General features: G+C 34.1%; 2 protein-coding genes across 2 annotated transcripts; both read right to left on the minus strand.

Moving 5' to 3' along the window:
* Positions 1–18,742: 18,742 nt before the first annotated feature.
* On the minus strand, positions 18,743–23,887 carry LOC127839107 (zinc phosphodiesterase ELAC protein 2-like). The gene is made up of 5 exons (XM_052367309.1): positions 23,512–23,887; positions 22,202–22,322; positions 20,870–20,948; positions 19,617–19,761; positions 18,743–19,347 (listed from the first exon to the last, which is right to left on the minus strand). Exons 1-5 carry the CDS (start codon positions 23,647–23,649, stop codon positions 18,832–18,834), a joined length of 999 nt encoding a protein of 332 aa, XP_052223269.1. The 5' UTR covers positions 23,650–23,887; the 3' UTR covers positions 18,743–18,831.
* A 1,111-nt stretch (positions 23,888–24,998) lies between these two features.
* On the minus strand, positions 24,999–46,659 carry LOC127839105 (zinc phosphodiesterase ELAC protein 2 homolog). Its single transcript, XM_052367308.1, has 15 exons — positions 46,503–46,659; positions 45,961–46,118; positions 44,932–44,976; positions 42,991–43,061; positions 40,851–40,921; positions 37,699–37,762; positions 35,354–35,532; positions 34,645–34,703; positions 32,370–32,430; positions 31,929–31,983; positions 30,011–30,149; positions 29,019–29,243; positions 28,117–28,292; positions 26,016–26,123; positions 24,999–25,139 (listed from the first exon to the last, which is right to left on the minus strand). The coding sequence occupies exons 1-14, from the start codon at positions 46,584–46,586 to the stop codon at positions 26,017–26,019; spliced, it is 1,494 nt and encodes a 497-aa protein (XP_052223268.1). The 5' UTR covers positions 46,587–46,659; the 3' UTR covers positions 24,999–25,139; position 26,016.
* Positions 46,660–72,089: the final 25,430 nt, after the last annotated feature.

Below are 72,089 nucleotides of genomic sequence, written 5' to 3' on the forward strand. Positions count from 1 at the left end.
AAATAAAATGATTCCAAAACAGATTTGGTATATGTTAACTGTAAAAGTAAGCATACTCCGATCGGTTTGAATATGCATGTGATTAATTATTATAATGCCGCGAACAAGTAAACTAAACAATACTGAATAAGGAACTGGAATTTATTATTTATAGTAAGAACATTCCAGTTCCTTATTCGATTTCAATAAGGAATAAGGAACCAGTTACTTATTCCTTATTCAAACTGAATAAGGAACTGGTTTATCATTACTAAAAACTTAGTAGAAATGTATTGCAATGCGTATTTTAAATATCCAACCTATGTATACACATGTATATAATGATATTCATTTTTATGTTGAACAATTTTGATCATTTTCATTGATGTTTAAGTAAGAAAATGCCGTTCCTTATTCGATTTTGATTTATTATTTATAGTAAGTACATTCCAGTTCCTTATTCGATTTCAATAAGGAATAAGGAACCAGTTCCTTATTCCTTATTCAAACTGAATAAGGAACTGTTTTATCATAACTTAAAACTTAGTAGAAATGTATTGCAATGCGTATTTTAAATATCCAACCTATGTATACAGATGTATATAATGATATTCATTTATATGTTGAACAATTTTGATCATTTTCATTGATGTTTAAGTAAGAAAATGCCGTTCCTTATTCGATTTTGATTTATTATTTATAGTAAGTACATTCCAGTTCCTTATTCGATTTCAATAAGGAATAAGGAACCAGTTCCTTATTCCTTATTCAAACTGAATAAGGAACTGGTTTATCATTACTTAAAACTTAGTAGAAATGTATTGCAATGCGTATTTTAAATATCAAACCTATGTATACACATGTATATAATGATATTCATTTATATGTTGAACACTTTTGATCATTTTCATTGATGTTTAAGTAAGAAAATGCCGTTCCTTATTCGATTTTGATTTATTATTTATAGTAAGTACATTCCAGTTCCTTATTCGATTTCAATAAGGAATAAGGAACCAGTTCCTTATTCCTTATTCAAACTGAATAAGGAACTGGTTTATCATTACTTAAAACTTAGTAGAAATGTATTGCAATGCGTATTTTAAATATCCAACCTATGTATACACATGTATATAATGATATTCATTTATATGTTGAACACTTTTGATCATTTTCATTGATGTTTAAGTAAGAAAATGCCGTTCCTTATTCGATTTTGATTTATTATTTATAGTAAGTACATTCCAGTTCCTTATTCGATTTCAATAAGGAATAAGGAACCAGTTCCTTATTCCTTATTCAAACTGAATAAGGAACTGGTTTATCATTACTTAAAACTTAGTAGAAATGTATTGCAATGCGTATTTTAAATATCAAACCTATGTATACACATGTATATAATGATATTCATTTATATGTTGAACACTTTTGATCATTTTCATTGATGTTTAAGTAAGAAAATGCCGTTCCTTATTCGATTTTGATTTATTATTTATAGTAAGTACATTCCAGTTCCTTATTCGATTTCAATAAGGAATAAGGAACCAGTTCCTTATTCCTTATTCAAACTGAATAAGGAACTGGTTTATCATTACTTAAAACTTAGTAGAAATGTATTGCAATGCGTATTTTAAATATCCAACCTATGTATACACATGTATATAATGATATTCATTTATATGTTGAACACTTTTGATCATTTTCATTGATGTTTAAGTAAGAAAATGCCGTTCCTTATTCGATTTTGATTTATTATTTATAGTAAGTACATTCCAGTTCCTTATTCGATTTCAATAAGGAATAAGGAACCAGTTCCTTATTCCTTATTCAAACTGAATAAGGAACTGGTTTATCATTACTTAAAACTTAGTAGAAATGTATTGCAATGCGTATTTTAAATATCCAACCTATGTATACACATGTATATAATGATATTCATTTTTATGTTGAACAATTTTGATCATTTTCATAGATGTTTAAGTAAGAAAATGCCGTTCCTTATTCGATTTTGAATTATTATTTATAGTAAGTACATTCCAGTTCCTTATTCGATTTCAATAAGGAATAAGGAACCAGTTCCTTATTCCTTATTCAAACTGAATAAGGAACTGGTTTATCATTACTTAAAACTTAGTAGAAATGTATTGCAATGCGTATTTTAAATATCCAACCTATGTATACACATGTATATAATGATATTCATTTATATGTTGAACAATTTTGATCATTTTCATTGATGTTTAAGTAAGAAAATGCCGTTCCTTATTCGATTTTGAATTATTATTTATAGTAAGTACATTCCAGTTCCTTATTCGATTTCAATAAGGAATAAGGAACCAGTTCCTTATTCCTTATTCAAACTGAATAAGGAACTGGTTTATCATTACTTAAAACTTAGTAGAAATGTATTGCAATGCGTATTTTAAATATCCAACCTATGTATACACATGTATAAAATGATATTCATTTATATGTTGAACAATTTTGATCATTTTCATTGATGTTTAAGTAAGAAAATGCCGTTCCTTATTCGTTTTTGATTTATTATTTATAGTAAGTACATTCCAGTTCCTTATTCGATTTCAATAAGGAATAAGGAACCAGTTCCTTATTCCTTATTCAAACTGAATAAGGAACTGGTTTATCATTACTTAAAACTTAGTAGAAATGTATTGCAATGCGTATTTTAAATATCCAACCTATGTATACACATGTATATAATGATGTTCATTTATATGTTGAACAATTTTGATCATTTTCATTGATGTTTAAGTAAAAAAATGCAGGTTCCTTATTCGGCTTGAATACGGAATAAGGAACTGGTTCCCGTTTCCTTATTCGGCCGCGAATAAGGAAATTGAGTTTAAATGAAAACAAAAATTAGGAAATGTACTAGATTGCATTTTTATATCACATAAATGTTAAATAAGTATACAGGCTTAAGGTTTGGTTGATTTGAAGTTAGAATTCGAAGTAGATAATGCCGGCTCGGGTTATTGAAAAAATCCTATTAAAACGCTGAGAAGAAACATGAATATGTATCGTTATACACAAATTAAATGTATTCTTGTTATTTAGCTTTGATTTAATTGAGAATTGTTTGCATTATTTTTCTTAAAAAGCTTAGTCAAATATGTCAAGCGTGAATAAGGAATAAGGAACCGTTATTTATTCCTTATTCGAATAAGGAATCGTGAATAAGGAATAAGGAACTGTTCCTTATTCCTTATTCGAATAAGGAATAAGGAACTAGGAAAAAGGAACCAACTTACTCTCCATCAATTAATGACACCTCCATGTAACCATGCCTTCTCGTGGTTGTAGCATTGCGTAGCTGTTTCTTGGAATAATTTAACGCCAAACTCTCAATTGTTGCTTTTATTGAACATAAAAGATATTGTCAACATTGAAAGTCATCTGTCCAAACAGATTGTCAGAAACTAAATACTGTATAGATATAAGCCAGTTTTATCATAATTATAAAGTGCTTTATACCTATATATTTTAAATATTTCAAAAATTTAATGCTAAACATTAGTGTCATTTTCTTCTATTTTATAGGACTTTGTCTTATGCTTGATTCAACTCTTACATGTTCTATGATTTATGAAATAGTTCACACACTAATACATCCATACCTTTGAGAATTGTAGTCTTATAATACTTTGTATTGTATACTGCGAATTTATGACTTCAATTTGTGCAATAATCGATGTTTAGTCTTCAGACCACATTTACTCTGATGCTTATGGGTAAATCGTATTTTTATGCCCCTGGTAGGGTGGCATATAGCGGTTGAACTGTCAGTCAGTCAGTATGTCAGTCTGTCCGTCCGACCGAAAAAAACCTTTAACGTTGACCATTACTTTTGCAATATTGAAGATAGCAACTTGATATTTGGCATGCATGTGTATCTCATGAAGCTGCACATTTTGAGTGGTGGAAGTTCAAGGTCAAGGTCATCCTTCAAGGTCAAAGGTCAAAAATAATAATAATTTTTTTTTAAGCGGCGCAGTAGGGGGCTTTGTGTTTCTGACGAACACATCTCTTGTTATTTATAAAGATTAAATATTATTTATTAATATACACTTATAGTATTAAATATTATGTCCTTGAATTATTATTTAGGTATTATAATTTTTATATAAGAATTACTTATTAATTTATTGACTTAACACAGCATGACATGTGATGGTTGTCTGTATGCATATGTTTGACTTAATTGTAACCAGTGTCAGTTGGCATTAAAATCTTGATATTCAACGCAATTTGCATAGCAAAAGAAAATGCAGTTACACGTTCAGCCTCGTGATGTAATTCGACGCGTCAGGTGATATGATTGATATCTTAAAATAGTATCGCCTATATAATCGGTGTTCATATTGTGAAACTGGTCTATTATTCGATTATGATTAATTTGATGAATCAAGTTAATTTTTGTTAAATGTCTGTTTAAATATTAAGAAATTTATTTTATAACAATAAAGTAATATATAGGGAATTGAGTTACCTACACATTCTTTTAAAAGAAATTTGAATTGTAAATGTATACTTCATTTATTATGCCCCCCTTCGAAGAAGAGGGGGTATATTGCTTTGCACATGTCTGTCTGTCTGTCGGTAGGTCCGTCCACCAGGTGGTTTCCGGATGATAACTCAAGAACGCTTGGGGCTAGGATCATGAAACTTCATAGGTACATTGATCATGACTCGCAGATGACCCCTATTGATTTTGAGGTCACTAGGTCAAAGGTCAAGGTCACGGTGACCCGAAATAGTAAAATGGTTTCCGGATGATAACTCAAGAACGCTTAGGCCTAGGATCATAAAACTTTGTAGGTAGATTGATAAGGGCTGGCAGATGACCCCTAATGATTTTCAGGTCACTAGAACAAAGGTCAAGGTCACGGTGACCCGAAATAGTAAAATGGTTTCTGGATGATAACTCAAGAACGCTTATGCCTAGGATCATGAAACTTGATAGGTAGATTGATCATGACTGGCAGATGACCCCTATCGATTTTCAGGTCACTAGGTCAAAGGTCAAGGTCACGGTGACCCGAAATAGGAAACCCTATACACCCTTCTCCGCCCCACCTCTCCCTCCTTTGTGATTGAAGTATTGAGATTGGTCCCTTCAACAGTTCAACTTTAAAAAAAATAGATGAGAGGTCTGAACCCGCAGGGCGGTGCTCTTGTTAACAATCAAATGAGACGTAACTTAGAAGCTTCACTTCATTTACTTTGTCAGGCTGGCGTAGTGGATATGGTGTTCACCTAGTGATGGGAACATTTTGGGTTCAACCCTGTTTATTAGCGGTCTCTTTATCTTCATATATACAAAGTACTGATTATTCCCAGAAAACGGACTCAAGAATGTCTTAAAAAGCCTAAAGCTTTCAATGCAATCAAGCATAATAAATATGGCTAAACTCTAGCTTGAATTTTACTTTTGTATTTCAGGGACTCAACATTACACAGTCATTTCAACATGTAGCGTCTTGTCAGCAATGATGGAGCTGTACATCAGATTTCCAGAATCTCGTCATGAGCTGAAGATCATTGCCTATGGATTTCATGAATAATGTAGAATGATTGGACTATTGATGGAACCCACAGTGCATGTCCTGCTTCAACATCTGAGCATAGGTCCTTGTTTATCAGCAGTTTAGTTCTTCAAGCAGTCTGTGACAGTAACTTGAAATGTTTGGACATATGCCCTGGATGGCCAAGTTCTGTGCATGATGCCCGTTTAAATAGGAACGGCCCGATGGCGCATTAAATGGACAATTTTTCGAATGTTCTCGTGGATTCAGCTTACCGCCCGACAAGAAATCTTGCTTTTTGTTCCGTATCGAGGCCATGGACATTTGTATCATTTGCAAAAGATACTGCGATATTTGTGCCTTTGTTCATGCTTTATAGTTGATTAACAATTGGAAGCCATAACCTGTTTTATAGGATGGTGTTAGTGGGACAATGAATTTTGTAAAGATTTAAAGAATGGAAAAGATAATTAATAGTCAAAAGAGTTCTGCTATTGTTAAGCATGCTTTATTGATTTGTAATGTTAGAAAGATAGCATTATTAACAGAATAAAATGTCCATAATTTGAATATTCTACTGTTTTCAGCAACATTTAATTTGATATAGTACAAAATGCTGCATTATGTTATATCATGATCCGTTTCGTGAACAATGACCTTTCAATGTATATTTAATAATTTGTCAATGGGTGTTACACGCATAAGCCCTACCATTAGCCCAAAAAGGAATTGCTTAGGAGTTTTGCCACCTTCTAGAGAAAAATACTTCTCAGAAACAATTGCATTTTGGAAAGTCTATGGCTAGTAAAATTTGGATTCCTTTTGGATACCCAAGGTTACCAATTTATGTTTAATGAATTTGCAATAAAAAGCTTTGACAGAACATAATGTCACAGAGTCGAACACGTGTATGGAATAAAGTGGAAGTTGATTTAATGAGTAATACACATTATATGCTTCTTTGATTAAAAGTTTGTGTTTTTCATTAAAACTGCAAACATAGTAAGCTTTAAGGTATTGCAACTAAATAAAAGATTCAGATTTAAATTGTATTATTTGAATGCGCTGTCTAATACATATGAGCCTCGTTCTGTGAAAAAGTGGTTTAATGCATGAGCACTCCAGATTAGCCTGGGCAGACCGCACAGGCTAATCAGGGACGATACTTAACACACATGCATTAAACCCCTTTTTCACAAAGCAAGGCTCATATATGTTCAATTAACCAAAGATAATCAAAAACAAAATGAGACATTTAACCCTGTACCACTCAAAAACGCACGAAGACACATTCGAGAATAAATTTAATTTAACACCTTTCTTACTATATTAAAGTTTAAAAGGCTTTATTTCCAACCCATGGATACTGATGAGCAGCAAACAGCATAAAACCTGAACAGATTGTGAGTTACTTGCAGGCTGTTCTGGTTTTATGATGTTTGCATGTAGAAATTTTAAAATTTCCTCAGAGCAGGAAAAGGTTAATAATAACACAACAGCAATTATACTAATTTTTAAGACTTCATACTAATGCAAGTAACTTGCAACTGTCTAACAAAAATCGGAGATGGTGGAGGGCAAAATTAATGGCTGTGCACCTTGAATTATCTATTCATACTCAAACAATATAATGTTGATCTACAGTATCTTGTACAGCATGCATCTAATACTACAGCCAAATTTGCTTACAAAAAATATTACAAGAAACACAAGTCATTAAAGACTTTATTGCATCAACCATTTAACAGGAATAAAATATAAAGAGAAAAATTATGGCAATTTTTTCATCTGAACACACAAGTCTTTATATACAATCCCATTGCATATAAAAACGACAGTTTAATATTTCTCCGTTCTATATGTCAGCATAAAGACAAGATGGTATTCACTGTGCAATAAAACACAAGCAATCATATTACAATTGCTTTTAATTATATGAACTGTACCTTCACTAACATTCAAGAATTTTAATATAAATACATGATGAAAGATGAGCTTTTTCTTGTCTTAAAATAACTTGATACTTTGCAATGACCAAACAATACAACTCAACATACAAATTATCCAACAAAATATATTTTAATGACACAATATTTTTATTCAACAATAGGAATAGCTTAAGGTTGTAACATATTACACTAAAGTCACAGTGTCAATCTAAGCAAAGAGTAGAATCATAAAGAGATGTCCACAACGGATGATGTGCAAGCTGGCTCTGACTCAGATTTCCACATCAGTTGATGTGCAAGCTGGTTATTACAAGGATGTGAACAACCGATGACGTGCAAGCTCTAAGACAGATATCCACAACAGGGATTGTCCTTGCTGGCTCTGACTAATGTCCACAAGTAAATAACATGCAAGCTATCTCTGACTGATGTCCAAAAGAGATGACGTGCAAGCTGGCTCTAACACAGATGTCCACAACAAATTACGTGCAAGCTAGCACTTACACGGATGTCCACAACAGAGGATGTGCAAGCTGGCTCTAATACTGATGTCCAAAAGAGATGACGTGCAAGCTGGCTCTTACACGGATGTTCACAACAGATGACGTGCAAGCTAGCACTAACACCGATGTCCACAATAGAGGACGTGCAAGCTGGCTCTAACACTGATGTCCACAACAGATGACGTGCAAGCTGGCTCTGACTCGGTTGTCCACAGCAGATGTCAGATGGGCAAGCTGGCTCTGCCTCAGGTATGTACACAGAAGATGATGTTCAAGTTGGGAACAGTGCTACAGCTATAAAATACAAACACCATGTTTCATACTATCATATTATTTTACTACATGTATTTCTTCTACAATACAGAACATTATACTCATTATTTGCATTCTGCTATTGATATCTTAAGGTTTACCAGATGCTTTGTGTGAAGATAGTTGATAACAGAAATTAGCCGAAAAACAATTTTTAGACATAATGTGCATTCTGCTTTAAGAAATATAGCTCAGAATTCACTGGTTAAATCAAATTTTTTGGACTAAATTGGCGTGCCATGCAGACAAAATGTTGAGTTTTGAAACTGTGTCGTATCTGGTGTGAATCTTGAGTTATTTAATTTGGTCAGTATATCAGATGTGTACACCTGTTATATGTTAACTGTAAGAGTTTAGAATGTCTTGACAGTCATTGTGTTTGTAATACATTGTGTTATCTTTCAGATTTGTGTGACAGTTAAATATAATAATCAATAATCTTGTTCTGCATGCCGGTCAAATTGTTCCGTGGTAAACACCTACCCATTGTGGTCAACTCGTACCTGTTTTTTAGTCAACTTGTACCTACCCGAACTAAACCCGTACCCGATATACAGAAATAGGTGTAGGATGGTTAGCTTATAAGTCAAACTCATAGAGACAATTTTTATTTTCCTCTTGATGTTTCCACTTAAATTATCTAAGCATTGCTCACGCAAGTTGTCTGCTGCAGATATGTATAAGCGGCGAAAGTGTTGATGAAAATTGACACTTGTGGTTGATGTCTTTTAAGAATTAGACAATTGTGACAAAATAAGACAAATGAAACAAGTTGAATAGTTTGAATGAGGTACGAGTTGACAACAAGAGCACCGCATAACGGGTGCCACGCTCAGCTACAGGTGCTTGTCAGATTTTTTTTTAGAGGTCACAATGACCTTGACCTAGTGACCCCAAAATGGGTGTGGAGTGTAGAACAAATCAACATGCATCTACATATGAAGTTTTTATGAGTAATGAGTTGTGAGTAATTCCGTACACGCAAAAAAAAGTATGCCAAGGTCAACTTCGACGGGTTTGTGATAGAAATATCGATGACTATATTGGATCATTGTGTACACACCGGTCTTACTTACCTGTGTATTAATGCGAAAGGAATTGTGGGTAGCACTTCTTTTACGAGTGAAAAGTGAAAGCGAAAGTAGGTCAGGTAATCGTGCTTCTGATAATCGCTATCAGTCCTGATAGTCGCTATCAGTCTTAATAGATATTCAAAATCACATTTAAAAATACTTAAATAACATTTCTCTAAACAACATTCCGTTTTAAACACACAATAAAAACGATTTTTCTTTCATTATTAACATTTTATTCCTGCGCAGAACTTCTTTGGCGGAAGCATAATTCCCCAAACCAGGGGAATGCGATGCGTCTTAGTATAGAGGTGACAATAACGTAGTGACGTCACCATCTATGTATAGAATGATATTGGATTTAATTACTCTTTTAATTTTTAGAAACTCAATATGAAATTAAATTTGTTATATATTAAAATATTTTCATGTAAAATCATGTTGAATTCGTATTTTTTTAATATAAGAAATTTGATTCTGTAATTTAGATCTAATTCATAATGTACGTGTAAGCGACACTAAAAGTTTATAACGAATTCATATTTATATTTGTAATTGTTGTATAATTTTCTTTTTGTTGCTGTTTTAGTTAGTTTGTTTGTTGTGCTAGAGAGTGACAGTGAAGACTCAGTATCTGTTATACCTGTTAATCAATTACAATATATAAGATAGTAAAGAAACACTTAGTTAATTTAAGAAACCTTGTATAACCATAAGTTTAATATGGTACAGTCTATAATGTTAGACACAAACATTGTAATAAACTAACCGTTATTTCAACAAATATTGAAAATATAGATATTTAAACTTGTTTTCAATGTCATACAGTTGTTGTGTTGTTTTTTTACACAATTTATTTTATTTTGTTTTTGGTTTCGTTTTTTTTTAGAAGACCTAGCCAATTTCCGATTTTCTTTTTTTTGTTCGAGCCTTTCTTTTTTCTCCTTGTTTCTTTTCAACTATTTCCTCGTAAGATAAAATTCTATGAGAAGTCAACTTCCTGGCATTGAGTTTCTCCATAGTTCTTTCAGATGTCGGCAGCGCGAATTCCTGGTCAACCACAACTGACCAGTCATTTACGGAGGGTCTTCGCTCCTCGCTTTCTTGGACGGACTGACCATTGAACAACTGCAGACTGACTTCCAGATTCCCTGTTACGGGATCAACAGTACACGGATACTGTCCCGATGTAACCAGTTCTATCAGTTCTGCTTCATTTAGAAGCAGTTCCGGCGTGGGCAGTTTCCAACACTTCCGTTTGATGGTCCCGTGGATCTGGCTGCCGAGCAACAACATTATCGACACCGGATGGTGTTGTGATGTTATGCGTGGTTGGTTGTACATCGAAAGGGACCGAGGGCGCAAGAGCTGTCTTTGGAATGGCATTTCGGTCCACAGGGTATATACCGCATTTGCGAAACCCGCTTACAATTTTAGCAACGCTAAAGGATTCGTCATGAGCTTGCCTGAACAGCCGAGGCCGCTCCCATTTGTTAACAATATTGTTTGGACTAAGTGCCATGAATTCGGTACAGATTCTTGAGTCCTCTCGAGAGAGTGGACCGAATATGGACTTGTCCAAAGGACACACTCACTGGGTTGTGTGGGGTGGAAACGCTAAGAGATGGACATCGTTAGCTATAGCAGCGTCTATGAGACCAAGTGTCTCGTGGGAAGAGTGAGAGTCCAGAATTATAAACTGGGGCCTCGCTGGACCACAGTGTTTAAGAAAATGGCCACTATACCAGATCTCACCCAAAATATCCTCCATCCAAGCTCGTTCCTGGAATGTGTAAACGCTGCCGGGAACTCCGTCCTCAGTATTGTAAGATAACAAACTTTTGTACGTTTTGCCCTTTACAATAACCAGAGTGGGGATCTTGCCTCCAGCAGCGTTAACACAGGCCAGGACAGAGACATTTTCCCGGTTATTCCCAACCCTTCCGGGAATATTTTTCGCAACGGACGGCCCAAGCACCTTAGCAGGCTTGTGCAGCAGTGGAACGCTGGTTTCATCAATGTTCCAGATGCGAACAGGCTTGTCCTGTAAAGAGAGAGACTCAAGCAGCCTAGCAAGATCGTTAAATAATTATTGGTCACAGTTGCATTAAACACCCTTGCTCTGCACGTCGATAAGGCCTGTGGTGTCCTAAGGCTTACGTCTGGGTGCCTCTTCAAAAATCCCGCAATCCAATCCTTGCCAGGAACGTCATTTCTAAATGGGGACTTAATTTCGAGCTTACGGACGATTCTGCCAATCTTCACCTGCAACATTCGTCTGGTTATTTCAAATCCCTGCAACAATAATAATATATGATGTATATGATGAATTTCACCGCATTATATCAATAAATCGATCGTTTAATTTGTTTATACACGTGGGTGCTGTGAAACAAAATAAGATTTGCATTGTCGACCAATAATCACCAATACGGAGTTTTTATGATATAAGTAACGGAGTAAAGAACAATTATTAAATGCAAATGGTTTATAAATTAAATCCGCTTTATCGTTGGAAACAATTTGCTACTGTAATAGGCAGTGCTTTAATGCCGCTTCTAGGAATCGAGGCCACATTTTGCGTTGCGTATGTTTGGTTTTAACAACGACCAATAAGCGCAACAGGACGTTGGAAATGTTAATTTTAAAAATCTTCATTGATTGTTATTTAAACTGACCAACATTTTAAAAACATAATGTGTATTGAACATGACGCATGAATGACAGAAACATTTTCAACAAGCTAGTGTACATAGAAACAGCTACACACCATGTTTGCTGCCCGTTAAATTTTTTCAACTAGCTCCACCTCAACTTCGGCTGGTATGACTGTGGGTTGCCCAGCTTGTGCCAAATCGTCGACCTTGCCGCTGATCCGGTTTTAGATGGTCATGACTGGGGCACCGAATTTGCTAGAAGCTTTTCGGTACGACATCCCCTGTCTTACCGCACTCACAGCATCGAGGATATCCTTTTGAGAATACCTTTTGGGCATTGTGGACTGTAATTGACAAAAACAAACAAAACTCATAATTGGAAATGTATTGATCATTTTACAGAAAATACGGAAGCTCTATTAAAGAGTGTTAGCTCTAATCTCGTCCACGTGGTCAAGCAAGTCACAGTCCTGCAAAACTCTACCAACGTTCCTTGCGAGATGCACTATGCTAAGTTCGTCCCTATCAAGACTGCAATATGCATTTCATATCACCTGCTGATTATACACATTTTCTGTCAATTGAATTGACAGTCTGGTGAGAACGTCAAAAAAAGATGATGTTCATATTGCGTTTCACGCAAAAACATCTGGCACAAAAGAACGTGTATTTTCAGGCCGGTCGCCCCAAATCAAATTGAACTCAACATCAACGCATGTGGGGTTTATCTTAATTGGAAACTCATGTCTGTAAACAAATAAACAACAACTATATAGAACATTTCTTTTCTGTACAAACATTTAAAACACCTTTTTTATTCCACAGTGGTTTATTTCGACGATGCTGGTTACTTTAAAAAAACAAACTATTTTTAACAAATAAGTTATCTTTTTTTCTTAACGAATTTCAGAAACATATAACACCTCAGGCTTCATTAAGACCCTATAACCACAAACTACTGACCCTATGGTCTCAATATATGCTAACAGTTGATGAAAATTAAACGATAACGTCCATCTGATCATATGTTATAACGTTTTAATTTCATTATAACAACTGTTTAAGAGTAGGACATGCCTATATATATAGTGTCAAGTTTGACAATTAAAACATTGTGGAAAGTGGAGCAGAACAGATGCCATTAACTTAGTGTTGGTGAACTACAAAACAGCCATATTGCTTTGTAACAATGATTTGTTTTCTTGTCATTAAATTTTTTTTATTATGACTTGAGCATAGCTGATATATTTTTGCTGGATAACCATTAAGGGTTGTACGGGGATATAACAAAAAGACAACGCAGTCTGTCGAAAATGCTGTGCACAATGTGTTATTGTTATAAAACGTGGTATAATGCAAAGGTATTAACCAGTGACTCATAAGTCTTCGGCAATAGTGTCCTTTGATTTCAGTCATTTTCGGAAACTGACATAACATTCCGTTAATAAACATCTAAAATGTATTTTCTTTTTTATAAGATTATTTATTTATTCAAGTTAATCAAATTGTTTTTCCAGCCTTTTAGATAATTGTCGGAAAAGGTTATTGGACTGGGATTTCAAACCACAATAAGTAGGCTTCAACAATTTGTTATGATATCTATTACTGTTATAGCTTTAACAGACATTAATAACGATAACAAAAGTTACCAAACACTCATTTAGTATCAAATATCTATAAATAAGTATCGATTTTATACGGATTAGAGTGCAAGGTTTATAATGTTGCATTATACAGAAAACAAATATCTATTTGTAACAAAGATTCAAATTCCATTTTTCCGGGACCTGCTTCTTAGATCTTCTAAAATTTTGCAGTCACACTTTCTGTTGATTTCAACAATTTTTTGGTTAAAACTTGTAAATAAAAATCACGCGTCATCTTGGAAATGACTTAATCGACAAATTGATTATATGGTGAATACAACATTACTTTAACGCTTAAATAAGAATACTCATTGGGTTCATGGAAAAAATAACAGTTTTTGCGTCTGGTAAAGTTGGGTGCCACATGTATTCGTTTTTTTACTCGTCCAAAAACATCGGGTGCGAACGCACCCACCGCCCCCCCCCCCCCCCCCCCCGGCTACGGGTATGAATGTAAGTGTTTATGTACCTTCAACGTTCCTGCTGTATGCTTGAAATACTTCAGTGACGATATATTGGCAGTATAAACTTTAAGAAAATTTAGTTGGAACGAAATAATTAAGATAGACCTGCAGACATCTAGTTATACAAAAGAAACATCTATGAAAACAAGCACTTATTCTAACGATACATTTTTCCGTCACGACCAGTAAATTCCAAAATAATTCATTATTTCTTACTTTGCGCGGCTGCATTTCAAATTTGCATTAATCCACTGTTTAGACACATTTTAAATCCAAAACTGCCTATCCGAAGGTAAAGCCTCATCATTTCTGATGATGACAGAGTGAGGCATATGTAAAACACAACCTTGAACCGTATGACGTCATATGAAATAATCGAATTATTTTGTCGATGTAGAATGAACAATTGAACATATTGTTTTCAATGTTATTTTAATTTATTTTGGTATGTGTTATTTGTTTATCCAATAATAGCAAAAATACACATTTTCTCGGACATGATCATTTGCGGGCGCTCTCAAAATTCGTTCCTGCCTCCTGAAACGGATTTTTCGAGCGCCCACGGATGATCATCCCTTCGAAAACGTGTATTATCCCTATGTTATTGCATAAACTCGATCTATAATGCCCTCTGGCGGGTTGCAGAAACTTGGCAAAAGGAGGGCTTGAACGGGAGAAATCGTGTATTAACAAGGCGATTCACGTGCCGTTCAAGCCCTGTTATGTGTTTTTCATATCCATAAACTGGTCCACGCGCAGTTAATTCCCATTTTTCATTGGATTCAACGAAGTTTGTTAATAATTCCAGCCTTCGACGACTTTTCAAGCATAAATAGGGAACTGAATAAGCACCAGTTTCCTCATGCATGCAGGGATAAAGGCAATGAATATTTAAATCCACTTTTCACATTATACCATATGCACTCTCTTGACAACAGCTTTATTGGCAACGTCAATGAAGTTAAGGTTATTTACTCAACACTTTCAAAAGACTATGCTGTAAATGTAAGTGTTCATGTACCTTCAACGTCCCTGCTGTATGCTGGAAATACTTCATTGACAATATATTGGCAGTATTGACTGTCCTTGAACCGTATGACGTCATATGAAATAAACGGTTTTTTGCTACTATACTCGGACATGATCATTTGCGGGCGCTCTCAAAATTCGTCTCTGTCCGAGTGCGCCCGAAGATGATCATGCCCTCGAAAACTTGTATTATCCCTATAATAAAACATGTTCCATTATTGTTAATATACAAGTTCGTACTGTCTGAAATATACTATCACATATTTGACATTTTTCTTCTGCGGGTCCCGCTGCGACTACCTCTGTTTTGTTCATCAAAAATAATTATTTTTATTAAGTATTCCACAAAATAATAAATTAAAGACATATCTGAAAGTTAAATTGCGCTAAAACCTTATGACCGCCCGCAACGAAAACGTGCGACAGTCCCAGTTTTGTTGGAATGTTACTATTAGTAGACAACATTTAAAGAGAAACAGAGTACTGTGTGCATTGTTTGATCTTTCATGCTGTTGCATAGTGTTATTCAAAACACCTGTGAAATCATCGTTGGATACCTTTTCTCTTTATATATATATAAGGACCAACAAAATTGTTCAAGCACCTGTGCTACAATTATTCTGGACTCGCTGCATAGCAGTTAACAACATCATATCATCAAATATTAACTTAGGCATACCTGGTAATGTGGGTGTACGTCCTCTTCTCCGAATTGATTCCATTCGATTGATTGTTACAAAATTAATAATTACTGTATTTCGCACTCAAATTATGCGTGTAGTCCCCCATGGTTGCTTCTATGTTATGCCGCGTTATGGTAACCGATGGCATTACCCCTAATGCTGCCTGCGTTTACACTATGTTCCCGGCGACCACGGCAATCACGTTTCGGGCCGACGTGGAGGAAACGGGATGAACGTGAGGCAACGTATGGGAACGGGATAGCCAAACGTGACATACCGGGGTTGCCGTGCCAAAATTATAAACTGTCAAAACTTTGCCACGGCAGCCACGACGGAAATGAGAAACGTGATAGAACTTTTTAACCGCAACAAAACTTTACAGTACGTAGCAGGCCGTAACAGAACCCGAAAAGGGTCCGTACTCTATGATACACCGACATGTTATGTTTCTATCAAGTTTTGATACGTTTTGTCAGGATTACCATGGCAAGCTGGGATAATTGACAGCCGTTTTGCTACGTGTTTATTCCGACCCGTTTTGCAGACATGCGTTACGGCTAGTTGAGTTGTTGTACGGTCTCAACAACGGTACGTCATGCCCGAAACCTCTCGGATGTCCACGTTTGATCCGCACGGTACCTTGACAGAACGTGACAAATGAACGACAAACGCAAAGAACGTACGGGAACTTAACAGAAGGCATCGTACCTTTAAGCAACATTTATAGATCCGTGTATGAAAACTAAGCGCACCGTCGAAGGGCCGCGCTTTCGCTTCGACGGCACGTCAAGGATACCTTGATAAACCGTGAGGAATATTGGCACAACCTAGCAAACTTTGGATTTAAGGTCAACAATTGCAACAGTCACACGGCGCGATACGTTTCGAGCAAACGGGACTGCCTTGGCTGCCGGGAACATAATGTAAACGCAGCATTATAACGTTGACGTCACAATTACTAAATGACTTCAACTTCACGTCACTAAGCTTAATGTGATAGGTGAAGATAATTATATACTCTCGTTTAGTAGCAATCGATTTACTTATAATCTTTTAGCTCTACATAACTTAAGCTAACTAAATACCACTATACATATAACTATATATCTCGTACATTATGGTGATGTTCTACTTGATATGCGACAACATTATTTCTCTATAAAATAGAGGTTATCAAAGGGGCCTTTTCACGTTTTAGTAAATTTACCAAATAAAAACAACTGTTTTAGATTTGCAGATATTCGTTTTAGTTGTGAGAAAACATAAATAATAAATAAAAAAAATAAAAATAGCCATTATATGCATCTTTTGACGATGTAAATATCTGAAAATTATAAAGCGTTGCAACGCGAAACATTTGGAGAGTTCTGTTGGTGTAGTTATATTTTGTTAAACTACGAGGATTCAGGATTGCTTATATAAAGTATATAATACATCCTGCATAGTATGAGCACGGATGGCCGAGTGGTCTAAGTGGTAGACTTTTCACTCATAGGGTCAGTGGTACGAGCTTAGTTGAGGGTTACTTATTTAAAAATTGTATTCTTGAATCATACGATTAATTAGCACCAAATTGAACAACTTGTTAACTATTGAAAAGTTAACAAATGAAGGTCGGTAAATTAAACGGACCTGTTTAATGTTAAATACATGCCAAAATCTGTGAAAAGGTTCCTTTAAAGGGCGAAAAAACTTGCTGGAATAGATCTAATAATGAACATCATGCGAAAATGAATAATCATCTATCTACTATCTTCGGATACTGTTGAACTCCCCTTTCGGGTATTTTAAACAGATTGCGCTGTCAGTGCAAGAAAAAGATTTATACCATATTTAAAATTAAAACAGCTGGTTCACAGACTTTCCTATTTGTGAACAGGGTCATGAAATGCTTTTACAATTGCATTTTTTTAAATGGTTTAAAAACAATTATACCGACTTGGCATATATAAAATAAATCAAAGTGCTGGTCGGAACCCTCAACTGATATCATCTACCACCTAAACAGCACTGCTTCTAAATGGAAGATTTTGTGCCCACGTGGCATTGACCTTTGACACTAAAATCGCCTTTATCAAGGTGGCTGTTCTTCAAAGTGTATTCTCTTTTTTTCCAATACTTAAATACAACGTTCATATGAAAAGTCTTCAAGGTACACGGAACTTGCGGATAACTGTTGACATCTCTTTATATATTGTCTAGTGCAACATAACCAGTGTTACAGCCACAGGGGGGACACATTATACTTTCATTTGAAAGTAACCGTTTAATTTACCGACCTTCATTTGTTAACTTTTCAATAGTTAACAAGTTGTTCAATTTGGTGCTAATTAATCGTATGATTTCCAAGACTTGCTAATAAAAGAATCATGGACGCTTGTCATTATAAAAAACATTACATCATCAAAAGTGTGCCAAAGTTTCACCACGCTTACAATTAAGTGGCCCAATGTCATGTCAAATCCCCCGCAGTTGTTACTAAAAACATTATATCTTAGTTATCAACAGCAACTGCTGTCAACTAGCTACCGGCATTTAAATTAAAATTTGCTTTAACTGATCAGTTTTTCGGTAAAATCTAAATATTATAATTTGCAAGTATATGTAAAAAGTAACTGGTAAGTAAGACACAATTCTCAATCTACCACTCAAACTAAAGCCATGTACATGTAGTTCTGAAATTAAAAGCGAGTCCAAATATATGGTAGCTCACAAACTGTTTATATTGTTTAGCCTTATAGCCTTTAACCGTATTTGATAAAACACCAGCAGCGACTATACAAATTAATTAAAGTAACAATAATTTCTTTATCGGGACTTTCATGCAAGAAACAAATGAAATTCAACTGAAAAGTTAAGTCAAAGCGTATATTTCTAGTAATACCAGTAGAAGTGCAACCCAAATATCGAATACATTTATTTAACTTATCAACAGAAAATTGTTTTCATTTTTTATGTTCAATTCATTAACCGAATTTTCATAAAAAATATTATCATTCAACCTTAGAACGTTTTACATCTTTTTGCAATTCACCATGTTTTCTTTTCTCAGTCTGATCTACCTTCGTGTTCTGAATCAAAGAATCTTCACTAATCTTATAACTATCAACAGAACAATCACCATTTTTCCCATGTTCTTCACCAGCACCAAGGTTCAAGTCTTTAAACTCTTTAGAACTCTCACACACTTGTTCCAAATTCTTGTCAACCTTTGCAACCTTCTTTTCATCCGATTCTGCACCCACACCCTTGACACTTCTGCCTGTATCCTCCCCATCTACACATGTCCAGCTCTTAATCATTGCCAGTCTTTTCTTCAGCACTTCCTCCAAGTCTTCAACTGTAGCTGCCACGCCCTCTGCCAGACTTTCTTTAGAGCCATCAGCGGGTTCAGTTTGCTTCACTTTCAAATACTTCTTTTTCGTGTCCGCTGCTTCAATGTGTGCTCCATACAGGCTCTCATAGAATGGCTTCATGTGGTATAGAAGATGTAATTGATTGGGCTTTATCTACAACAATATGATAAAACAATAAAATGCAAGTATATTTCCTCTATGTATGAATTGAAACCAGTACTTTAAAAGCCTTTTGATGGAATATGCTTACCTATTACATAATTTCAGGCAATTAAATAATTTCAGTGCCCATATATACAAATAATAAGGATATAGGAAATAATTGTAGTGTTAAAATAGCATGTTATTATAAAGACACCCAGAACTAAAGTATAGTGTCAGAGCCACATTGTGCAGACTAACAATAAGACAGAAAAGCTTACCGTCATAAGATCGAATGCAAAGCCAACGTTTTCTGTGAACAAGGCAGTGAATTTTGGTATGTTGGGCATTTTCTGCGAAAAATGGGTGAGCAGAGTGTACTTGGCAGCCATCTTTTTGCCAACTAGTATTGCCTCACTGGTTACACTGTAAACAGAAATGGAAAAGCTACTTACAAAAGGTGGATTTTTTTTAATATTTAAGATCTTCACCGGTAAGTGGCAACTTTTTGATTATGCACTGGCCATAATACATTTATAAGCACTAAAGGTCAACTTTCTGGAAAGCAAAAACTGCCAACTTATTGTTCCCACAAAAGAATCAAGATGAACTGATTTAAATTATTAAGAGCAAAGAGGTTAAAATGACATCATTTTTTTTATAATTCAAGGGCCATAATTCAGATGCACTTCAGGTGATCTGGTTGGTTATCAAACTAGGGCAAATTATTTTGTCTACAAACATTATCACCAAGTTGTCACTCATATCTGTAACTTTGCAAACTTGGGCGAAATATTATGCTCACAAACATTATAACAAAGTTTTTACTAATATCTGTAACACTTGCAATCACATTTTTGGTCTGACAAAAAAAATGGAATAACGTGCATTAACACCACATGTCATGACCCTCGTTCCAAATACATGTACTGAGTTTATCAGTCTATCATACGTATTTTTTTAGTTATTGTGAGATCGAGATTTTTCTTATTAGCATACAGACTGACATACTTTTGGACAAAACTGAATTAGAAAGCATGTCTCATATTGTGTTCTATACACATATGCCACTCTATAAAAACATCAAGTTTTTATTAACCTAGCTTACTTACGTGATGAGGTATTGCAGGTAACAGAATTTAGTTTTCAATTATTTCTGAACCTATAGCATCGGTGACTGAGGCAACCTCAATTTTTGTCAGACGAAAAAAACACAACTGGCATAATGTGGATACATGTATTGATCATCTGTCTTTTTATCTACATTCCAAATTTCATTAATCTAGCTTAAGAACTTTTTCAATAATTTCAGGATCCAGACCTTAGTTTGTTATTATTTCTGTAACCATACAAACCATAATTATGTTCTGTCGTAAAACGTACTTACAACAAACTTTTTGAGTTATCCCTTTGGACGGACACACAAATGAAAAGAAGAACAAACAGACGCATCGGAGATTCAACTTAAGTTCCCCCCAGTTACCCTGCCGACCAGGTTGGGGAGAACTAACCAGCTGCTTGCAAGGGTACATACCAATGATGCTTTTTCAAAGCATGGTCAATTTCGACATCGTTAAATGTGGCTTCATGGATCAATATATCACAATTCCTGCCTGAAAAGAAACAAACATATCCTAATTTAAGGATAATTAAAAACAAGAGCACCGCATAACGGGTGCCACGCTCAGGTGCATTTTTAAAGAAATGAAAGTTTGTCAGATTTTTTTTTTTAGAGGTCACAGTGACCTTGACCTTTGACCTAGTGACTCAAATATGGGTGTGGCATGTAGAACTCATCAAGGTGCAGCTACATATGAAGTTTCAAAGTTGCAGGTGAAAGCACTTTGATTTTAGAGCCAATGTTCAAAACCTTGACAAAATGTTAAGGTTTTAGCACGACACGGACGGCAGACAACACGACAAAGGATATGACACAACACGACGAGCTGGCTATGACAATTCCTCGGGTTTTCTCCGAAAACAGCCGAGCTAAAAAAGAAGATCCAAAAATATGATAATTTACTGGTTAGATTAATCCAGTCTGATAAAGCATGGCATGTACACAATATGTGCAAATCTAAAACAAAATAATCAATTTGCTTCTAATCTGTATATTTAAAGATTCAGTTTCTTTTTTTATTCAAATGAAATTATAATTTTGATGTCACTGCTTATGTTGCTGCTACTTCTTACCTTACTAATACGAGCACTACCGGTACTTCTGTACTTTCACTTTAGTACTACTTAAATTGTTGCTACTTTTACCACTGAATTCACAATTCTGCTGTTTGAATTGACACCTTTCCCCCCATCAGAAGCAAAGTGAAAATGGCTTTTGCAACCAGCATAAAACCAGAACAGCATGCGAGTTTTATGCTGTTTGCTGCTCATCAATATCTAAGGGTTGGAAATGAAGCCTTAAACAAGAGATGTGTTTGTCAGAAACACAATGCCCCCTAATAGCCCACTTTGAATTTATTTTTTTAACCTATGACCTTGAAGGATAACCTTGACCTTTCACCACTCAAAATGTGCAGCTCTGCCAGATTCACATGCATGCCAAATTTCAAGTTGCTACGTTCAATATTGCAAAATTTATGAAGAAGGTTAAAATTTTGGTTTAAGTTTTGGGACACACTAACGGACACATACAATGACAGACAGGACAAAAACAATATACCCCCAATCTTTCGATATGGGGGCATAAACATTGAATCTAGTAAAAAAGGTCTGAAATTTAATATAACTTTCTAATGGACTAAACATGTGTACAAATTCGTATCTAAGTGGTAAAGGGTTAATAATTGGATACCGTATAAATGAAATAAGGTCGGTAAACACCAGGAGTATTGAAAACAACACCAACCTGCCTTCACCAGAGTCTCACATGGCATGGTATCTCCGGAGTTAACCAACTTCCAGCCATCATTGTGTTGCATAACAAGTCCCGCAGATGACTTTGTGTGCAATACCTGGCATAGCTGTAGCTGTGAAACCAAGAATTCCAATTGGAACTATATTCAGATACATGTTATTGTTAAAATCAATGATTAAAAAGGGAGGCCCCTCCCCTCAACCCACATCCATGTTATGTTAATAAGAAATAAAACACAATGTCCAGCATACCCGGGTTATTACCTAACATTTGATCACATTTGCCCATTTGTGTACTTTTAATACTTCTAGTATAACGAACATAGGTTTTTCTTTCAAAAGCTAGGAGCTTTGCACAAATTGTATGTGCAATGGGCTGGACAGCTCATTCAGACTCATATCCCTGCATGCCATCATATTCAAGCTTAATAACATTTGCAAGTTTTTTTATATTGTTCAATATAAAGCATTTCCAGCCTGCTTATACACCTCCTTGTACACAGATAACTCTTCTTCACAATACAAAGAACTGAACACTATTAACAGGATTTTACGGGACGCGATATTCTGCTTCAAATACGCATAAAATGCCAGTCAGGACCCATCATATTTGTTAATTTGCGTCCCATGGGACGCAAATCATTTTGACGTATTGGTTCTCGTAATATCAACAAGAAACTCTGAAGGACAACTGCAGTACGTTATGTTCTAGAAGGATGTACGAGTTGTCTCGCTTGTTGATTTATCGAACAATGGTGTTATCGCGCACCTGCTGTTGCTAGGTGCCAAGTCCCGAATTGAGATTACATTGCGTAAATGTAAGCTATTTATGTCGCTATGAAAGAAAAGCTTACTGAGGTTACGATAGCTTATTATCTTGCAAGCAAGATTAAACTATACAAATAAATACAATCTTTAATTGTATAGGTGTGTGTTATTTCTCGGCTATTGTTTACGTAAATAATCGATTACTATACTTTTAACTGATTGACTTTGACACTGTGCAGCCAGCATATTTATTGGGACCCCCATTTTTATTGACAGGACCCCTGAAAATTACCCTGCTATTAACAAATTGAATTTATAAAATTGACCATAATACATACAACACCAAGCAGGTCCGAAATACAATTTTAAATGTGACATTCCCAATATCCAATGCAATGAGGTCAACTTAGGTAGCAAGCTTATGTTTGATTAAACCAGACATATATACCATGGGCATTTTTTAATTCACAAGATATTTAACAATGATGTTGGTAGCTTTGAACATTAAAAAAGTTATTAATGTTCAACACTTACATCAGTCAAGCAAAGCCTTGTCTTGACTTGTTGTAACAAGCCTTCCCGTGCAGTGTGTTTTGTAGTGAGTAAAACACTGTGGGGGATGAACCTGCAGAAAAGACTCTCATGTATCTGTTTGCACTTGTTTAAAACCATCTACTTGTATAAAATAAAATAAAAAATAATACTAACCATTATAAATTTATGTTGCAAATAAATATGACAAGATTTGTGAACCATTCTTTAAAATATTTGAAATTCCTACAAAAAGTTACTATAATTGTAAGCAAGATGATAATCATCCTCATCATCAACGCCATATGCATATACATCCTCATCTGCATCATCACCATCATCCTCATCATCGTCCTCATCTGTATCATCCTTCTCCTCATCTGCATCATCATCACTATCACCATTATCATAATTATCATCCGCATCATCACCATACTTATTATCAACTTTTTCTACTTCCTCATCATCACAAACATCAACAGCATCTTTATATTATACCTCTTCATTATCATCCTCTTTTTCTTCATCATAATAGAATCGTTATCTGAAAAATCCTCATTGCAAGTTATAACAAGAGCTGTCTCCATAGGATGATATATGCTCCTGATGAACGCTTCGATAGAAGTTATGAGCATTTTTCGAAACCTAAATGCGGACCCTAATTTCAAGGTCAAGGTTAAAAGGGTCAAAATGTGTGTGCGTATGGAAAGGCCGTGTCTTTATACGCATGCATACCAAATATGAATGTAACATCTGAAGCGACATAGAAGTTATGAGCATTTTTCGAAACCTAAACACAAAGTGTGACTTACAGACAGACGGACGGAAAAACAGACGGACAGTGCAATCATTATATGCCCTCCTTCGGGGGCATAAAAACAAACAAAAGCATACAATAAACTGTAACCCATTAATGTACATTACAGCTCAAATTAGTGAATCGTTCACCAAATTAGACACTCAATTTTACCCTTAACATACTCGAAGTCTTGTGAAATGTCGAGGACATGCTTGGAATAGAGTCGTATCCAGTTGAGGAGGAAGTAGGGGGCCAACAGCAAGGGTCGCTGTCTAACTCCTGAATCTTGTGCACGAGTTTCACGAATTGCTCTCAAAATGGAGAACAATCCCTGCCAACAGAATAGTATAATGTACCGCAGTAGAAAAGAAAGAAATAGAGAAAGAATCAATTTTAAGTCTTCATGGGCAGTGATAAGACTATAGCTATCAGGATACATGTCCATATAACAGAAGCCTTTGGTTTATTGATAACTATGTTTAAATATCATTTTAGAAAACATCATCAAAGAAATCATCATAAAAGCCAAAATGCTCAGAATTCCTTTATCAGCAAGCCCTACTTGCCAAAATGGGTCAAAAGGCACGAAATCTGTATTAAAAGAGAATAAGTTACCACATCACAAGACTAATCTTTGCATATCTTTTCAACAATGTCGGCCAACCCTAACCAAGAACATTATAGCCTTACCCCATGGTGGTCGAAGTGCAGATGTGACACAAAGATAGCTTTGGTTTGCGCAAGAATCAGATTGGTTCTCTCCCTTCCGTACATGGTTATCATCTGATGGAGAGTGCCCTCACCACAGTCTAACAACATGTACTCATTCTGTCTGAAAACATCAAAAGGTGGTGTTTATTATAGACTATAGTCGTGGAAAATCACACAACTCTGAATTCTGGCCAGAGACTGCTTACAAAAGGATGACAATGAAATGGAATAGACTTACTGAAGTCAGGTAATTACAGAACATTTATAACATTAACCCATTTATGCCTAGCGTCTAGAAAAAAGGATTTGGAAAACAGCGTAGACCCAGATGAGACGCCACATGATGCGGCATCTCACTAGGTTCTGCGCTGTTTGCTTAAAGGAATTTCAATAAAAAATATTTTAAATATAGAAATAAATATACTAGACATCCCTAATTTTGGAAATAAATTGATCCAATTTAGAAGGATGGGAGAGTCCACTAGGCCTTAATGCGTTAAACATGAGTAGGTTTTATGAATATTTCATAATCTTGCACCTTGGAGCACATGGTGTGAACCCATTGGATGAGGATTCTATTCTATTAAGAATATTAATGCACTCAAACACTTTATGCATTGTTTAAACAATCGAACATACATTCAAAAGTGAATTATCATCTATATAGGAGACAAATTGAGTCGCGTTCTGAGAAAACTGGGCATAATGCTTGTGCGTAAAGTGCCATCCCAGATTAGCCTGTGCAGTCCACACAGTCTAATCAGGACACTTTCCACCTAAACTTGATTTTCGGTAAGGAGGGACTTCCTTTAAACTAAAAATACCATAAAAGCGTTAAGTGTCGTCCCTGTTAGCCTGTGCGGACTGCGCAGGCTAATCTGGGACAACACTTTACGCACATGCATTATGTCCAGTTTTCTCAGAAGACGACTCAATTATAGTTTTATCAACAGTTTCAATAGCAGTCAGCCCATGGCTGCTTATGATCATAGGGTACCTTAAAGTAACAAGGATTCCTGATGCCCCTCTTTTTTGTGACGGTTTCGCAGACCCCGGCCCGTGCCAATAAATGTTATCTCTGGATAGTCTTTATCAAATATAGGCGCTGTAGGGATGGAAAATATTAATGTGTATATTCATTCTTATTGTAAACCTTTCATCTACAAAGAAATTGGCATAAACAAATTGTCATTCACAAGCGACTAAAAATTTAAAGCCTTTTGGCTTATCAATATTTTCCAAATAATATACTAATATGTTTGTTATGCTAATTAGATAAATAACATTTTTTCCAAGAATACAATTAACCCTCTCCCACTCATAAGGTGAAAATGGCTATGTGCAAACAGCATAACACCAGAACAGCCTGCAAGTACAGGGTTTTTTTGCCCGATTTTATAGCCGAAATTTGGCTATGTTCCCAATCCCAAAAAGTATACTTTTCCCCAAAATGTTGCTAAAAATTCCCAATTGCCAAAAAAAAAAAAAAAATTTTTTTTTTTTTTTTAGAAAGAAGTCTTATGTGTTTTTTATCTCAATTTTAATTCAATTACATCTAACAAAGTTTTATATGATTTTTTCTTTTAAGTTGAATGATTATAAAGAGTTAAATCAAATTTAGTATTTCCCTAATCAGTGGACTTTTCGTGTGGAAAAAAAGGCTAATGAATTTATTTTCCCAATTTCATGAAAATGCTGATAAAATTCCCAATTCCAAAGCCATGGGCTATCTCCCCAAAAAGTGGGAAAAAAAACCTGAAGTAACTCGCAGTCTGTTCAGGTTTATACTATTTACTGCTCATCGGTATCTATTGTTTAGCAATGAAGCCTTAAAAACTTGAACATAGAAAGAAAGGTCTTAATTAAATTTAACTTTCTAAGGGCCTACAATTGCATCAAAATACGTATCTATGTGGTAAAGAGTTAAAAAATAATTGCTAAAATTGTGTTTCCTCCTGTACATGGTATCATGCAGAATTGCAGACACGTTACTAAAAGATTCGTTAAAAAAATGATCCATATGAAGAATAAGATTGAGAGGTTTGAATATTCTAAAATTAAACAAGGGACAAAATTGTCACAAAACCAGGTTTTCATTGTGAAAAAAAAATCTGATAAAGGGATAAAACTCAAAATGAACTTTTGAAATGAACAAACAAAATTAACCCCCTTTGTAAGTTTGTTTACAAAAAAAAAGATATTTTTAGTCGTGGCGACCTTGACATTGGAGAAATTGACGTGATTCTTTCGTGCGACACACCGTACCATGATGGTGAACAAATGTGCCAAATGATTTTAAAATCTCACAATGAATGACATAGTTATGGCCAGGACAAGCTCATTTATGGCCATTTTTGACCTTTGAACTCAAAGTGTGACCTTGACCTTGGAGATATCGACGTAATTATTTCGCGCGACACACCGTCCAATGATGGTGAACAAATGTGCCAAATGATTTTAAAAGATGACAATGAACGCCATAGTTATGGCCCGGACAAGCTTGTTCCGCCAGCCCGCCAGCCAGCCAGCCAGCCCGCCAGCCAGCCAGCCAGCCAGCCCGCCCGCATTCGCCAATCTAATAACCAGTTTTTTCCTTCGGAAAACCTGGTTAAATATTGTAAGTTAAAGCTTAACTTTGTAACTTGAACATCATTGTAACATCATCATGATCTGCCAACAATAATTCTAAAGGGAACACTAAGTCAGGTTGGTATACAGCAAAGTTTCTTCTGAGGCTTAGCACACAAGAAAAGTATTATTATTACAACACAAAGACTTCATATTTAACGATTTCTTGTAAGTTGTAGAGAGTTCTGACCTTACGACACAAGTAAAGAGTTTAAATTTGATTTTATTTAACTCTTCCAGTGCTGGAACCGAATTTTGAAGGCCTTTGCAAGCAGTTTGGATCCAGATGAGACGCCACAGAACGTGATGTCTCATCAAGATTCAAACTGTTTGCTATTCTGATAGTATTCTTTGAAAAAAAATCAAAGAAAATGCTAATTATAGAAATTCAGCAGGTGACATTTTTGCAGACGACAACTTTCCCACCATACAAAGGGTTAATGATGCGCTAAAATACCTTGCACACATACCTGCATCACCATTCTTCAGCTTAAGCTTAAACCTTTCCATCGCTTTGTCCACCCATTCCTTGCTGTGTTCCTCTTTACTGCTGCCGCCAGACCTGTTCAGCTTTCGGACGTCTTCCATAATCTTCTCTTTCGCCACCTCCATTGCCTTGCCTGCATGGAACTGTGGAATCTGGTCACTGCATTGGAATAGGTGGCATGAATTAATTTTGTGAGCGTCTGTGAAATTTGGTCAATGCATTGGAATGGGTGGCATGAATTTATTTTGTGAGCATCAAACTGTGGAATCCAGTCACTGCATATGAATGGGTGGCATGAATTTATTCAGTGATTTTTTGTTTGAAAAGTTTCATGTTAAGCACAAAAATTTGGTAAATTAGTTGTGAAAAGTATCAAAATTGTTAAAGCCAGAATCATTCAGTTTTGAATAATGTTAAGTCTTCAAACATTTTAAGATTGATCTATTTATATTTTATTCTCTTCACTTCTTTTATGATCATATCGGACATTTTTTGTGTATTCATTAACTTTCAAAAGAGAAGACACTATTTGGGGAAAATTTAAGATTTTTTGTCTGAGGGAAACTGCCATTAAATGGAACTACAATAAACAAAACAAAAATAACTGTCATTAGATTTAATAATGTATGGGCCTTTGATTTTAATAAAGCAAAAAGATTATACACCTTAAAATCCACTTCAATCAAGATTCGAGTTGAAAAACGATAGTCTGCATTTCAGTGTTTAATGATTTCACATAGCTGTAGCATTGAATCAATTTACTTTGAATCCTTCATCAAAAATAAAGGTGAATTAGTCTCCATTATACTCTTATCCCCTGGTTAAATGAGAATTTCAAAGTAGAGTGCCCATTGAAAAAAACGTGCGATCATATATTGCACATACCAATGAAATCCCTTCGAACTATACGGCCTCATCATGTAATTCAAATGGTAGCAACCATATACAGTGTTGGTGTCCTCTGCTATAGACGGTCTCGTGAACGAGTACCCACGAGGTAGGGGGAATATATCTCCATGAATGTGGTTACGTATGCCACATGCGTTGTGGAGTTCGGGAAGGTAGCTCATTTCGGCCGCTTCATTGAGAATCAGGTGACGACAGTCGTAGCTTTATAATAAATGACCTGGTAAGTGTACATTTTTTTAAAGTTTTCTTATCATTTTAATATAGCCATGGGTCTCGGGATGCAATACCTCAACTACCTATGGTAAATAATAGTTAAGTTAAACAACACCATATAATTCAACGGCCATGGACCTCGGGATGCAGTATTTACTGTACACATCAACAACCTATGGTAAATAATAGTTAAGTTAAACAAGAGATGTGTTTGTCAGAAACACAATGCCCCCTGTTGCGCCGCTTTGAAGCCATATATTTTACCATTGACCTTGAAGGATGACCTTGACTTTTCACCACTTAAAATGCGCAGCTCCATGAGATACACATGCATGCCAAATATCACTATGCTGTCTTTAATACTGCAAAAGTTATTGCAAAACTTTAACCTTGACTTTAACCAAGGTTAAAGTTTTGGGACAGAAAGACAGAATGACAGACAGACAGGCCAAAAACAATATACCCCCGATCATTCGCTCCGGGGGCATAAAAATATGATATAATTCAACAGCCATGGGCCTCTGGATGCAATTATTACTGTACACATCAACTACCTATGGTAAATAATAGTTAAGTTAAACAATACCATATAATTCAACGGACATGGGCCTCGGGATGCAATTTTTACTGTACAAATCAACAACATATGGTAAATAATAGCTAATAAGTTAAACAATAGCATATAATTCAACAAAACAGTATAGTTCAAAATTACATTATAAACATACAAACATTTGATACACATCCCCAATTACCGTTTCATGAAGCTCTGGTATCTGGGGTCGTCTATGATGCTCTGTGGGGTGATGTGCACGATGATATCAGGTGAAGGAAGGTTGTGAAGGGGGGAGGTCAACAGGGAAGTCAGGTAGGCCTCACAAGGCACTTCTAACACTGAAAAGGAAATTATTTGTGTGTTTACATACAGGATAATTGAAAGTTTGAGCATACTGAAACTTTGTATAGATCTCCTGAAGGAATGTAATGTTTGTACTGTTTGACACCAAACCCATGATTTGCTTCAGTTACCGGTATATGGAGTACTAATCTTATTTCAATACATGAAGTGCTCATAGACAATAAGTTAATATATATTTATGATAACAAGTAAATAAACAAGAGATGTGTTTGTCAGAAACACAATGCCCCCTAATGTGCCGCTTTAATTTTTTTTACCTTTTACCTTGCAGGATGACCAGTCACCTTGACCTTTCTATCACTCAAAATGTGCAGCTCCATGAGATACACATGCATGCCAAATATCAATTTGCTATGTACAATATTAAAATAAATATCGCAACCAAGGTTAAAGTTTTGGGACAGAATGACAGGCCAAAAACAATATGCCCCCGATCATTCGATCAGGGCGCATAAAAACATATATTTAATATAAATTTGACTTTTTGTTTTGTTTTGTTTGCGTAGCTTTTACAAGCATTTTGCTTTGATTCTTTCAAAAGGATTTCACTGACCGATTTTGCATAACCTTTTCTCATAACATGACTACATCAAAATATGACATCATTTTAGATTCTCATAATTGATAGGCTGTCCAATTTACTGTCATTATGCATGAACCAGTTACAGGTAAATACAGATGTATTATAACTGTCTGGAAACCACATGTTACTTTGATAGATAATGCAAATGTTTCAACATACCATATATCCAAATATATGAAAATGCAGATTATAGATATTCAGAAAAGTAAGTAAAAACAGCAAACCAATTTCACAATCACCATTGTGGATTAATTTCAAGTGACACAATTATACTTTTTAATAAAAATAACAAGGGACAAAATTGTCACAAAACCAGGTTTTCATTGTGAAAAAAAAATCTGATAAAGGGAGACAACTCAAACTGAACTTTTGAAATGACCAAACAAAATTAACCCCCTTTGTAAGTTTGTTTTAAAATAAATCTATTTTTAGTCGTGGCGACCTTGACATTGGAGATATTGACGTGATTCTTTCGTGCGACACACCGTCCCATGATGGTGAACAAATGTGCCAAATGATTTTAAAATCTCATAATGAATGACATAGTTTTAGCCCAGACAAGCTCATTTATGGCTATTTTTTATCTTTGAACTCAAAGTGTGACCTTGACCTTGGAGATTTTGACGTAATTTTTTCGCGCGACACACCGTCTAATGATGGTTAACAAATGTGCCAAATGATTTTAAAATCTCACAATGAACGACAAAGTTATGGCCCGGACAAGCTTGTTCCGCCCGCCCGCCAGCCAGCCAGCCAGCCAGCCAGCCAGCCAGCCAGCCAGCCAGCCAGCCAGCCCGCCCGCATTCGCCAATCTAATAACCAGTTTTTTCCTTCGGAAAACCTGGTTAAAAAACCTGGTTAAAAAACCTGGTTAAAAATAAAAAAAGGCTTACTATGTTAAATTAACCCTGTACCACCTAGATACGTAATTCGACGCATGTGTAGTCCCATAGAAATTTAAATTTGATTAAATACCTTTCTTACTAGATTCAAGTTTTAATGGCTGTATTCCAACCCTTAGATACTGATGAGCAGCAAACAGCATAAAACCTGAACAGATGGCGAGTTACACGCAGACTGTTCTGTTTTTTTGCTGTTTGCACATAGCCATTTTCACTTTGCTTCTGAGTGGGAAAGTGTCAAACATGCACTGCAAAGCATCCTTGCTTACCTATCAGTGGTCCCAAAACCGGACCCTCTTCTTGAATAATATCTTTAGGCTCCAGCTAAACAACACAAGCAAATGACGTGTGTAAAGTTAAAACAGTTATGCCTGCTTAAGTTTGAAAGCAAACTTGAAAACACTTTTTTCATGAATGTTCAATGACTGAAAATTTGAGCCATTAAAAAAGCAAATTTGAAATAATTTATTCTAGCAACTGGGCTTTTTCATATGCACAGCTTTTGGTCGATCAAAAAAATAGTTTAATCTTCGACCTTGTAATAGATTGGTTATGAAGACTACTACTGAGATAAAGTAAGACTTAAGAAGATTTAACGCTTCATAACTTAACAGTTCCTTCTTATATTGGTCTCATGGCATGTTGAATTTAATGAAGATTTACATGTATTAAGCTATTTATGACTTTAAGTACAAAGGCTATTGACAAACCTGTCTACCATCTGGCAGTGTGACTGTCCTGCCCTTAACTAGCTCCCCTACCCAGGGTCCACTGAAAGACAAACAATAAATAAAGTGGTTAACAAATAACAATAAAATATGTATTGACCATCCTGACAGCTACCTACAAATTGCATATGAACTGCAGCCAATATGCACGGCTATTATGAAATACAGTGGGAGGCGGTATTTAATATTATATATATTGTTAAATCATTTTTCAAATTTTAGCTAGTGAAGACTATTTACTGAAACAAGGGCTGTTTGTAAAACATGCATGCCCCCCATATGGGCTGTCAGTTGTAGGGGCAGCCTTTGTGTGAATACGATTTTTGGCACTGTGACTTTGACCTTTGACCTAGTTACCTGAAAATCAATAGGGGTCATCTGCGAGTCATGATCAATGAACCTATGAAGTTTCATGATCCTAGACGTAAGCTTTCTTGTGTTATCATCCGGAAACCATTTTACTGTGTCAAGTCACCGTGACCTTGACCTTTGACCTAGTGACCTAAAAGTCAATAGGGGTCATCTGCGAGTTATGATCAATGTACCTAGAAAGTTTCATGTTCCTAGGCGTAAGCATTCTTGAGATATGATCCGGAAACCATTTTTCTAAGTTGAGTCACCATAACCTTGACCTTTGACCTGAAAATCATTAGGGGTCATCTGTGAGTCATGATCAATGTACCTATGAAGTTTCGTGATCCTAGGCTTAAGTGTTCTTGAGTAATCACCCGGAAACCATTTTACTATTTCGGGTCAACATGACCTAGATCTTTGACCTAGTGACCTGAAAATCAATCGGGGTCATCTGCGAGTCATGATCAATGTACCTATGAAGTTTCATGATCCTAGGCATAAGCGTACTTGAGTTATCATCCGGAAACCATTTTACTATTTCGGGTCACCTTGACCTTGACCTTTGACCTAGTGATCTATAAATCAATAGGGGTCATCTGCGAGTCATGATCAATGTACCTATGAAGTTTCATGATCCTAGGCATAAGCGTTCTTAAGTTATCCTCCGGAAACCATTTTACTTTTTCAGATCACCTTGACCTTGACCTTTGACCTGAAAATCAATAGGTGTAATCTGCGAGTCATGATCAATGTACCTATGAAGTTTCATGATCCTAGGCATAGGCGTTCTTGAGTTATCATATGGAAACCAATTTACTATTTTGGGTCACCTTGACCTTTGACCTAGTGACCTGAAAATCAATAGGGGTCATCTGTGAGTCATGATGAATGTACCTGTGAAGTTTCATGATCCAAGGCATAAGCGTTCTTGAGTTATCATCCGGAAACCATTTTACTATTTCGGGTCACCGTGACCTTGACCTTTGACCTAGTGACCTCAAAATCAATAGGGGTCATCTGCGAGTCATGATCAATGTACCTATGAAGTTTCATGATCCTAGGCCTAAGCGTTCTTGAGTTATCATCAGGAAACCATCTGATGGACGGACAGACGTACGGACCGACATGAGCAAAACAATATACCCCCTCTTCTTCGAAGGGGGGCATAAAAAGTGACAGGTCCATATGCGCGTGTATGCCTCTTTATTATATGTAGAAGCATTTTAAGGACATTAATCAGCCATGTAGACAACAAAGGACAAAACTGTGTGATAAACCATGTTATACAGAAATTGACACATGCACAATTGAAAATGATTTGACATGCACTGGTATTAAGTCATTTTAAATTGAGGAAAGACATATTACAGAACATCATGGTTGGACTTCGAAGAATTGCTTTTAGGGTACTCAGTGTTCAAATTTGAAACAACAAGAGCTGTCACCATAGGACGACATATGCCCCCTATAAAAGCTTTGATAGAAGTTATGAAAATTTTTCTAACCTAAACACAGATTTCAAAACCAAAACGCGGACCCTAAGTTCAAGGTCAAGGTCACAGGGGTCAAAATGTTTGTGCGTATGGAAAGGCCTTGTCCATATACACATGCACACCAAATATGAAGGTTATATCTCAAGGGACATATAAGTTATGAATTTTTCAAAACCTAAACGCAAAAGTGTGACAGAAGGACAGACAGACAGACGGACAGTGCGATCACTATATGCCCACCTTTGGGGGCATAAAAATGACATATTTTGCACAAAAGAATAAATGTTCTCAAATTATCAACCACATATATTTAATTAAGATTACTTTTTTTTTAGTTCAGTTAGTACAAGTTTTGAAACCCATCACAATATCTTATGTGAGTTTTACATATTAAAATGTTGTGAACTCACCTTTGGATTTTGAGTGCCTCCAGTTTGTGTCTATCCACCTTGGGTGCAGTCTCCTTGAACTGAAAAAACCAGACATAAAACTGGCAGTGTGTGAACAGGATTTTTCCTGGCGTATCTAAACAGGTGTTTTAAACATGTGTTTTACAGACCCATTCCCAAAGCAAAATGGTACAAAAATCCCATTTAAAGAAATTCTCCATTTTTTTTTTTTAAAGAAGTGTCCTATAATTATTGTTTCTCACTTTTATTTCAATTACATCTTACATAGTTAATTCATTGTAACTATAATGTACACAATATTTGTCTTATAATGTCAATACTTATTTAGTTATTTTAAAGTAGTTTTTCCAAAATATGTTGACTTTTGTGCAAAAAATGTGTAATCCCCTATTTGCGTTTTTCGAAAATGGCCAGGAAAAGGCCTGGTAGAAAAATAATTTAAAGTTATATACTAGTTGCATCATGTACACACAAATATACATTTATAAGCAATGATTCCAAAATTGTTTATTTAATTAAATTGCAGTATCGTTTAGTTTAAAGTATCAACTGTCAATAATGAAATTAAAGAAATGAATAACAGAAACAAATCAGCCATAGTTATTTAAAATTTATTATCAACTCAATTGTTTTAACTGTAATTCATTAAAAATTTCCGGGAAAGTACAAGCTTTTTATCAAATAACAATTCCTAAGCAAATTGTCATACCTTGACAATATAAGCCATTGTCATATGTTTAGCTTGCTCAATCTCCTTTTCCTCATCAATGTCAGCTCTGTTCCTATGCATGTTCTCAATATTGCCATCATAACGCTCGTCATATAGAGGCACATATTCCACTGTCACTTGAGCATCTTCGTATGACTTGTGTGGCAAACCACGCCATTCTGAGGTATAACATTTGAAGGTGCTTAATGTGTGTTTTTAAAAAAAAATGAAAACAGACATTAGGTTGGTCAATAAAAATTCACCACTGTTAACATCAATGATTGGATTTGACAAGCATTCTGTAACACAAGAAGACAAGCGAGGAGTTTATAGTAGAAATGAAAACCCTGTAATTAAGTGAAAATGTTTATTGTTTTTTGAGTGACCTAAAATCCTTCTCTAACACAAGAGAATGTTGTACTCTTGTGTATGGAGTATTTTATGAGGGACACAATAAATGTCGTGCAAATAGAACATACATAAATGATTTTTAAGGAAGAAAATAAAACACAGTATGTTAGATAAGACACATTTAAGGAATATCTAAGTAAGTAAGACATACACTTGGTAATGAAACGTTTGTGAAAAAAATCATTAGTGAAACAACTATACTAAAAATTTTGTTCCGCAAGCGAACTTCATAAAAAACATGAACTATAATCATAAACAGACAAACACATCAAATATTTATTTAAAAGGTAGTGCTCCAGATAACTGTTTATTTCAATTAGTAGTTTACTTTCTGTTTAAAAATATATCAAATAATCTCCAGAATTTGGCATCAAATAGTTCAAAGTCGAATATATCATGGTCTTCTGTAAAACTCTATGGTCAATAAACTGTGATAAATGTAGTACATCAACACTGCGTTACAAAGGATGAAAGTAATTTTCTTATATTAAATAAAAAGCAGTATATGCTTAAATAATAAATACTATTATAGAGCATACTTGTCTTTTTCGGGATAATACCATGAATTATCTTCCCAGTAAGGTGAGAAAACTAATATTTGCAAGAGCGCTTACGCGATATATACCTGGGGCAATGAAAGGTGATAAGTGGCATGTCATCCATAAAATGCAACCACTAAGTTTCTACCTGACCATAGACAACGTAGGTAATCAAGAGACCATGGAAGACCATAAACATATATTTAAATACATCCATATCCTTCGCGCACCTGTACCATATTAGAACGTAAACGTTTTTTCTCTCCTCAAAACCGGGGCGATTTTTACAGTGAACGACTACAACGTTATAGAACGCATACAAATATTGTTGTTTCAAAACCTGACCCCTATTAAGCGTAGGAACCCTGACACTTTTTTTCTTAAAAAATACAAGTATTAATGTTTGTAAATGAACTGAAACTTAATCAAAGACAAAAAAATATAATAAGACTGGGACGTTCGAATGTTCAATATACTGTCTGTTGACTATAAACTTATCAAATATATTTTCGACCATTTATGGTTAATAATTGAGAGTTAAAATCAATAAATATTTAAATGCTCAAAATATATCTTAAAAAAGCAAATGAGTGGTATTTTGAAAAAATGATTTTCTGTCATGTTTGTGGTATAAACTTAGGAAAGTTCTGCATTTCGAATGTTTATATGACAACGTTTTTGCAAAAAAGATCAACTCATACAACGAATTATGTGTAAAATTGTTTATTGATCTGTATTGATTTTTTCAAAAATACGTTTTTATACGTTATAGAGGTTTATTTGCTATCGACAAAGTTCATAAAAAATACATTTAGTTCTTCTTAGTATTCTCATGCACTTCATTTTTCATTTGTATAAAAGCGTAAAAATACGATAGAAACCGCTATGGGGCATCCCTTTCTAAAACAAGTTATAACGTATTTAAGCAGATAATTGTTTGACGATAAACAACTGTGACGGGTAAAAACGTATTTTAGGCCCGATTTTTGTTGTGAACCGTAAAATGTATTTTAAAAAACGCGAAAATCCGTTAAGTATTTAAAATTGTGAAAAACATGCACGTTTAACAACGTTGTAGGTGTAACCTTTAAAAAAGCCCCAGTTCTGAGAAGAAAAAAATTACGCTACAGCGTTTCGCTGCAAAAATCGACTCGTGCCTTAAGGATATACAGTAAAATGTTACTGTGATCATACTGATATTTGGTTCTTAAAACAAGCTAGTGTAAGTCCTGTCCTCAGATTGATTCAAAACTGATGACATATATATTTTTGACATTTCACTCTTTCCACCATTGATCTTAAAGGCAGATTTTTTAGCACAAAATATAATCGTTTGTCATGAGACTTAACATTTAACCCAAAATATCCAAATTAATTTTCCATAACTGTACGTACCAATTCTTGCCCTTGGATCAGCATGTCCCTCTGAAAAGTGACTTAATAGGTCCAGCACCTTTTCCTAGAAGAATATAGCAATCCAGCTATATTCATTACAACTATCAGGCGTTTCCCTGGCCATTTTAGAAAAAATGCAATGTTGGGATTGGGCATTTTTCGCGCCAAAAAGTCCAATAATTTGGGAAAATAAAATTCATTAACTCTTTATTATCATTTAAATTATAAGAACAAGATGTAATTGATACAAGGGCTGTTTGTAAAACATGCATGCCCCCCATATGGGCTGTCAGTTGTAGTGGCACCCATTGTGTGAATATTTTATTTGTCACTGTGACCTTGACCTTTGACCTAGTGACCTGAACATCAATAGGGGTCATCTGCCAGTCATGATCAATGTACTTATGAACTTTCATGATCCTAGGCCTAATTATCCTTGAGTTATCATCAGGAAACCATTTTACTGTTTCGAGTCACTGCAGGGCCCTCACACTACTTTGGGGGAAGGGGTCCGCAGCCCTTAGGAGGGGGAATTTTCGCAGCGTTTCCCTTTTTGGGGGATTTTTTTTACTTACTCTCTCATTATTTCATTTGTACATGTTTGCACTATATTCATTGCATTTTTCATAATTTAGTATGTTTGAAAAGATTAAATTAAAATAGAATTGAGATATAATAATCATGAGACACATCTTTCTATTAAAAAAAAAAATAAAAAATATTTTTTTTTTTTTTTTTTAGGGGGAATTTTTCCCCCCAAAAGGGGAAAAAAGTATACTTTATAGGTGGGGGACTGCCGCCGAAATTCGGCGGCAGATTTGATAGATTGAGGGCCCTGCACTGTGACCTCAGTGATTTTTTTGCCAGAAATTACAGCCGATATTCGGCTGCTTCCCAATTGCATAAAATGACGTTTTTTCCCAAAAATTTGATTAAAATTTCCCAAAAAAAGACAAAATTTTCCCAATAAAGCCAATAAGATTACAATGTAATTTAGCAATAATTTCGAATGAGTGCCGATCGAGTTGCCGAATCGTCGCCGAACAACAACTGACTTACGTATTTTTCGCGAATTTAGCCGAATACGATTTTACGTTGCTATCCACATCTCTCTCTATTATATTGCGGAGGATACCGACGATAGTCGATGTATCCCGATTGTAAACGCCTGTTTTTACACACGCCCAAGATGGCGGCAAGCAGACGAGAAATTTGCGATGCGCGGCGAAAATGATAAATAACATTAAAATTAACAACGGATATCATATGGTTATTACGGAATAATTTAATGCGTGTGTCAATTAACGCAAAATATAACGTTTGAGATAAAAACAACAAATATTTATTACAAATCTTCACAGTGAATGTGCATCACGGAAATCAGTGTTGGGAAATTGGAGTTAGTCTACCGTTACTCACAAAGTTAATGCATTTAAGATGAGTATCGTTCGAAAATGGAAAGAGACAAACATGATATGATTTATATGTTAGTGGATCTGTGTAAAATCAGATTCATATGCATATTCTGCTTTATTATGTTTGTCACGCTTTACAGTTTACTGAAATAGCATTGAAGTGCAAGAGGTTGAAAGGTAAAGAAATGAAATAAATTATTTTAACTCCATATAATACATCATTAACATAGCAAGACCACAAAAGCGTTTTTTTTATTAATATGTGTTAATGTTTTCACCATATGATATTTAATTTAAAAGAATACTGAATTAAATTCTTACTGTTAAAGAGGTTATGATTAAATGGTATATTTAAGAATCTATATAGATTATTGCAAGTTCAATATGAATGTGGAAGGATATTAACTTAACATTGTCTTCATTGTAAGAACACATTAAATTAGTACTTTATAATATAAAAATGCTGTCAAACATACTTTAATAATTTTAATTCTGTTCTTATAATCGTATTTATAATGTTTTCCAATTTCATGGTTTATCGCGCTATTTTTCCCAATTTCATGGTTTATCGCGCTAACTTTCCCAATCCAAAAGGCACAGGCTGTAAGAAAAAAGCAAAAAAAATCACTGGACCTTGACCTTTGACCTAGTGACCTGAAAATCAATAGGGGTCATCTGCCAGTCATGATCAATGTACCTATGAAGTTTCATGATCCTAGGCGTAAGCGTTCTTGAGTTATCATCCGGAAACCATTTTACTATATCGAGTCACTGTGACCTTGACCTTTGACTTAGTGACCTGAAAATCATTAGGGGTCATCTGCCAATCATGATCAATGTATGTAGGAAGTTTCATAATCCTAGGCATAAGGATTCTTGACTTATCATCTGGAAACCATTTTACTATTTTGAGTCACTGTGACCTTGACCTTTGACCTAGTGACCTGAAAATCTATAGGGGTCATCTGCGAGTCATGATCAATGTACCTATGAAGTTTCATGATCCTAGGCCTAAGCGTTCTTGAGTTATCATACGGAAACCATCTGGTGGACGGACTGACAGACCGATCGACTTACGGACGGACCGACCGACATGTGCAAAACAATATACCCCCTCTTCTTCGAAAAGGGGCATAATAAAATTGAGATATAATAATCAAAAGAAATTTCTTAAAAAATAAATATTGTTTTTAATTGGATTTTTTTTCAAACTGTATTTTGTTACCAATTTGCTTTGGGAATGGGTCAGTTTAACGAATCCGTAGATAAGCCAGGAAAAGGCATGACAATCAACATTCTTCACATATATAAATATAGTTCAAGTTAGGGATAAACCAATAACTGTAAATTAATAAGAAAAAACTTCACCATCTAATGACTCACTAACTTGTAAAAATCAAAAATAGCATTATCATAATTAGCACAACATTACAATTTCCCCAAAAACATTCTTAAATCCCTATTAGTAGAAGAGCTTGAGGTAAAGAGGTGTTTGGGGCATTATAATTCGTAATATTATAATACTATTAGTTGATGTTTTTGTTATGTGTGATGAGTATCACAGTCTTAATATTGCAAACAAGACTTTGACCTTATTTATATTTGTAACCACACATGTGTATAGCAACTTTTAGCCTTAAACTGCAGTATTTCCAGTTCAGACTCAAACCCATCACCCATAGGTAAAAACTGCACTTATCTGTTCTAAATTTAACGCTTACAGGTTTTAATACTCACCACATTAGGAGGTCCATGTAGTTTTATTGTTTCAGACCGCTCAAAATTTTCAGTATTACACAATAGAAACCCTGAAATGTATTATTCCTTGTAAAAAATAAACAACAACAGAAAATTTTGTCACATAATACCAGTGATTTTTGTTGTTCAAATTTGGGGGTAGGGGGACCCATTCCCAATGAAAAAAGTATATATTTTTTCCCAAATGGGATCTAAAAATTCCCAATTGAAGGTTTCAAAAAAATATTTCTTTTTAATAAGTATAAACATGTCAATTATCTCCAAGTCCAGCTCTATAAATTTAACCTTAGAAAATATATTGAAACAATTAAATTAGGGCTGTTTGTAACACACGCATGCCCCCAAAATGGGCTGTCCGTTGTAGTGTCAGCCATTGTGTGAATATGTTACAAACCATTGTATAACTTCAGGTCAGTGTGGCCTTGACCTTTGACCTAGTGACCTGAAAATCAAAAGGGGTCATCTGCCAGTCATGATCAATGTACCTATGAACTTTCATGATCCTAGGCCTAAGCATTCTTGAGTTATCATCCAGAAACCATTTTACTGTTTCCAGTCACTGTGAACTTGACCTTTGACCTGAAAATCAATAGGGGTCATCTACCAGTCATGATCAATGAACCTATGAAGTTTCATGATCCTACCCTAAGCGTTCTTGAGTTATTATCCGAAAACCATTTGGTGGACGGACCAACCGACGGACTTACATCTGCAAAACAATATACCCCCTCTTCTTGAAGGGGGACAGAGTCACTTTTATTATCAATTTCAAAGTATTTGTAAGCATAAAATCAACAACATTAATTTCCCTAATGTAATCAAAAGAACCCAATATTTCCCAATTCAAAGGGACCCAGCCAAAAATGGTGAAAAAAAAACACTGAATACATGCACACAAACTGAATCTTAATTGTAATTCTGCAAATCTCTTCTGAATAATGGATTACTTGGCAGCCACATAGAACCGCAGCTATATTAAACATGGTATTTTTTATATAAAATAACCATAAACTATAAAATGTGCTATGTAAAAAAAAGTAGCATTTTCAGTGAGAATAAGTAACAATTAAATTACATTTCAACATTACAAACTGACTTAGACTTTTTAAAGAAAATCATACTGACAACTGAAATAAAGATGACAAAAAGTCGGTTTAAGACCATGCATAAAGAATTTATTGTTTGTGGTTTATTTTAGGGCAAGTTAAAGGTAGATGTAGTTGAAAAAGACTCAGAAGTCTCTATTACTAAACCCCAGTATAGAGTTGTTAACGCAGTATTCTGACTTCATTACAAACAAACTCTATTGACATTGCCAGTTAGAGCGAGATTATACGATTTTGTCAAATATTTATTAATTTATATAAAATGTGTAAAAAACTTATTAAACATATATTTCAATATAAATTTAAATAAGAGTTAAGAAGAACATCTGTCGCAAAATGCGAAATAAGCCAGATATTATGTCTGAAATAGAAAATGTCTGTACAGTCGAATTCGCCAGCATGTAAATCATGCATGAACGATGTGAATCTTAATTTAGTTTAATGGTTAATTTTAAATTCATGCAACGACATCTATTCATAAAACACACGAACACTAACTAAAAAGACGAATGTATCAGTTATTGTAGGACAATATATACGAAATATCTTCGTCACAATCGGCTCGGGCGTTAATTTGTCTTTGCTGCATTCTATGATATTTATCTTCAATGTATAATTTTTCTTGCCTATTTTGTGTTCTTGTAACATATTTTATCAATATATTACAATTTAACAAATATAAAAAATAGTATAATCTCGCTTTAATACAAGCTTGCATATTGAGGAACTTAGCAGCCCCAAACTTTTATTTGTTGAAGGATTGGTCGATCAAATTATTATTCACCACTATACTTAGTTAAGTTTAAACATATTTATTCTAGCTCGATTGCATTGAAGGTACTTAGTACTTATTTGAAACACTCACGAGTTCGTTTTCTGAGCTTATAACCAGTACTTGGTGTCTTTGAGGGAGATCTAAAGAACGCTCCCACAGTGGGGATCAAACCTGTTACCTCCCGGTCGTTAGGCAGACACCATATCCATTACACCACGGCGATTAATCTTATACTTACCACCTAGTCCACTCAGAGCTTCATGACTTTTTCTCGTGAAGAAAATATTGTTCACCATATTGATGTTGACACTAAAATGAAGCAAAGTTCAAAATACTTGACACAATGCACAAATACAAAACAAACCCATTAAAAGGAATATAACTGGGATCAACAGCTTGAAAATGATTTGGGATTTTAGGAACAGATTCAGGTTGAGTCCTTGATTGTTTGCAGTTTTAGACCACCAAAATAACAGACAAAATAACACTATGTTGAGGAGAAAATATTATTAACCATATGTAAAATCAACATTTGATTTTGACATTTTTAAGTTTGAAAGCAGAGTCTGCACGTAATGGCCCTACAAACAAAATGACAGCACAATAACCCGTTGAAGATAAATTTATCAGGCCAAAACACTCATTTCAGTAACAGTGACCTTAAACAAATTGGCCCCAAATGCAATCCCTTGCTAGATCAGCCTGTTGCAAGCCTACACAAACAAGAGATGTGTTTGTCAGAAACACAATGCCCCCCATTGCGCCGCTTCGATACATGTTTTTTTTACCTTGGACCTTAAAGGATGACCTAGACCTTTCACCCCTCAAATGTGCAGCTCCATGAGATACACATGCATGCCAAATATCAAGTTGCTATGTGAAGGGACATGGAAGTTAGGAGCATTTTTCGAAACCTAAACGTGAAACCTAAATGCAAAGTGTGACAGAAAGATGGACGGACAGTCCGATCACTATATGACCTCCTTCGGGGGCATAACAAATGAGCAAAATACCTCCAAATTAATTTAAGCTCCGTCAACTTTTTTAGCAACAGTGAACTGACCTTAACACAACTTGCCCATAATGCAACCACTTGCTAGATCTGCATGTCAGCTAGAGACAGCAGTACAACAAGTTCTATAGGTGGCATAATTCTGCTAAATTAAAGCCTAGGGTTCAATGCCTTGGTCATCATATGATCCCACAGAGTCTTAGATGGTTCAATTATATTCAATGATGTATCTGTAGTAGTTACAGAGATATGAACTTGATGGTTGCAAATTTTAAAATGAGTTTCAACTTGCACTCACACCTGACTTTTCTATGTACAGAAGGGGGCATACCAGCAATCATGCTTAATAAGGGCTTTTTCAGTGAATGTTAATAAAGACCCTGAACACATATGTTCAGTTTATTTCACTATCCTGCAGTAGACATTTCTATTGAGATGTTTCAAGCAAATGTTATGGTGAATTTCAACATAGGGTATCATTCTGCACAATTGAAGGTCCGATTTATAAGCCTTGGTGAGTGACCTCACATTATGTAACAAAAGACATGTGTGAAGTTTTAATTTAATATGTGTAGACGTTACAGAGATACATAATTGTGGCATGCCAGAGTTAAACTTTAATTCCATCTTAAATGCAAACCTTATGCAACCAGACTTAAATATGTACAAAAAGTTCCATAATTATCCACAAAACTGTTCAAAGTTATAGGCCATGTCCAGTAAATGTTATTTATTACCCCAAACACATACCTATTATGTTTTATTTAATTTCAACATCTGTAGTTACATATAGAGATATTAGGTACCTGCACACAAAAATTAACTAAAATATTTAAATACATGTACCTAAAGGTGCATAATTATGCTATATTGCCGGTCAGAGTTCACAGAGATTGGTCAGGGGCACAATTTTACTTTGTTGAATGTGAGAATTATGGAACTTGGTCAGTGATCTGAAAATGACTTAAAATAAGTGTGAAGATTCAATTGAATACAAACAGTGACATGGATATGTTAACCAGCCCCTCATGAAGACACTGACATTTGGGTGCATAGCATAGCTTACACAATTCTATGATTCTACCTAGATATCAAATCTAATAAAATGTTATATGCATTTAATGATTTTATAACAGTTAAAAACTAACAAGTCTTACATATCCTCACCTCTCTGTGAATAACTGCACGGATTCTGGAGCATTAAACAAATACCTGAAAAAACAAGAAACAATTGGGCCGTGCTCTGTGAAAAGGGGGTTTAATGAATGTGCGTAAAATGCCGTCCCAGATTAGCCTGTGCAGTCCACACAGGCTAATCAGGGATGACACTTTCCGCTTTTATGGTATTTTTCGTTTAAAGAAAATCCAGTTTAGGCGTTAAGTGTTGTCCATGATTATAAGCCTGTGCAGACTGCTCAGGCTAATCTGGTCCGACACTTTACGCACACGCATTAAACCCCCTTTTCACATAGCACGACCCAATTATGTTGTACAGAAATAATTCCCGCCAGTAATCAAATGTTGAAAATTCTCAAGCACATACAAACAAACATACATGCAAAAGCCAGTAAATGAAATACTCATTTTAATTTTTATAAATCCGCACGGATGGTACATGTTAACAGTACAAGAGTACATGTATAAAGATCTGTTTCTTGCTTTGTTTAAACCTATTTATTTTAGCTTGATTGCATCGAAAGCCTATGGCTTATTAAAACGCTATTGAGTCCCTTTCCTGGTGCAAACAAACAGTACTTGGTGTCTTAAGGGGAAGATCAAAAGAATGGTCTGACAGTATGGATCAAACATGTGACCTCCCGATTGCTAGGAGGACACCATAATTATCCACTACACCATGGCAACTTGCTTTGACAGCTAAGTAACAAACATGATGATCAGGTGGCCATTTTTAACTGATTGGGCAGATACATGTGACCTCTAGTGTTCACAACTTTAATTTTAATGTTGCAGACGGATGACAAACCATCGACATCCTAAATAAAGGGGTAGCATAAAGATTATAATAGTTGGTAATTCGATCAGAAACAATAACTTTTTTGTTGACCCTATCTGCAGCATACCAATTACAAGGGAAAATATATAAGCTCCTTCATTAAGTGGCAGCATAAAAATTCAGATTTTTTGTAATTCAACCAGAAACTCAACTTTTTTTCTTTGGCCTTATGGGCAGCATACCTATCACAAGCTAGCTTAAGTAGAACACTGGAACCAGTGCCTTCTGGGGCAGCAGACAGCACAGTCAGCGTTATAGAGGCTGATGCAGGAATATCATTCTTGCCTCGCTTTGAGGCCTCCAATCTTGAAACCACCTTCGTTTTGCTCTTTTTACGATCCTTGGAATACAAAATAAATAAATACAATTAGAGAAAACAGGTCGCTTCCAACTGTTGCTGTTGGGGTAACTCTTTAGTGACACAGTAAGGGTGTCTGACTAACACTCTGGAGGTCGTGGGTTCAATCCACCGCCTGAGCTCCGTATTTTCACAACAGGATTTGTCCCTTTTCTCCACTAATTCAATATCAAGTGAAAGTCACATAACATTATAATCACATTAATAATGTGCATTTTTTGCATGTTTATAAGGACTAATCAATAGAAGCGTTACACCGTCAAATATATCGAACACGAGGGTAACTATCCGAAATACGCGTTTCCTCCGGACAATATAGCATTTTAAAGAAAAGATACAGAAAATACCATCGATTAGAAAACATACCATTTTTATATACGAAGAATAAGAATAAGTTAAACAACTCTGATGCAGGTGTGATTTCAACCGTGTAATAATTCTTGGTCGCATTAGGATTGTTATTTCAACCTTCTGTCATCATGCAGCTTGCATAGAGTAGCCGGCCTTGGAATTTGAACAGGTTACGCTAAACTAGATTTGTATGAAACATCCCTTGGCAATCGTGATACATCGGCTATCTCGGATTCCTCCGTAAGATTGATTTATGAAATAAATCGTCTGCTGATCCAGAGTGATCCCTTGGGTCCGTGCTTTTATTTGATTAAGGCTGATTCACATCGTAGTCCCAGAATAGTGAAGCAGTTCGTGTAGATACCATGTACATGTAAATGACCATGCATTATAGTAAGGAGCATGACTATTTGAGTAAAAAATTATTTTATTAAAAAGCATGTATACAATATATTAAATATCAAATCTTTATCAATAGTGTGACATTGATGTTTGTTTAAAGTTTTTATATTCGACGATTAGATCAATATTTGGAATATTCACAAACTCATAAATATTGAATTGTCTGTTTCATGGAAAAACTGTTGAAGGAAGCAAAATAAAATATGTTGGCTATGATACAAATGGTATCTTTTCTGAATCTTCTGAATCTCATAATTGTCGCATATAAAAGATAAAGATAAAGTAAATAAAATCTTTTTCCTCCAAGCTCCCGTAAAAGCGTTATATACGCTAAACCAAATATATTCCACTAAATGATGTTATCAGACCCTGAACCATACCTAGTAGAAGCTGTGTATAATACTAGGTGTGATCCTTAACTGGATCCGGAGCTGAATACTTCACCCTGTCTACTTGGTTTCGGTTTAACATGTATAACGATAAAACATGTTCACACCACTTTAAAGCACTCAATTTATATTTTACAAGTGAATATAATACATATTCATCGTTTCATGATATTATAAAAGGATGGTAATGAATGAACCACTTTGCATCAAGAGATACAAAAAAATGTGGACCTAGAATAGAAACATGTTAATAATTCTTACATTCGTCCTCCATATTTCGGAACAATAGTATTTTATTAAAGCATATTTTATAATTATAAAAACATATTGCGGTGAAAACGTTTAATGATAATCGATAAATCGTGCAAATATTTATGCTGGTAATATGAGTAAATACGTAGTTACACAATTTGTTTCCATGTATATTCGTAAGAAATGTAATTATATATTTTATGAAAATAATTCTAGACAAGCAATAGGATAAATTGACCGCCTATAACGTATAATTTTACTTATTAATACTTTGCATACACGCGTCTTTTCATTTCCCACACCAATGTTAAATTCCGACTCAGAATTTTTGTATACCCACGTGGCCACATTGTTTAACAATTTGTCAGAGAGCGTTTCATTATTTTGCCCCAGAGTTTCGGTTCCAAAGTTGTGCCAAAGGCGAAAAACGGTGACGATTGGACGTACAAGATTTATTTCGACATTGAAGCGACCAATTCAAACGTTAAAATTTACGATGGGATGAAAGATGACTCGCTTCTGGAAAGCATGCCTAGGATAGTAGGAGCGAAGAGACACAAGATCGTAAGTGGTGGCCCATTGAGAAGCACACTGACGGCATAAGCTTACAGCGCAGCTCAGTGTGTTCCGTTGTTCGAGACAATAACAAACGCAACCCTCGCAAACCCCCCATAGACAAGATTGATACTGACAATGGCTCAGCAATAATAAGGAGTTGGATAAAGTTTATGACAATTTGAATAGGAATTGCCATCATTTCGCAAAAAGGTGTTTTTAACTACTTGTCTGTGGACAAGAAACTGTGACATAACGCTAGTTGACTATTGGAAGTGTTTCGAAAGCATACCGGTTACTGGCAGATTTTTTACGGACATATTGACCTGGGGAACTTTTCTTACCGCAAAAGATTCTTATATAGTTTTTGTATCTTTAGTGGGTTACTTTTACATATATACATACGAAAACTTTTTGTATAATATAAAAGATGAACATGAATAAATAAAAAAAAAATTTAGTTTTGTTTTTTGTTTTGCGTCTTTCTATGTACGGCATTTGGTTGGTTATGCGAGATACGTGTACAATGTTCTTTTTATAAGACAAAGACACGTACGAATAGATTCGTTATGACTTTTGAAGTATAAATAATTATAACATGCAATTACAATATGAGCATATACGATTTAAATTCAGCATACCCGTAGCCAGTGGTGGTGCGCTGGGTGCGTTCGCACCCAATATTTTTTGGCGAGTAAAACATGTACTTTCAGTTGCACCCAAATTTATTCGATGCAAAAACGGTTATTTATCTTTCCCCGGAATCCAGTGAGTCTTCGTATTTAAGCATTACAATAATGTTGAACTTAATAGGCTACCGACAGGTCACCATCTAATTAATTTCTCGATGAAGTCATTTCCAAGATAGCTCAACATACAGATCTTTCCACGATGTTTTAATTATGTCCAACTTGACACTATGAAATATGTCCTACTCTTAAACAGTTGTTATACTGAATTTAAAACGTTAAAACATATGATCAGGTTGAGGTTAACGTTTAATGTTCATTAACTGTGGCGGATCTTGAGCATAAAGTGCAAATAAGTACATATTTCTTTCTTCAACGTCCAGGTATGCATTGTTAAGGACTTTGAGGCCATAGGGCCAGCAGTTTGTGGTTACAGGGTCTTTATGAAGCCTAAATTGTTACAGTAGCCCCTTTCCCTCTGGTCCACTTATTATATTGAAAAGCATACTTGATGCTACAACTACAAAAATTAGAAAACTTGCATGTGTACACAATTGACAGTAACATGTTATATATAGCAAAACAAGTAAAATAATGTTTATCTATTTTATTACGGAACTAAACACACATGTTTCATGTAACAGATTCCAGCCTATACGTCTCTTCTACGGCACTTCAGCTTGCCAAAGTCATCGATCAGCTGTGTGAAGATTAGTTCTCGGTGGACTTGACATTCAATAGACAAAAGCCCTAATGCTGTCAACCTTTCCTGACTCATGGCGTTCCTGAAATAGATTTTCACGAGTTATAATGTTGACAATGACCTCTCACCTTGACAGTTATTAACTGGGATTGTTAAGTATATGTATTCGTTCAGCAATGGCAACGTTTGGGAAAGTTGTCTCTAGTTAACCTCCATCTAACTTCAGAAGTTCACTCATGTGGATGATGGTTCTGTCTTGGACCGCTTCCAGCTAGCATAGCACATCAAACCGAACAAAACTGTCCAGTTGTTGTCATGACCATACGGGCAAGTCGCATAATAAACAGCGAAACAAATGGTTCTGAATGTATATACAACACAGAAAGAAAATTGATAGCATAGTAAATCAAAGCGAACTTAACAGTTACAATTTGATATATGTACATCGGGAAACTGGTAAAATCCCACAGAAAATTGCTACTGCAATCCCGATAGAGTCGTTAAATGGCGTCATGAAGAAAGATCATATATAGGGAAACTGGCCTTGCCGTTGGGGGCCCCTTAAAAATCGGGGGCCCAAGGCTGCAGCCTTGTTAGCCTAGTGCTTAATACGGCCTTGGAAGTGAGCTTCAATTAGAAGTATCTTGACAATCGCCATACTGAATTTTGTTTTCGAATTCACAACGGATATCTTTGATCTTTGAAATGTCCATAATGATTGATTAAAAGTTGTAATAATATGTTTGCTGTTAACAATGGGTTTCATATGTGACTTTGAGCTTTTGTCATATACTATGTTATATTATTTAAGTGCTTCTTAACAACATTTGATACCGTTAAGTTTGTAAATGAAATAAAAGCCCACTCATTTTATCTTTTTGACAGACAAACACACGCATAGAACTCGTAATGCAAGAATATTGACTGGTTAAAAGAAAAATGAAGAATCAATTTACAACAATACACATTCCACATGCTGTATATCAATTGAAGCCGTTGCATCCCGAGCTGCCATTACATTACATAGCGCATTTTGTAAAACTAGTAGTCGCGCCATACTGCAGATAAACTAGGAGAGAGTAGCGATACTTGGCTTTCGGTGGAAAATAATGGTTTATTCAATATACAAAAGGAAACCTTGGCACACGATGTTTTGAAGTACTAATATTTCCTGAAGCGAAATAACATTTAATGATTTGTATTTTGTTTAAATCAGTGTTATTGTTTTAAAATTATTTTCGTATAATTTACGTTGAAGGTAAAGGTAAAATTACAAGGTCTGAAAGGGTTTTGAAACAGGGCCCTACCAATAGTCTACTATGCCTCTTTATTTTTTAAGTAATCATTGCTACTCCCCTGTGTCCACGTCGCTCAGCCTTAAAGCCGTTTTCGCACAGGCAAAATCGCTGTCTTCGTGACAACGCGCTGAACATAAAACTTAATCATTAGTCTAAAATTAAGTCATCATTGTTTGTTATATCCCGCCAAAGTCGGAGGTATATAGAATTTTCGTTGTCCGACCGTCTGTCCGTACGTCCGTTCGTCAGTCCGTCTGTCATAATTTTTGTTATGGCTATATCTCAGAAACTTTATAAGATATCAACATTAAGCTTCATATGTATTTATATATTAATGAGGAGTAGTGTCATGCATATAAACTTTAACTATAAACTTTCCTTAATACAAGTTATTACCCTGTGTGTGTTTGTTTGTTTATATGGTGTAACTTTTCAGGGCTATATCTCAGATACCATGCAATACTTCAACATGAAACTTCATGGATGTATAGCTACTAATTAGGAGAAGTAGCATCCGTAAGAACCATAACCCTTCACTTTCTTGAATAAGAGTAATCGCCCTGTTGTTTTTCTATCAAGAAATTTTTAAGAGCTATGTTTCAAATAAGATACAGCATTTCAACATGAAACGTCATGGGCGAGTAGAAACAAAGGGGAAGAAGTGCTTTGCATAAGAACCATAACCCTGCATTGTTTAACCTAGAGTTATTGCCCTTTGTTATTTTTGCAAGATGTAACTTTTCAAGGCTATATCTCAAATATGCTACATGATTTAAACATGAAACTTCAGGTTTGTATATATATCTATGAGGAGAATCTAAATTCATACAAAACAATTACCCTACACTTAAGTATGTTTTCTGACTATATCATACATCAAGAAATTTGCACCCATCCATTAACAAAATTAATTTTTCGGGGGTTAACAATTCCTTAAATCCGGTAATCTGCAAACGGGATCAAATAGGTTCCTGTCAAAGGTTATGACACGTATTTATCCAATATCTTCGTAACATCTGTCCTGAAAACAAACATATCGCGAATATTTTATTCAGTTATAAATAAACACTAAGTATCGTCCAAGCAAAATAATCTTGTTAAAAAATGGCATGGATAAATAACATAGATTTTGATATGCTATGGTTGCAGATCATCGGTGAGATATTTTTAAAAACACATAAATGTGATTAAATGCATTTGTATCTTAGTATCTCTTCCTGACGCTAAAGCATTCAAAACGAAACGAGTATTGTATTTTTAATAAATGTAATACACGTCCGTGATGTTTATTGCCCACACTTTTGTGGAGAGAACGATCTTGATTAAGAAGACATTGTTTCCAGTGCCCACTGCATAAGGGCTGTGCTTGGTGGCTTCCCACTTCTTGTTCGGAACCCAAGAACCTGAACCTTTATGAGAGTCATGAAGTAAATAAGCTCATTTGTCTGCTGAAGTTTGGAATACTTGCACTCTTGATTAAAGACAAAGGTGAAATGGCAATGCCGCAGAGGTTCAGCAATGATCTTCTGCACACAGTCGTACATATGTCTTTCTTCAACTTGAATTAATTTTCAATACCACTAAGTTTATTGGAAATTGGTTATCATTGGCATGTTAGTTAAATATGCGAAAGATGGGAATAATAAGTCAAATTATTAGGTATTTTTGTAGGCTACCAATTAATGTTGTTGTAACTAAAATGAAAACATTGTGAGCGTCAATGATATTGATCAACGATTATAGAGTGTAGAGTATTTATCGTGAAGAATATTTAAGATAGGTACAACACATGCACTACACAGAGTTGCACATGTTTATAGTAGTATAACGATTGCACAGTGTGACGAATAGGACAAAATTATTTAAAAGCAACTCGTGTATTTATTATGATGCTAATTCATTTAAACTTATTAATAAGAATAGTGTAAATGCTTATAAGCATATGGTAATTGAACGATACTTACTAGATCTTTTTTTTTAAAAGCGACCATAATATACGTAATGATTATTTAAAAAAAAGTTTCAAAAATATTTTAACTTAAACAAAAATGCAAAGCATATAGTTATGTTGAGAAGCATTGTCATAAAGTTAGATCATGTCAATAAACGATCATTACAATAGATCTTTTATAAGCGAGCATAAAAACGTAATGATTATTTAACAATTTATGCAACTCTCGAAATATTGTAATTTAAACGAAACTGCAAAGCATGTAGTTATGTTGATAAGCATTGTCATAAATTTGACTTCATTTAAATAAAGATAAATACATATACAGTACATTTCCCACAAAACACAATAAACATACACGTAAGAAATATCTACAGAAAATGAATGCACATTTTATTATAAGAAATATGTGAAACAAGGTTTCCAAAGCATAATGAAAATGTATTATACTACTGATGGCGTCTAAAAACTGGACATATGACAACTCTGTAGAAATGTATGGAGATATGAACAACACATCTAATATCAAACTTCTGGAGGATTCGAAAATGAACAAATTGAAATTCCAGTTGAACAAATTATATATAATTCTTATCACTGACTATGAGGTTTTTTATTTATGGCAAGTGATCAATTGTCATACAATTAGACATATACACAACTTGACCAACAAAGGAAGCAACTAATAAAACGGGTAACCGCCATCATAATGGTTAGCAGCTGAGAGGAAGAATATCATTTTGTCCAATGGCATGACGAAGGTACAAGCATTTAATTATTAAAACACATTTAAATTTCAGTTCAGTGAATACATTGCATTTGCTTCACGGTATGAGCATCAGCTTCTACCCGCTCCAAATATGCAGTGAAAATAATTATTTGTAATATACTGTAAAACACATTTCACGTTTAAGTATACACTAATGTTAACGTCGATGAAAATCCTCTTGCATTCAATTAACTGCATATTTCAAATTCGACATAGTCTGATATAACAATTATTAAAGGGATCTTTTCATGGTTTGGTAAATTGACCTAAATTGAAAAAAAGTTGTTTCCGATTCGCAAATTTTCGTTTTAGTTATGATATTTGTAAGGAAACAGTATTACTGAACATTTACCATAGTCCAATATAGCCATTATATGTATCTTTTGACGATTTGAAAACCTAAAAATTATAAAGCGTTGAAACGCGAAACGATTGAATAATTTGGAGAGTTCTGTTGTTGTCGTTTAAAATTTACGAAACTACGACGAATGCTTATATAAGGTATAAAATACTTCAACTGTGTAAATCCGGCGGAATAGCCGAGAGGGCTAATGCGTTTTTACTTCAGACTAAATCCAGGACTCCAGGGGTCACTGGTTCGATCCCTGGTACCGGCTACTGTTTTTACCTTTTTTAATTTTATTCTTGATTTTTACTGGAGCTTTTAAGATCCAATGTTTACATTTATCAATATAAAGCATTTAATGACAAACTTCAATACATGCCAACATCTGTGAAAAGGCCCCTTTAAGTCATATGCCTCTAAGTCCTTATCCAATTTAAGATTTTTTTTACAAAAGAATCGTTTAATCTAGTATTATTGGCATTATTGTTATTAGCGATGATTTATTTACTTCATTTTACTAGTATTCTTAAAACTGTGACCCCATGCCAATATTTCTTATACTGCACAATTTCATAGTCGCGTTAGTTTCATTTTTTTCAACCCATTATATTTCTTGATGGCATCTCCATACAATATGAATAATAACAATAATGTTTTGCGTTAGTTTCATATTGACCATATTGTCTCTTCTAAACAACTTTCCACATATGTTGATATAAGTTTTTGTGTTGCCTAATTATAGGTGTACTGCCCTATGCTATGTATCAACTTGAAACATGTAGTAAATATATGCTTTATCCTTGATAACATGGTTATTTAAATTTGACGCCATTTTCAATTAGTAATATTACGTTTTGTTTACAAATATTCTCGATGCATCAGCATTAATTACTTTTATAATATTGGCGCTTTACGTAGGATCATTTCTTACCGATTGCTTCAAGCGAATATTGTACACAATATTCATTCAAATTGCTGTACTGCAAGTATGTACATTAAAGCTTACTTTCTCAACATGTGTTATGTTCATTACTAAAGTTTAAATCCCAACATAAATAATACAACAATCAATCCAAATCTTCAATTAGTATGAATTTTAACAAACCAACTAACAGTATTTTTGACATTCATATTAATAGGCGTGCTAATGGATATCTGAAAGCTAGTAAAAAGTATTTTTTTGAATAAGAGTGACTCCTCTTAACATAATTGTATTTGATACATGTAAAACGGTTAAACCGCATTAGAATGGAGATGTATTCATTGTTCATCCACCTCCTTGACCTTTGTCAAGATGAATGGCCTTCAGATTAGTTAATACCTGTACAATCCGTATACGTATGTGGTATCATGCAACACAAATATTTTATTCAAAAATTCGTAATTTCCTATAATTTGACAAATTATATATAAGAAATACTAGTAAGTAACTTTCTTCTAGATGGACTGGGTACGTCATAAGTGATGAAAATTACCGCATAACTTAAGTGCAGACTCAAGCGACACAGTCATATGCGCACGTGTTTTTCAAACTTCAATTATCTTCTTCCTCGCCTAACAACAATATTATTATTCTCACTTTTATCGGAAATAGCCCGGTTAAGTCACAGTTAGTATCGACAGCATTGTAATGTAAATACAAAATATACAGTATAACAGATTTTAGTATAATTTATAATATTATAACAGGCCGCAATATATATGTAATCAATTGTAAATGAACTGAGCATATATGTAAGTAAGTATTGCATGTATAAAAATTCGGGCCTACATACATGCGATCATATCGGATTTCTGTTTTACGGCTGTTTGTCGCTACCATATTTTAAAAACGCGAATGCAACCGCTTTTAATTTAATTTTAAGACATTTGATAAGCTAGGACCGTGGTGTGTTTATTTACTTTAAGTACTATCGGATATGTATTGTTTCTGAGATGAGTTGAAAACAAAAGAGAAAAGTTTATTTATAAAAAGACTTAATTGATAAAACCGTGTTTGTATAGAGAAATTCAAATTAAATAAAGCTTGATATGACCTTTAACGAAATCTGTATACTGATTACATAATTGGTCTTACAGACGAAATGTTTAAAACCATGCACCTACGTTTATTTTACTGTGCGTTTTATTGCTGATCGAAATCATTTACGCCGCGAATAATGTTTATGTTGATGAGTCGTAAATAATTGCAATAACTGTGATGATGCAAATTCGACCAATATTGTTGTTGTTCATGTACCAATTAGCCGAGCTTATGTATACAAACTTAATCATATACAGAATGGATGTAATATAAATCATAATATAAACCAATCATATAAATCAGTGTAAGAGTTTTTAAATCTTTTCAGACGCAAACCCAATGCACATGATTTTGTGCACGATGGTGATAAAGGTAATACATTCTAATATTCATCCACAAGTTTTTTTTATTTTATAGACATGTGTTTCATGACGGCGAACTTAAGTACGCTAAGTCACTCTTTACTATCCAATACGTGTGTATAATTGACCATAAATATAGAAATAATGACATTCTGCAAATAGAATCAAGAGAAAAGAAAAGAGAATTCATAAAAGGAAAAGGTACAATTGCTTGTAGACTACATGATTATACATACAACACATTACTTGATGTTAAAATGATTAAAGGGATCTTTTCACGCTTTGGTTAATTGACAAAATTGAAAAAAGTTGTTTCAGATTCGTAAGTTTTCGTTTTAGTTATGATATTTGTGAGGAAACAGTAATACTGAACATTAACCATGCTCTAATACAGCCATTATATGCATCTTTTTACGATTTTAAAACCTAAAAATTATAAAGCGTTGCAACGCGAAACGATTGAATAATTTGGAGAGTTCAGTTTTTGTCGTTAAATTTTGTGAAACTACGAAGATTGCTTATATAAGGTATAAAATACGTCAATGATGTATACTCGGCGGAATAGCTCAGTAGGCTAGAACGTTTTTACTTCAGGACTCTGGCAGGACTCCAGGGGTCACTGGTTCGAAACCTGCTCCGGGCAATGTTCTTTTCCTTTTTTTTAAATTTTTTCTTTATTTTTTACTGGAGCTTTTACGATCCAATGTTTTCATTTATCAATATAAAGCATTTAATGAATAAGTTAAAAAAATGCCAAAATCTGTGAAAAGGCCCCTTTAAAACCGTGTTTGAAAGATCAATGCAAGGGTTTTGGTATCTTAAACATTCCAAAGGGGCACCACATCCCACACGTTAATACTCAATGCACTTAAAGGCTAAATTGCAGATAAAGTGGTAGTATTTTCCTCTCTTTGAACTCGGTGACCACTCGAGTCGTGTTGTAAGCGCTCGTTAGGCATCCCCGTCATTCAAATACTTCGGTATATTTTAAGTAAATATTTCCGGAAAACAATATCAATGATTTTTGAACTCGCAGTATATTTACAAACGTCGTTGTTATTATTTATTTTATATAGAAGCGATATTTGTAGAAAATGGATCGTTCGGTGAAATTCTAATGATATAGGAGAATAATTAATTTAGGGTCAAAATACCGATATTGGTGTAAATTTACTTCTGTTTAAATTATTTGTTTGTGAAGAGTTCATTTATATGACCTCTATCAAATATTTATTTCAGGATATCTCACAGAAACTAGAGAAAATGATTTCTAACAATGAAGGTCTGAGCGATATAAATAATTCCAAAATGGTTACAAGGCTACAGGAAAACGAGACAGAGCTGATAAAGGGAAATAAACGGCAAGAAGGGAAACAATTTATTTCCAGGTTATCATTTTTCCAGCCTAATTGCATATACTTGTGTTCAATTTGCAACTAATCGCCATTTGAAAAACATTGGTATTGATGCATTCAAATAATTGCGATAATCACATTGATTTAGTCTATTAGTCAATAATTAGTTCAAAATTAGGACCAAACAATATGTTAGAAAACTATGCAACAGCAAAATGAAATAAAGCAACCATTAATCATCATATATCTATGTATCGTATCGTAGTTTTGGAGTGCGCACAATTTTTATAACTCAAGAGATACTGATCCCTCCATTTTTTATTTCTCCCCCACAGAATGGTAGAGAGCTGTGGTTAGTTTCTTTTTTAAAGCCTCTATAACGCTCGAAATCAACGAAAACTTCGTTAAGTATTTCGTAAAATAAAGTTAACACCTAAACATTCAGTGTTCCTTTTTGCTATAGCCACAATTTCAACGCTAGATGTGGTATGATTACATAGATTTTTGTAGATACAAAATGCTCGTTTTTATATATGTGTGACACAATTAATTCCATTTTAATTTATCTGCGAATATGTCTATTCATACGACACACGAATACTAAAATGATCGCATTCATGTGTCATATCAATAGATATCGTTGCGGGAAATTAAAATGGATTTAAATATGCAAAACAATAATAACAACGAGCATTTTGTATCTACAAACATCTATTTTACCAGACCACATCTTGCGTTGAAATTTCGGCAATTGCAATTAGGAACACTGATTTTTAATTGTTTTAACTTTGTTTTACGAAATATTGTACGAAATGTTCCTTCATTGTGAGTAGAAATGGGGCTTTTATATTAAGAATGCAGTGCATGATAAGATATAAAATTGTAACAAAAATCATAACACCAAGATGATGTGTCGCGTGCAAAAACAATTTTGCTTGATTTAAGGTAAATGTCACAGTGGGTACTTGAAAAATTATATTCGATTGTTTCAGGTGTATTCCTTTAATGGGAATGATGTAATTTCAAAATATATTTGCAAAAGTGATATCAGCCTTTTTTAAACAGCGTGGCAAATAAGAAATAAAAAGAATTTGGAGATGAAAACAAATTCATTATATAATATTATTAAGCATAATAAAATGAAGTTTAATCAAATGTTATTTTTTAAATAAGAACAGTTTTACTTAAGGAAACTTCAAGCGAGCAAAATGTACACTTCAATAACTGTACTTAAAGTATTTTGTATCAAAAGCTTACTTTCTCAGCAGGTTTTCCTCTCACAATTGAAGCTCAAATCACAACAAAGATTATTTTTATTTGAATCGTTGATAAGAATAAATGTGAACATAAACATTACCAATATGTTAGCCGTTTGGTTAATATTCATGCTTATGAATTTCGTTTGGATAATAAACATTCCTTTCTCTACCATTTTATTTAATATTTGTAATATTTGCTAATGTGTAACGCATTAAAACAGATATATATATATCACAGGTGCAATTTATTTATTGTTGACCTGATTTGTTGCCTTCACATTAGTTTCCGCCAGTACAGTCCGGCAGAAACATACGCATGTGGTATTCAGCATCAGAAATATATTAAACAAAAAATCCTATTGTAAGATCGAATGGAAAACAAGAAACAAGATTAAGCTAAATTGTTTAAAATGGACTGTTGCAGACTCAAATGACAAATTTTTGCATGTTCTATAAAACTATTTTTGATAAATGATCTTCTTGCTCGAAATAGATTATTTGTATTCTCCCTTTTATCGGAAATAGCCCAGTTTAATCCGAGTAAGTAGTGAAAGCGTTTTTGAATGTTTATATATATACGATATGAACAGTAAAATAAATAACTTATGTAACATTATCTGATAGACCACAATGGTAATGTATATAAAAATACATGATATTACATGTTAGTAGGAATTGCATGTGTAAAAATGTGGTTTTAATATATGTGCACCATGCTTTCGGCGATATATATATATATATATATATATATATATATATATATATATATATATATATATATATATATATATATATATATATATATATATGTTATTTGAAATATAAATACTGAAATACTGTTGAAACTGTGCTTTCTTCGAGAAATGCATAAATCTGGCTAAGACCTTTACTTAAGCTGGTCAACTGTTTTTACTATGTTTCCTGTACGTGAAGTGGTCTTTCTGACTCCTTTGATTCATCACGGAAGTCATATAAACCACGAACGTATGCTTTTGTGTTTTTTTGTTTTTTTTTTGTTATTTTCATGAGTCCTCAATAATTGCTGAAACTATAATAAAGCACATTAAACGAACAAATGTGCATTCAATTCTTTATTAAGCTAAGCTTATTTATACATACTTTATCATTTTCTGTTCAGATGTAAATCCAAAAGGCTTGATTTGCCTCACGGTGTTGATAGAGGTGTTACATTTTGTGTTACCTTCCACAATATTTTTTATATACACGTTTTTATGCGCCCTGTCACGTTTTGGAATCCGATACGTGTGTTGTATTGACCTGAAATATAAATATAAATACATTATATTAACATTCTCAATAGAAACAAAGAGTATGTAATGAAAGAAATGTGAACGGTTGCTTGTTCACTGCATGTTAATACATATAACACAACACGAAACATAAACAAGATTAAAATTACGGTAATCACCATGGAATGACAAATGCAAGGCGACGAGGTTTTATACCATTCCAAAGGTGCAACAAACCTAACACATTAACTTCACTGAAAGAACAACATGTCAGAAACCATTACTATTATTTTTGTTAGTTTGAATATACATACAATAGTTTTACCGATGTATAAATCGTGCCAAAATTCGTGTCTTGTTTCGATATCTTTATATGTATATGAAAGGCTATGGGAATCTATTAAAACCGATAGAAATATGACACAATGAAACTTTCCATATGCAGAGTTTTTTTTGGCATAAGGAAAGGCAAAGCCTTTTACTATGGATTTAAGAATGGAATAATTGATCAATTTAAAGCCTAAAATAAGAGACCGATCCCTCAATTGACCGATTGATATTATATTTATAAGACCGATTGATATTATATTTATAACTAAGCCTATTTATATCAATCTTCGACAATCAACGGTGTTTCGAGAACATTTACATGGCTTTCGTGAACGCAATTAGCATCAACTTGTATGCATAGATTGTTTTATATATTGGCTTCCGGTTACATGTAATGAACGTCTTGCACCAGTTTAATGTCATAAAAATACAGTTGCGCAATTTAAGGTAAAATTTACAAGATTTTTCTCGCTTACAGTATTTCTTGAAGTGGTTACAGGTAAATATAGTCATGCTTGAATGTCACTGCTAGATTAATATTCGCTGGTTATAAACGAATGTTTTTTAAGACATTTTCGTCTAAAAAAGAGATCAATTCTTTCTTAATGGTAGGCTAAACACTCATCCTGCCGTTCGATAAAAGTATTCGATAGTCTGTCCAAATCATGTAGGTATTTAAACAAAGCGAAAACGAAAAACAGCCATCAGATAACTGTTCAGGCCATTGCGTGTAAAATTTGAGAGGGATCCATCTGAAATCTATAAATATGTATAAATAGGTAAGTAGATATGTAACATCTGTTTAGACAGCAAACCGTACAATAAATTTGCATTCAATATTCATCGGCCTCTTTCGGGAAGTGGTTGCAGGTAAAGCTTGATTTAGCATTCCTAAATCTTTTGTTTAAGGTTCGAATCCTCCAGCAGTGTATATATTTAAAATTATATCGATATGTATTTAACCCATTTAATTTATGATATATGTTTTGTATAAATTGTAACGATTTAGCATTTTTCTTAATGTATTTTATATTAATTAATCAATAACAATATGTATTATTAAAAGGGAAGCCTTTTTCACGATATTTACTGGCTTTTATATGTAAAGCTTGATACAAACAAATTATTTGGATGTCAGCATTCGAATGTCAAATATAATAGGACGTCCCCGTACCCAGTCCGATATAACAACAATAGAACGGAAGTTTTGACAGGGAGACACAAAGAGCTGTCTTGTTTCGCAAATTGTATAATGATGTACGCAACGGCAGGTAGATACATATGCCTAGAAATTATAATTAACGGCGATAATGTGATTTGTGTGCGTATTAAGTATTATTGATTTGTGTATGCTTATTAGCTAAATAACTTAACATTCAAATAAAATGGTTAGATACTCTATTGTACATCCGTCAAAAAACAAGCTTTTCAAAGTCCATTCGATAAGATTGTCAAATAATAAAAGGTCGCCGTGGTGTAATGGATATGGTGTACGCCTAGCGACCGGGAGGTCACGGGTTCGATCCCCACCGCTGGAGCGTTCTTTAGATCTCCCCAAAGACACCAAGTACTGGTTATAGGCCCAGGAAACGGACTCGAGAGCGTTTATATAAGCCTTGGGCTTTCGATGCAATCGAGCTTAAATAAATAGGTTTAAACCAAATAATAAAACAGTACAGATTTCGTTAAGGATATGCGTGTAACCGATACAAAACACTCAATAAAGACGATGAAAACTTTATCTTAAGCATGTTTCTATATGTAACAGGTTTAAGTAAAACACACGCTAGACTTCATCTAATGCCTAAGGCTTATTAAAACTCTTTCGAGGCCATTAACTGTGTCGAACAAAAAATTGTGTATTTGCGAAAAAAACACACTACAGAACGCTGTCAAACTGATGATCGAAACCGTGACTTCCCGGTCGATAGGCTGACAACTTATCGACTGCATGCACAATTAATAGCTTGCTTGCCTTAAATAAAATAAAAAAAACTTGCTTACGGTAATTGCTTTCCTCATAGGATTTGTTTTATATAATACGAAACTTTAAGTGGAAACTTTACATATTTCATATGATCCAGTATTACTTTCTTAAATTGCATATATTTGAAACCTTATTTTAAGAACAATATGCTGAGGGGAAGATAACTGAGAAGATTACAGCTATAAATCAGGATGGACCAGACCACTCGCTTACCTTGAAACCTTATGCTATGACACATAACCCTAGAGGAAAGTCTTGATGATCTGTATCACTCTGATACCTCGACACCTCTTGCAATGACACGCACGCCTAATGCAATGACACGCACGCCTAAATATAGGTATCTTATTAAACATTTCAACCTTTCTGTTCAAATAGCAAAACCATACTGGTGCATTTGGAAAAAACAATTGAGTTCATGCAACTTTTGCTATGTTTATTGATGCATGATGCATTATGGCTTTGTGTCTTAGTGGTTGAAGGGTAAAACGTAAATTTATAAAAATATAAAAAAGGAATGTTTAAGAACATCGATCATCAAAGACTCACTTAATTTATTGTTATGAAATACAACAATTATAAACACAATATATAACTTCTAATATATTTATGTAAATTACATCGTCCATGTACTATATGCAAAATGACATTTTCGATGACATTGATTACATTATTCATCAAATCGTTTACCGGTCTTCTACTTTAATGAGGCTTGGTCAATATTGTTAAAAACAAGCTCAATTTAAGTACGTGTTACTAAATTCGCGTGATTGCCTACTTGACAAATTACACATCTTGACGAAATGTACAAATCAAAAACATGTTATTTTGATAAGAAAATTTGAATACAAGTTTTGTTTATATTAGACAGTTAAATTATTACAAAATCTGTATAAAATATTCTGTATTTTTCAGGTTTGTGTATAATTATCAACAACCAAGATTTTCCTGGTACGACGTTGTCTACTGGTGATGGCTCTGATAAAGATAAAGGTAAACATTGTTTATCAATAATATGAATTTACAATTTCAATTTCCATTATATGCGTGTTTAAGTTTTACTGGTTTAAATGTATATATTATGAATGAAAGTTTTAAATATCAAACAGCGTTATACTAGTTTTACCATATGTTTGGAATTGTTCAAATCTTATATTTACTTGCTGTTACAAATATATGAGCCCGTACATATCTTCGATGTTGTTATATTTTCAGCCTTCAGAGGCTGGTGGCGGTATTGTGTTTTTATTATTTTTTAAGAAACCTTGTTTAAGACCTTTCATATACTTAGATTCTTATACATTCTCTGTACTTATAAAGTAAACGTGTATGTTCATCAATTGAGAGTTCTGCAGGTTATACTGGATTTTTACAGACCATTATCTGACAAGCTGCCTCTTACTCTTTTATGTATGTTGACTTGGCAATGTGTATTAATGTGATTATAAGATTGGTGGTTTCGCCAAATAAATAACCTATGGACAGATTGATTACAAAAAACCCGAAAGTTGTTCTCTCACCATTGAGAATTCCGATTACACGTAGTATTCATTTGCCGTTAAATTATAGACAATTACTTTTTTTTAAACCTACAGTCAAATTAAGTTTACTTCGAATGTCTTTCATTGGAGGTACAATGCGGCTGGGTTCTAGTTCGCAGCGTAATTTAGCTCGTGTAATCGGTATCCTACAATAAATAAGTGCAACTCCAGGAAGTGTTTATGTTGCAAGTTTTTAAATATGTCCTCTTTTATTCTTTCATCGGTTAATAACCGAAAATTTTCAGTTAATATTAAATCCGATGTCTCATGAAATTCTATGCATGTGGTTTATGTTATTACTTGAAATGTACCCTGTTGTGGTGCGCAATACGTTGGGCAGACGGGTAGATCACTTAAAACACGTTTTAGGGAACATTTTTTTTAAATTAAAAATAACAATAAATTTTATAACTTCATTTACCAGCACTTTAATAAAACAGGTCATAGCGTAACAAATATTTCAATTCAACCTGTGGAGCAACTTATTTTTAATAATAGTACTTCAAGTCAGTGCCAATTAAAAGCACGGTGCATGTCAGAATTTGAATGGATTAAACGTTTGCAATCAGCTTACCCACTTGGATAAAATGATAATATTCTAAATGTTGGAACTAAAATGTTTCTAAAAATAAATCGATTAATTCATTTTCTCTGTTTAGTAAACGTCTTACAAATAAACGTTCACATGGCATTAGGAAAAATGGTAACTTAAGGCGTAAATTTAAACGTCTGCTTTCTTTAAATGATTGCTACACAGTATTACAAAATGGGGGTAAACATAAATTACTAAGTGCACTTTGCTCTCTTTCTGTTTCTTCGTTGGCGCATATTGATAAGGAATGTAAACTTATTTTACTTCAATCTGACCCTCTATATGAATGTGCTTGTATTATTGAATCTTTCACTGACTACTATCTTAAACCTTTTATTGAAAATATACTTAACAAAACTAGAAATCGTATCAAAATTGAGTTTTGTAACAAAGGTCTTGATTTAATTGACCTTCCTAAAATATTCAATGATGAAAATGTACGTCGGTTGATTCCCCCTTATTTCCGCAATACTGAATCACCACTTATTTGCTACAAATATAGTAAACCTGTAAAAAGTATCGTTTTTAATTATAATTCTATTTCCACAGATATAAATGTAATAAGAAATTGTCCTACATTATGTGACTGTACTAGTTCTAAATATATATATGGTCCAGTTAGACATGTTATTACTGGGGACCTTAATTTCATTCAAAATAAAAACCTTAGAAATTTGCTACGCAGAGGCCCTAAGTACAGACTGCCTATTCCTGTTGATTTTGATAACTGCATTAAGAATATCGTAACATCCTTACATGATTATTGCACTAAATGGTGCAGGAAGGAAAATGCTGAAATTACTACACTCAATGATTGGAAAACAAAAATATTTAGTATGGCCATGAATAAAATATGTTTTTATGATACACATCCTTTGGCCCTACCACATTCACCTAAATTTAATAAACAAAATCTCTGTAAATTGCATCATATTGTGAGTACAATAAGCAACCTAATGGAATTATTACCGACCATATTGCCCAATGCATAAAGTTAAATGTAATAGTCAATATTACTGACATAAAATTGCCATCACTTTACTGGATACCTAAATTACATAAGACGCCATATAAAAGTCGTTTTATCGCTTATTCAGTGTCTTGTACCACCAAACAATTATCAGTGTATCTTACATCTGCATTGAGTACTATTAGATATCATATAGCTAAATTTTGTAATAAAGTTTATAAAAATAGTAATATTAACCTATTTTTGTCAATAAAAAACACCTTAGAAGTTATTGAAAAAATTGAAAATAAAAAATATAAGGTGTCACAGGTAAGTACTTATGATTTTTCGACACTATATACAACGCTTCCTCACGCTTTAATAAAATCCAAACTTGTTTCTTTGAAAAAACTTTTGCTAGAGAGAAATGTTTGTATCTAGCTTTAAATACTAAAACAGCTTTTTTTACTAATCAGATATTAGATAATTACATCATTTGGACTGGTCTTGACTTTTGTGCAGCACTTACTTTTCTTTTGGATAACTTGTTTGTTGAATTTAATGGTAAAATATTTAAACAAATTATTGGCGTTCCTATGGGTACTAATTGTGCGCCACTTATAGCTGACCTTTTTTTAATATTGTTATGAAAGCGAATTTATGTTAGAATTATCTAAAACTAAGCAAGTAGATTTGATTAATTGTTTTAACCTTACTAGTAGGTAAATTGATGACATACTTAATTTAGATAATCCATTATTTGAACAATATATTCACAAAATCTACCCAAAAGAACTAGTCTTAAATAGATCGTGTATATCCAATACAGACGCTGCGTATTTAGACTTACATTTAACTATTAATAATAATTTGATCAAAACTAGTTTATATGACAAACGGGACGATTTTAACTTTGAAATTGTGAATTTTCCGTTTCTCGATGGCAACATCCCTAAAGGACCTTCCTATGGTATTTACATTTCGCAGTTGGTACGTTATGCCAGAGCATGTTCGTGTATTAAAGATTTTAATGATCGTAATCTAATATTAACTAAAAAATTGCTAAAACAAGGCTTTTTGTATCATAACCTAAGAAATAAATTTGCTAGATTTTACTCTAAGTATGGTGATATAATTTCAAAACATAATGTTTCTTTAAAATGGCATTTAAATAATGGAATCTCCCATCCATCATTTTACGGAGATGTTTTGAAGCGTGTCCGCAAATTAAAATATGTTAAACCAAATGTTCATATTAAACTTTTCAATTTAATTAACTTGTTTTTATCAAAAGGATACGATGCTTATGCACTTAAAAACACGTGTTTGATGGTTTTCGATTCACTATATCTTTCTTCCCTTAAAATTTGGAATCATTAGTGATATAGGCATTTTTCACTGTTGAATAAAATTGTGTCATTGTGTCGTATGAACAAATCTGCACAAATACTACACTATAGGCATTTTTCACTGTTGAATAAAATTGTGTAATTGTGTCGTATGAACAAATCTGCATGTAATCTACATTTGCACTCAAATCGTACATCAAATCATTTCTGTCTTCAGTTGTCAAAACACCTATATACTGTTTGCTTCCAATAATGTCGCTTTAATGGAATTACCATTTTTATTCATTAGCTTCTTAATATTAAATCACCTAAACTTGTTTTATTAGTAGCACAGCCCCATTAATAGTTTTATTTAGTACTGCCCTTGGAATTTGTTCACGTCATGTCAATATGGATTTTTGTGACGTCATACGATCGACTTTCCCAGTTGTAATCTACATGCATAGGTCATTGGGTTTATAACGTTCCATTTTATTTATATTTTCTCTCTGATAGGCGTTTCTTGTTTGATTTAATTATTTTTAATTTGTTTAGCAGTCACATAAACAACCAAGCTATGTAATATAGAATTTTTACACCCATTATTGCTGCTTCTTCCTGTATTTGCGCGATGATTATCTGAGATATTAACTCTATGATTCTTTATTCTCAAATCTTTTCTATAAAGAAGGAATGTAGTTGACAATTGTTAATAGTTTTATTTGATCGTTCGTCAAAAAGTTGTAATTCTGTTACTCTTGTATCTTCAATGCAATTGAATAATTAATTAGTAATTAAATTGAATGCGTTTTAATTCCCTTTTATTATTGTTTAATTTGAGTTACAATGCTATGACGTTAAATTTTATTTACACTTAAATGTATTATGAATATTGCTGGGCCAAGTGTGAGGTTGAGCGCTCTATAACCAGGTTTAAACCCCCAATGCTTTGCATTGACCGTTCCAAGGCGGTGACCCCAGCTTTATTCATATTTTGTGTTTATGTTGGTTTGTATTGTGCTGTATTGTGCTGTTTTGTACTGTTTGGGCAATCGGTCACTTGCCTTAACTAAAGGACCAACTGATTGTTTTTAATGAAAATTCAATACTGCTCCAGCAGCTGGAGTTTCACTTCTTTATATTGCTCTGGGAAATCAGGTTTAAATAAATTTGTGTAAAGTGCCACACTTATCCTGTGCGGTCAGCAAAAGCTATTCAGGGACGACACTTTCCATTTCTATTGACTTACCCGTTTAAAGACTATCTCTTCTAAACAAAACTCCAGTCCAGGCGAAAATTGGTTTCCTTGATTAGCCACTGTAGTCCGTTTAGGCTAATCTATGGCGAAATTGTGCGGAAATGCATTAAGCCTAGTTTTGTTTCCGAAACGCGGCAGCGCTTCTCGTGAAAAAAAATCATACTATGTATCTTTAACCTAGAATATTTAAGAAGCAATTCAAGGCAACGTGGTAGGTTAGACTAACGCCGCCAATACTTTGCCAATACTTTGTACTGATCGTTCACAGTCGATGACCACAGCTTGAATATTTTTTGTGTTAAGTTACATGATGTAATGAATTTGTTGTATAGCACAGAACTTACTGATGGTAACAATTATACATTGTCGAATAAAGTTTATGACATTGCAAAAAAAATATATTTGGTTGTCTTATTCATAGACAAACAAAGTTAAGTTAATGACAGGGTTTTCATAACAAACTGTAGTGGTAAAATAATTATAAAAAACAACAACAAATATTTGACATATTTCGGTAAGACCAATTGTTTGCGAATGGTAGCAGAACGTTTTTCTCATACATGCAGTACAAAACATAGAATGTAATGAAATTAGTCTTATAAAAAAGGAAATTTTTGCTAGAACAACAAATTATATGTGATGTAAAAATCGGTGTATGTCATTATGCTACTAATTTTTACTCAATGTGTTAGGTATTGTCTTCGTATTTTTTTTGTTCAGAAAACCTGCAAAGCACATTTCAGTCGCTGGGCTTTATTGTTCAATGCCACGAAAATCTAACGGACGCTGGGATGATAAAAACGCTTGTTGACGTTTCAAACAACACCGATCATACTTACTATGATTGTTTTGTATGTTGCATCCTGACACATGGTAACAGTTCAATGTGCGAATCGATCCTTGGAACCCCAACATTGTTATAAAAGTTTCATAATATAAGAAGCACGACATGATTACATTTATATAATGTGTGTACCTTCGTTTTTAATTTATAAAAAGTACACAATTTATTTTTACACACTCTTTAAAAGCAAAGTCTAACATACAGTATGTTCTATACAAACACATAAGAACTTAAACATCACCTAATATTCAATAACTTTTGCACGTAGTTCCATAGTTTTGATTTCGGCAATTTTACTATATGGTAAAACACAGCGTCACAAAAACTGCTTTGCTCAGGCAATATGCGATCTCCTTTACATAGCCATTGTATAAGATCATACATTCTCATTTTACTTTCTTCCGTGCAGTCGTATTTTCTTTGTGGAATTATATTTACCGTGTTTTTGAATCGACAAAAGGTTATGTTTTTTGTCCGGTTTTCGATCGACCACCACGCTGATTTGGTTTTACAAATGACAGTCAAAGGGAGTGATGGCTTATTTTGCATAAAAGTAACAAACGCTTGGATAGCACGCTCGACCCAAAATGGCGAAGTTTTAACCGTACCTATCCAAATATGTTCATTGTCTTCTTTCACTTCGTCTATTTCCTCAATAGATTTCATAAGCGCTATTGCTGAAATCGGATTAAGTTTCTCATCATTATTTTTGGTAACCTTTAGATCTAAAATAAATATAGTTTTATATCGTTCCTTATCTAATGGGATCGTTACATGCTCAAATACTCGAACGCCAAATTGTTTGCAGCTGTTGCGACGCCAATGATACTTACTTTCCAGTTCGTTCGAGTCATACAACCATTCAATCAGAGCATTCACGCCCATAGTTCCTTTACCCTCTGCCATAATTTGCCAACGAGAAAGACGAGATTCTTGTCTATAACGACCAACCACGGCACTTAACTCATGGCTGGGCTCAATCTCAGTACATTACCATATGCTGCGTTGAATCGTTATACCCTCAGAATTCTTTTCAATGAACCATAACTCGTTGTCAGTTTGAAATTCGACAAACATAAAGCACACAATCAAATATCCGTGGCTGCCACGTAGTCAAAGATGATTTATATGACCGCACGTTTATTATCTTCGCATTTGTTCCTACAAGCTTTTTCAGTTCACTCATGAGTTTATCAGTTGTAATATTATCGTATTTTACTTCACATGAAGTGTTTGCATCTGGATCGAAGTAAAGTTTGTACTTACAGTCTTTCCCTTTTGCAGCCCCACTTTCAGTTGAGTTCGAACATTTTCTAGACTGTAAACCCTTAAAATAAAAAAGTTAAATAGCTTCATGCATTTGCACAAATTATTCCTTGTGGTTAGTATTAGAGCACGTGTTTATATAGAAACAGCCATCGCCGAACGACATTTTTCGATAACATAGTTTGTTGTTTGGAATGTACATGTTACTATATATATAAATGTACAAATAATCTCGTAATTGGTTAAAATGATTTTTATATTTATTTGTAAAACATAGTCATCGCAAAATAAGGACTGGATAAACTATTTGTAAATTATAAAAAGATCATTTCACAAGTGTGACTCCCGCCTCGGCATGTATTAGCATGCAGCAGATAACAACAACACAAATTTCCATCGGACGTAACCAGTTTTTACCTTTACCCCTAGGGCTTTATTTTTAGAGAACCGTAAAACAATAGTTCATACAAAATAATAAAGCTTCCGATGTTGTGGTTTCAAAAGAAAGTTTATGAAGTCTTACTGAGTGTTGTAGTAAACATATGCCTGTTGTTTTTGTTGTTTAACAACTTTGTAGATACTATATAGATGAACACAAATGCATATGCACAACTTTAGACAATAGTGAACAATCCAAACAAGTATGATTTATTTGATTTGATTTATTTATTGAACACAATCGGGGAGCTTCTCCATAAAAATTTGTTCCGACGTACATTCGGGCAGACGTACGTAAGGACAGACGTGGAAGACAGGCAGACATATATAAAGGATAGTGGACCTCTGTGGAGATTCCGGCATACTCAAATGTAATATTTTTTTGTTGAAGGTAGGACTTATTTGTTTAAAAAGGGCGAATAGTAAAAGCGATATATAATTTACATAGCAAATAATGTAAATTAAATTTACCATAATTTTATGTTTTAATGTCCTGTGCCTCTTGTAATTTGTTTACACGTCTGAAATAGGAATGAGAAGACATAAAACACACCTTAAATTAGAATAGGTTTTACAAACAAAACACATTAATCAACATATTAATTGAATTTCAACAATATAGAACAACAAAAGCCACGTCCTAGAGGTAAGTTCGTCGGTTTGCTTTTTTCAAGTTTGTATATCTAAAATCTTTTTATTTTTATTGTTTTAATTCAATATAAAACATACAATGTAAATATGTGCATAAGCAAGAACAAAAGTAGTATAATAAAACAGTAATAATGTCAAACACATATTATACATGATATGCTAGGATATACTGTTTTTTTGCTTTGGTTGCCTGTGGTGTACGCTGTTATTTTTAAATGTAATAATCAATCCTATAGATAATTTGCGTAGAGTTAGGTAGAAAACAACTAGACTGGGTTATGAAAGTTTATGCGTTTCCATTTTTGTTCAAAAATATGAAGTTTATCGTTGTTGAGGGCTATTTCTTTTTCAATTTGGATCTTTAATTTTAAATAGTTTATAAAACAGTTGAGAGTAGGTATTTGTTTTTTTTTTGTATTTGAAGCTTAATATAAAATTTTTCATGAATATGATAATGTGGTTCACAGTGTTATTAATTTCTGGTATTTTAAACGTATTCACACCGAAACTGATATTTAAGAGAGACATTTTTAATTTTAATTGTTGTTTCTCTAGAAATGTTGTTAACTGGTTCCAAAGAAATTTGAATATGTTTGCACTACCAGAAAAGGTGTTCTATTGTTTCAATGTGTTCGCTGCATATATCACATAAATTTGGATAGGTTGCACTTAAAAAGGTATTTATTTGTAGCTATGATTCTATGGACATATTTATATTGAACATTTCTCAGTGTGCTTTCTATAGTTGTTTTATATGGAATGATAAATATTTGTTTCCAATTAAATTCTTGTTCTCGAAGAAGGCTTTGCCATTT

Source organism: Dreissena polymorpha, chromosome 7 (assembly GCF_020536995.1).
Source record: "Dreissena polymorpha isolate Duluth1 chromosome 7, UMN_Dpol_1.0, whole genome shotgun sequence".
NCBI lineage: Eukaryota > Metazoa > Mollusca > Bivalvia > Myida > Dreissenidae > Dreissena > Dreissena polymorpha.

Coding starts and splice junctions, on each gene's coding strand:
- LOC127839105 (XM_052367308.1), bottom strand. CDS start 46,586: ATGCGACCAAGAATTATTACACGGTTGAAATCACACCTGCATCAGAGT. Junction 43,062..44,931: donor GTGCAGTTATTCACAGAGAG/GTGAGGATATGT, acceptor GCTTCATTTTAG/TGTCAACATCAATATGGTGA. Junction 28,293..29,018: donor AGTTCGAAGGGATTTCATTG/GTATGTGCAATA, acceptor ATTCCAATGCAG/TGACCAGATTCCACAGTTCC.
- LOC127839107 (XM_052367309.1), bottom strand. CDS start 23,649: ATGGTTTTAAACAAGTGCAAACAGATACATGAGAGTCTTTTCTGCAGG. Junction 22,323..23,511: donor CAAGGCTTTGCTTGACTGAT/GTAAGTGTTGAA, acceptor TTGGTTTCACAG/CTACAGCTATGCCAGGTATT. Junction 19,348..19,616: donor TTGCATTCGATCTTATGACG/GTAAGCTTTTCT, acceptor ATATTGTTGTAG/ATAAAGCCCAATCAATTACA.